This window comes from Barbus barbus (genome assembly GCF_936440315.1).
Source record: "Barbus barbus genome assembly, chromosome: 31".
Taxonomy (NCBI): Eukaryota; Metazoa; Chordata; class Actinopteri; order Cypriniformes; family Cyprinidae; genus Barbus; species Barbus barbus.
The window spans coordinates 27,914,677-27,968,913 of NC_136759.1; the positions used below are offsets into that span (position 1 = coordinate 27,914,677).

General features: G+C 41.4%; 2 protein-coding genes across 2 annotated transcripts; both read right to left on the bottom strand.

The window, feature by feature from the left end:
- Positions 1 to 483: 483 nt before the first annotated feature.
- Positions 484 to 6,835, bottom strand: LOC306851773 (complement C1q-like protein 2; the record flags this gene model as incomplete). Its single annotated transcript, XM_079388208.1, has 3 exons — positions 484 to 911; positions 4,594 to 4,734; positions 6,739 to 6,835. The coding sequence occupies 3 exons, from the start codon at positions 6,833 to 6,835 to the stop codon at positions 484 to 486; spliced, it is 666 nt and encodes a 221-aa protein (XP_079244334.1).
- A 17,109-nt stretch (positions 6,836 to 23,944) lies between these two features.
- On the bottom strand, positions 23,945 to 47,145 carry LOC306851866 (arylacetamide deacetylase-like). Its single transcript, XM_079388349.1, has 5 exons — positions 46,655 to 47,145; positions 43,636 to 43,864; positions 42,547 to 42,616; positions 33,426 to 33,597; positions 23,945 to 26,689 (listed from the first exon to the last, which is right to left on the bottom strand). The coding sequence occupies exons 1-5, from the start codon at positions 46,793 to 46,795 to the stop codon at positions 26,069 to 26,071; spliced, it is 1,233 nt and encodes a 410-aa protein (XP_079244475.1). The 5' UTR covers positions 46,796 to 47,145; the 3' UTR covers positions 23,945 to 26,068.
- Positions 47,146 to 54,237: the final 7,092 nt, after the last annotated feature.

Here is a 54,237-nt window from a genome sequence, read left to right on the forward strand (position 1 = left end):
TTATATTCAAATGGAAGAAAATGTGTACTTCTGGAACATTAAATCAATGTGATGCAAAATCAGCTCTATTTCAGTGTTTGCTTAATCAATGACTGTTGCTTTTGGGGTAAGAGAATATGATTTAGATATGAAGGCCAAGTGAATGTGTCAGAAGAAAAGAACTACAATTTTTATTTCAGAACAAAAGCAGTATTTCAATATTCAGTATTCCTGAATATGTTCTTTGCATTAAAAACATTTTTAATTTATTACTCCGCCCTCATGTTTCGTATTTAAACACTTAGTGTAGCTTGAAAGAAGTCGTTTTAAATTGTGTAAATGTGCAGGGTTTTGTGGAGAGAGAAATATATTATGGGCAGATACAGCAGAGGAAATATGTTTTAAATCACAATATACCATTCTTGCACTACTGAAAACGAGAAGTACCATACAATGACATCAACTTTAAGTAACAGTTGCATACTTAGTATTGCATTTTCTATATTAATCAGTTGCATAGAGCAGGAACCCAGTGAAAGTATTGTAGTGGTTGTTATTGTCACACAGAAAGCAGCCGGCTGGAAGAACAACATCCACCCTGTCTCCTGCATGCAGCTGCACTACTAGCAGAGCGCTAGTGCTGTCCTCCTGGTCCTGAAGGTTGTTCTCACTTGGTGATGCAATAGTGCGCCCGTTCAGTTGGAGTCGAGCACAAGCAGCCAATGCAGCTCCAGGAGCACCAGCATCACTATAAACCGTTAGTGCCAGGCTGTAGACACCAGAACGGGGTGCTACAAAAGCACCAGTGTTGGTGCTGTAGCCATCTCCCAAGTTAACAAATACGCTGCTATACTTCACCACAGCGTCTTCACGATTTGGGCCGACACAGAGGCGAGTGTCAGTAAGAGCCACAGAGAAGGCACTGCGACTGGCTGCACAATAAGAAAAGGAAAAGAGACTTGTTAAATTATAAATTAAATGTTTTGCACTTTCTGAAGGACATAGCAGTGCTAAGAAGATAGCAGAACAAAGTTAACGTTTTAGGTTGGTTTCATGTTTTAGACTGTTTTTTAGATATTAAAATCTACATTACAGCCATTTTTTCATTGTCATGACACTCACTATGTGTCCTGTATTCTGTTGGCTGTGTGAGACAGTCAACACACCAACTTTGCTCTATTAATGATGATTACAGATGGTTAAATAGATATAAAAAAATACAACACTAATCACCAGAGGTGTGTCCAAGTCATTGTTTTGCAAGTCACAAGTAAGTCTCGAGTCTTTGCATTCAAGTCCTGAGTCAAAACGAGCAAGTTCAAGTTGAGTTGCAAGTCCTCAACTTTAAGCTTCAAGTCCCAAACAAGTCATTAGTGTTAGTTGCCCAAACAACTGTGTCTGTATTAATTACTATAGTAAATCTAAAATAATTAATACTGTAGTCTATATAGTAAGTATAATTATAAAGATATAATAATTAGTGGTGTTTCATTGAGTAATGAATCATTGTTTGTAAACAAATATAGGCTTAAGTGAATTAATAATTTCTTTTAAGTCCACTTTCATTTGTTAATGATTCATTTATGGCACTAAACTGATACATTGATGCAGAACGTTAATTACTGGGCAAAGAGATAGGCCTACATGAAATGAAGCTGAAAAGTAATAACAATAGTTATAATATACAATTGGGCAATAAAGTATTTAGTCAGCCACCAATTGTGCAAGTTCTCCCACTTAAAAAGATGAGAGAGGCCTGTAATTTTCATCATAGGTACACTTCAACTATGAGAGACAGAATGGGGGGGAATAATTGTATTTTGTATTTTGTCATGCCCAGGACTAGTGTCAAGGGGGGGCACTCGCGGGCTGTGCCCCCCCAAAGAGGTTGTTGTGCCCCCCGACACAGTTTTTAATTAATTTAATATATATCAACAATAATTAAAAATAAATCAAACCTTGAACGTTCCATGATTTTTAATGTAATAAAAATGAGAAACAATAGTTGATATGTTTATTTTATTATGAAAATAGACCTGTTTCTCTGATTGGTTGCGTTGCGGCGACGTCTCATGCGTCATTACATCTTTAGCATATGCTATTGATGTGTACGCGGAGTAAAGCCCTGAAGCTAGCAATGTTTTTTTCACAGCATTTTTTGGATTGCATAAAATATGGATATTAGAAAATAGCTTGTCGGTTCTTCTTCTGCAAGGCCTTCTTCAGGTTTAGAACATACTAGCACCCTGCCTTCTCAGCCAGCACCGCCTACTCCACCTGATATCACGCAAACACCTGTTGGCTCAAACTCTGAGATTAGGGCTAATGGGGCCGAGGCGGAATTTTCAAATTTCGATCGGGATCGATCAGCCTAATCAAGTAATATTAAAACAGTACCCTGCACGCATGTTCGGTGGCAAAAAACGTGCTTTTGCATCGTTATTGGCTTTCTTGTGGAAAATCAGCTACCTTTACAGGGGAAATCTACCAAGGTAGATGGTACCCGCAACCCTACAGACTGCAAACATATATCAACTGTCATTCGGTTTGTGAATGAGAACAAGTCCTACGAAGTAGCGGAGTGCCTGTTAACCGTAGCCACTGCTGAAATGGGTGATGCCCGGACACTGACAGATACCATTTTAGCAGAGCTAAACAAAGCTGGTCTTAACCCATCAAAGATCGTTAGCCAAGTATATGATGGTGCATCAGTGATGTCAGGAAAGTTTGGTGGAGTCCAGAAGCTGTTACAGGAAAAACTCAATAAGAATATCCCTTATGTTCACTGCCTTAATCATCAGTTACATTTAGTTGTAGTCCTCGCGATGTCAGCTGAGGCAGCTGTGATGGATTTTTTTAACGTTTGTAACGCTTTGTACAATATTGTAAGAAGCCCACAATAGCTGTGCACTACAAGGGTGAGCGCCTCAAACGGCTTCTTGAACAAAGGTGCACAGGCCATTTAGCTACCATGTCCGTCCTTCTGAAAAATTCTCTCCTGACTGAAATTGACTCTGTAAGAGCCCATGGTCCGGAGCTGCGAATGGAAGCTGTTGGCCTGCTGAGAGAGATAACTGCACCTAGCTTCTTGTTCATTGCGAGCCTTGTGCACGAAGTGCTCGCATTGTTGGATCCACCAAATAAGCTTCTGCAGAGGGAGGATACTGACCTTTGGACAGGTCTGGGCATTGTGGCCAGTGCGAAAGTGTGCGTTCAGAAACTTCGTTGTGATGAGGGATTTACAAAAGTGTGGGAGAAAGCCATGGCTGTTGCCGATGCACTGCCGAAATCCACAAACCCAAAGCAAAGACGCACGGGAAACAAGATTATGGACGATTACTTGGTTTAAGAAACAACGGTTCAAAGAGATGACATAGAAACAGAACTCAAGAGACTGTACTACAGCACTGTAGATTCAGTGGTTGGAGAAATGGATCAGAGATTTGGTGAACGGAACTCACATTTGTACCGCGCACTGGCTGCACTTGATCCGGAGAGTGATTAATTTCTGGATCCAGAGACGGTGAAACACATAATGGACCTGACACAATCACCAATTGTTGATGCAGAATTTGAAGTTGCAAAACACTTTTTGAGGTCGCAAAAGGAATTGAAAACAGAGGGGGACAACTGGACCACAACATTTTCAAGTACCACAAAGTTCTGCAAACAATGCCTAGTGTACTGACTGCGTTTAAACATGCTCTGACTTTCGGCGCTTCTACGGCGACGTGTGAGAATTCTTTCTCCTCTCTGCGCAATGTTTTTATGGACCACAGACGCTCAATACTTCACAAACGGAAGGCCCATTTAGTTCAGCTGGCCTTCGAGAGGGATCTTACTCGAAAATGCACCACCGAATGGAAGGACACCGCTTTAAGGAGGTTTGATGTTCGCACGTGCTGCCATCAGCTTTTTTAAATGGTAAGTTATGCGTTTATTTAATTTATGAAAGCTTAAATATGACTCTTGGCTATTAGAACATTATAACTGCATTTAATTGTCAAACGGTTTTGTTTTTTGTTATGACGTGATTGTGGTAATATTGATTAGTTTGTGATTTTCTTGTTCACTTTAAGGGAAATGAGCTGACAGTTTGTACCAGTTGTATGAGCGTGCGCTTGCACTGTATTGGTTGTTTTTATGCCTTGTTTTTGCAAGTTATTGTTGCAAATTGTGTGCCCCCTCCTTGGAAACCACGTGCCCCCTTGTTAGTTATGGTCTGGCACTGGCTCTGGTCGTGCCGCTCGCGTCTGATGTAGACACAGTGTAAAGACTTGCCGAGTCACAGGGCTCAAGTCCAAGTCAAGTCTTGAGTCATTGTTGTCAAAGTCTAAGTTGAGTCGCAAGTCTTCTTTGATTGACTCTGAGTCAAGTCTCGAGTCATACAGCTCTGCTTATCACAACTCAATATGCAAATAGACGAAACCAATTGTAATTCAGCAGGTAAAATCATGATTCCATCACTGTCAGCTACATTATGAATGCTGTTATTATGAATCAACAAATGTTAACAGGTACATTTCAAACCTAAATTTTTTAAAAGGTATTTTAAGATATTTAAATGAAGTGCAAGAAACAGATAAACAAGATATCTATAAATGGCTGTCTCACCGCGAATATTGTTTAACACTGAATTAGCTCTCTGCAGGTTCCTCTGTAGTTCATCTAATGTCATGTTGAAAACCATCTCGAACATCCAGATCTGCTTCTGCATCAGGCAGCAACCGCAAGACGCCACATCAGTCAGACACGCTTCAGAGGCAAAGAGACAAGCATCATAACTGTTCATTACCCTGATGCCTGAATTATTGTTTAAGGGGTATTTATGACCTTTATTATTATTGTTATTTTCTTTTAAATTCACCGTTCTCATTGGCGTCAACTTGGCTGTCGCTTCCACTCCAAGAAAATATCCTGTCTTCTCCAAGTGCACATCCCAAGAGGCTTAAGATTACAAGTGCTAAAACAAGTAAAAGAAAGTTATGTACATTCAGGCAATCCTGTACATAAAACACATTTATGTACATGTATATACAGGTTGAACACTGTAATTTAATTTAATTTAATTTCAAACATTTATAGTCTCACCCCTCATTTCTGCTGATGTCTTTCAACTGTAGTCTGAGGAAGATGTGTTAACGTCAACTCGAGTAATCCTGGCTATAAAGGCTAGGCAGACCCCACCTCTTGCCTTTCACAAGAAATGGCATGGGCAGGGCCTTTTGTGTGCGTTTTTATCATGCAACACTGTGCTGAATATAGGGCGAGTATTGTTTTTCAGCTAAAGCCCATCATGTTGTTCCCATGGTTGTTTTCTCTAGGGTACCGCTGACACTTATCTTTCTTCATCTTGGAGCTGAGCATTGAACTGTAACAACAACAAAATGCAAAATACCTAAATGATCACTTGCAGTCTGAGTATGAAATAATGGATTTTGACTTCTCATCTAAGGTAAATGATAAATAATGTTTGGCCAGTCACCTAAATGACAGATGTAACAGGCAATTCACAGAAAATTCAAGTTTGACACCTCCTCAATAAAACTGCAGTAAATCAAACAGATCATTTTTGATCTTAATTTAAGACATACACTTCTACTGTTTCGCTTAGTGTTCTACTTCTACTGACATGGAAGTCTACAGCAGCCCATAGAACCGCATGGTAAAAAGTTGTCAAAGGCACACCCAAATGAAGTGGCCCCATATTTTAATCATATTGTAATACTAGTATGGATATATGGACAGACTGTGAATGATTCTCTACTACAGGAACATATGCTTCCAGTAGAAAGTCGTTCACAATCTGTTCGCTTAATAAAGGGCTGCTTCATCACTGATAGGAGACAGGAGACTTTGTAGGTTTTGTTCCCTGCAATGAATTGTAGCTAAATATCCACCTCATCTAATGTTTTTTTTGTTTTTGTTTTCTGTCTTCTAGAATATCTAACAATGTAAAAAACATATAACCATGTAAAAAACCTCAATAAACGATTCAGTGCATGAATGAACTATCCTAATGAATCAAATTCAACTGCAAACAAATTACATTTTACAAAACTGTTTGACCAATTAGATCAAAGAAGTTATTAATTCACCAAACAGGCATCACTAGTTCTTCACTTAAACAGCTAATAGAAAATACACATTACCTGAAATATTGTCAAGGAAAACGATTATGTCTGTATATGGTGATCTCTGTCTTCAGACAAGGATTTATCTATAATATTTTACTGGAGTTAAACATGCATTTCACTAGGGCTAAAACATTTGTGTATTCAAGTTTTATAAAAATTTTGTTAAAAGTTTGTTAACTTTTCTCTGCTCACACCTTACCATTAATACTTTGGGTCTGTCTGACATGAATCTTGACATCTGTCCAAGGCAACAAGATGCTGCGTCAGAAATGTTTTGGGATCACCTCTGTGTGACTGCGTCCTGAAGCATGTGTGAAATCAGTCCAATAGGCGGGGTGATGTAGCGACGCGATGCGCATATCTCAAGACAGAAGCACTCTAGAGCCCGGAATGGTCTTAACTTCTAGGTTATAAAACCTGACAAAGGTGTGCAGGGTACACCAAACCGCAGCCTCACAAACACTGAGTATAGACACACCAGATAAGAACACCTTGGAGGCCGCCATACTTTGGGTTGAGTGGGCCCTGACCCCCAAAGGTGACCAGAGGTCAGAGGAATCATAAGCCAGAGATATAGCCTCAACTATCCATCTACCTAAGCAGATATAGCCGCCACATTAACCTTCAAGGTGGAGGGAGTCAACCCTGCAGAGAATCACTCTTGCAGGAACTCCATCACTGAACCAACTGACTGGGTCAGCTGGTGATCTCCACACCATGACGTGAAAAGCTTCCACTTCAGGGAGTAGATTTTCGTTGTGGAGGGAGCTCTGGAGTGAAGAATGGTCCCAACAACCTCAGTTGAGAGACCAGCAGCTAAGAGTTGTGCCTTCTCAGAGGCCACACCCACAGTTTCCATAACTCCAGGTGAGGATGAACAACCGTGCCAACTGTCTGCTCTCTCCAAAACACTCTCCAGCCTCGGCCATGTCTGTACCATGGCATCCAGTCCTAAAAGAAGTCTCCAGAGATGCAATCAGGTCGAATTGAGTCTGGCCAAAAATGCTCCAAATCTGCCCCACTGCCTCGAGGTGGAGCCTCCATTCCCTGGGCCTCAGCACCTGCCTTTACAGGTTGTCTGCTCCCTGATTGACATGCCCTGGGATATAGACTGCCCTCAGGGACAGCAGTCTTCCCTGGGCCCAGAGGAGGATCTGGTGTGCCAGTTTGCAAAGTGGACGCAACCACAGGCCCCCTTGTGGGTTTATATAAAAGACCTCTGGACTGTTGACTGTTCGTACAAGTTCACAATGACCTCTGAGGTCTGGGAGGAAGTGTTTCAGAGCCAGAAATATTGCCAACATCTCCAGGCAATTTATGTGCCAAGAGAGATTATGGCCTTCTCATAGACCCTGGGCTGAGTGACCATTCAGGGTTGCTCCCCAAGCCATGAGGGAAGCATCTGTTGTAAGTATTACACAATGACACTAAGCACCCAACACAGGTCCCTGAGACAGGAACCAAGGTTCCCTTCCAGGAACTTCGAGCTACGTCCGAAGACGCTATGGGAACGCCATCAGCGTAACCGGCGCTCTGAATATTTTATACAACAGTCTAATGGATGGGCGAGGCGTCACGGGCGGGGTGACGTCACGACCAGGAAGTTATATAAGCACGTGCGGCGGAGCCGGCATCAGCTTTCTGTCATTCAGCAAGCGCTCTGTGTGTTGTCAGTCTGATTTCTGTCTTGTGAGTCTTATTTAGTGTTGTCTGTCCAAAAAAAATAAGGAGATGCCTAAATCTAAGGCTGAGACAGTGGGCGATTTCAGATCGCGTCTCAGGTTGTGTGTTAGTCCCTGCCCTCGCTACATTACGAGTGGGGACACACACACAATCGTTGCGTGGTCTGCCTGGGTGCTGGTCCCGTTTTTGCCGAGGCAGAGCGGCGGCTGCAGTCTTGGGGCTCGCAGGCTGATCTGGCTGGCGAGAGCGAGACGGGCATGTCCCTATCTCCTCCCGCATCCGCCAGATCTGGCGCCCCGTCTCTCGGTGCGGAAGCGGTCTCTTCCCCCGGAGACGGGGGCTCGACGCTTCGTCTCTCTTCCTCCGAGGAGGTTGATGTGACGAGCGTTTAGGAGGTTTCGCCGCCTCCGTCGCCCCAGTAAAGAAAGCGAGCTCTCCACGCGGTGTCGGTCCCATTTTTGCCGAGGCAGAGCGGTGGCTGCGCTCGTGGGGCTCGCATATGGATCATCAGATCCAGCGCCCGCTCTCTGTGCTCGGAAGCGGTTCTCTTCCCCAGAGAGAGGGCTCGACGCCCCGCTTGTCTTCCTCCGAGGAGGTGGATGTGAAAGATGTCCATGAGCTTTGTAAGCTCCAGTGTTTGCACAAGCACAAATAAAGCCGGTCCCGCTCTGCTGAGGCAGAGCGGCGGCTGCGCTCGCGGGGCTCGCAAAAAAAAAAAAAAAAAAAGGCTGATCTGGCTGGCCAGAGTCAGACGGGCACGTCCCTATCTCCTCCCGTGTCCGCCAGATCTGACGCCCCGTCTCTCGGTTTGGAAGCGGTACTCTTCCCCCCTGAGACGAGGGCTCAACGCTTCGTCTCTCTTCCTCCGAGGAGGTTGACGTGACGAGCGTTGGCGAGGTTTCGTCCCAGTGGGAGGTGGCTGCTGGGCGGGCAGCCTCCTCCGCATACCAGCTCCTCACGTAGGGCTGTGCAGAAAGAGAGCGTCGCCTCTCGTGCTCCCCCGAGGCGGAGCCGAGGACAGCGGCGCTCCGCGCCGGGGACTTCGAGGCCGAAGGCAGACCTGAGGGATGTCTTGTCGGCCAAGAGGTCCTCGACGAAGAAGTCCTGATGGGCGAGCCCCAGGACTTCGGAGGGCGGCCCCTACTGGGGTGGAGCGGCTTACACCGCGGCACACGGTGACCGTCTCCCCTCGGTGCCCTCCGGGGATTTGTCTGTCAACCCTGCAGTTCCAGGGCACAGCAGGTCCCAGCGAGTGGTACTCTCAGGTTCTTCCGCCTGTGATTTCAGCGGGCCTGAGGAACTCGCCTCAGCCGCCAGATCATGCGTCTCCTGCCGGTGCGCCGCAGCGAGGCAGCGGTCTGGCCGCTTCTCTGACACCAGAGGTCAGTCTCGAGAGACTGATTCCCTTAGTAGATCGTTTTGGCAGCTTGGCAGCGGCTGCCGAATGTGTCTCTTTGGGTCCTGCGGACGGTAGAGGCTGGCTATTCCATCCAGTTCGATGGGCCACCTCCGCTGTTCAACGGGGTTTGCGTGACTATGGTCCGCCCCGAGCAGGCTCTGGTCTTGGAACAGGGAGTCGGTACTTTGCTGAGGAAGGAAGCCATCGAGTTGGTTCCACCTCACGAAGTCCACACCGGCTTCTACAGCCGGTACTTCATTGTTCCAAAGAAGGATGGTGGGCTGAGGCCCATACTGGATTCGCGTCTCCTGAACCGCTCAGTCAGTTCGCTGAAGTTCAAGGTGTTGACGGTCAATCAGATCGCGTCTCAAATCAGGTCCGAGGACTGGTTTGTCACGATAGACCTCAAGGACGCCTATTTCCATGTGTCCATCCTTTCTGCTCACAGGAAGTTCCTGAGGTTCGCTTTCGGGGGCAAAGCGTACCAGTATCGGGTTCTTCCCTTCGGCCTAGCACCCTCACCCCGCTCGCTCGATCGGAGCGCTTGGCGATTCGGCATTGAGATGTCGCTCTCGCCCACATGAAAGACTTGGGGTTAAGACTAAACGCCAGGAAAAGTGTGCTTTCTCCGGCTCAGAGAACCACTTATCTAGGCGTGGTGTGGGTTTCGACGAGTCGATCCCCACGACAGTCAGAGAGTGCGAGAGGGCCAGCCATTCACTGTCAAGCAGTTTCAGAGACTGCTCGGGCTCATGGCAGCTGCGTCCAGCGTGATACCTTCTGGCCTGCTGTACATGAGGCCCCTACAGTGGTGGCTCAAGACCAAGGGGGTTTTCTTGAGGGAAAACTCGCTCCACGCTGTCAAAGTGTCACGCCGTTGTCCGTGCCTTAGACATGTGGAGGAAACCTTGGTTCTTGTCTCAGGGCCCGGTGCTGGGAGCTCCTTGTCGCCGTGTCTCGCTAGCGACAGACGCTTCCCTCACCGGTTGGGGTGCGGTCATGAGTGGCCACCCTGCCCGCGGTCTGTGGAGTGGTCGCCACCTGATGTGGCATATCAACCAGCTAGCGATCCTAGCTGTGTTCCATGCGCTCAAGCACTTCCTCCCGGACCTGGGAGATCACCACGTGCTGGTCCGCACCGACAGCACGGCAGTGGTCTCTTACATCAACCACCAAGGAGGTCTGCGGTCGCGCCCCTTGTAGAAGCTGGCACACCAGATCCTTGTGTGGTCCCAGGGCAAGCTCCTGTCACTGAGAGCTGTGCACATTCCTGGGCATCTTTATATGGGAGCAGGCGTCCTGTCGAGACAGGGGCCGAGGCCCGGGGAATGGATGCTTCACCCCGAGGGGCTGAAGCAGATGTGGAAGGTTTTTGGCTCATCCAGCTCCTCCGGGACTGGACGTTATGGTACAGACGTGGCCGAGGCTCCGTCTGTACGCCTTCCCCCCGATCGCTCTGCTCCCGGGAGTTTTGGCGAGAGTGCGCCGGGACGCGGTAAGCCTACTGTTAGTAGCACCGTTCTGGCCGGGCCGAGTATGGGTCTCGGACCTGATTTCGTTCCTCGACGGCGCCCCGTGGCCGGTGCCGATCAGGAGCGATCTCCTCTCACAGGAGATGTGGAAGCTGTGGGTATGGCCCCTGAGGGGGCGCAACTCATAGCGTCCGGTCTGTCAACCGAGGTTGTCGAGACCCTCCTCCAATCCAGAGCTCCCTCAACGAGGAAACTGTACGCCTTGAAGTGGAAACTCTTCACTTCTTGGTGCGGGGACCGCCAGCTCGACCCAGTCAACTGCCCGATTCGCGCAGTTCTGGAGTTCCTGCAGGCCCATTTCTCCGCAGGGTTAACCCACTCCACTATTAAGGTCTACGTGGCAGCTATCTCTTCGTACCACGCCCTTATTGGTGGCCAGTCAGTGAGCAGACACCCCCTGGTTACACGTTTCCTCCGCGGTGCGCTGAGGCTGAAGCCGTCTGTACGACCCCGTGTCCCCACGTGGGACCTGGCTGTGGTACTGGAAGCTCGGTGCAGAGCACCTTTGAGCCTCCCGAGGAGATAACAGATAGACTCCTCACCATCGAGACCGTCTTCTTGTTGGCCATCACTCCTCTGAGGAGGGTGAGTGACCTTCAGGCCCTTTCTGTGGCCCCTTCGTGCATTGACTTAGCGCCCGGTTCGGCGAAAGTCTTTTTCTACCCCCGTGTGGGGTACGTACTGAAGGTTCCGACGGTCGTATCACAGCCGGTCGTACTCCAGGCCTTCTGTCCTCCTCCCTTCTGGGAGCACGACCAGGAAAGGCACAACTATATGTGTCCAGTGCGAGCACTGGACGCATACATCCACAGAGCTGCCCTGTGGAGAAAGACGGACCAACTGCTCGAGTGCTTTGGTCCGCCTAAGAGGGGTCTTCCGGCTTCGAAGCCCACTCTTAGTAGGTGGATTGTGGATGCCATCAATCTGGCGTACGAGGCCTCTGAGCGTCCCCCGCCGCTGGGAGTCAGAGCGCACTCTACCCGAGGTGTGGCGGCCTCCAAGGCCTTCTGGGCAGGTGTCTCAGTCCAAGACATCTGCAACGCTGCGGGATGGTCCACGCCCCTGACGTTTGCCAGGTTCTATAACCTCGACATCAGAGCCACTCCAGGCTCTTCCGCCCTTTCAGCCTGACACCAGGCAGGGACTTGTCAGTCTGGCGGCGTTGGTATTGCGTTCCCATAGCGTCTTCGGACGTAGCTCGAAGTTCCTGGAAGGGAACGTACCAGGTTACGTATGTAACCCAGGTTCCCTGAAGGGAACGAGAGCTACGTCCCGAGCCACACTTCCGGCGTCCCTGCCAGCGCTTGCTTCATGACTTGAAGCTGATGCCGGCTCCGCCGCACGTGCTTATATAACTTCCTGGTCGTGACGTCACCCCGCCCGTGACGCCTCGCCCATCCATTAGACTGTTGTATAAAATATTCAGAGCGCCGGTTACGCTGATGGCGTTCCCATAGCGTCTTCGGACGTAGCTCTCGTTCCCTTCAGGGAACCTGGGTTACATACGTAACCTGGTACGTTTCTTCCACATGACTAAGGCACAAAGGCAGTGCTGCGTGATCTTGATCATGCAATATGGGTTGCTCCTCAGGGAAAACCCCTTGGCCCTGAGCCACCACTGCGGGGGTCTCATGTACAGCAGGTCAAAAGGTATTATGTTGGATGCTGCTGCCATCAGGCCCAACAGTAACTGAAACTGCCTTACGTAAAGTGACTAGCATAGCTTCTTGGAGTTTAGCCTCAACCCCAGCTCTTTCATATGGGCGAGGACGACATCTCTATACAAAACCACCATCTGCTCCGACTGGGATAAGATCAGCCAGTTGTCAATATAATTTACTATGTGGCTGCCCTGAAGTCTGAGAGGAGCCAAAGCAGCATCCACTCACTTCTACATGTTGCCTCTTGGTAATATTATTAGAAAATACGGGATTAGTTTTCATTGTTATGCTGATGATACTCAAATATATATCTCAACAAGACCAGATGAAACTTCTAAACTAAGATAATAGATTGTGTAAAAAAATTTAAAAGATTGGATGACCAATAATTTCCTTCTATTATATTCAGATAAGACAGAGATATTACTTATTGGACCAAAAACAGTACACAGAATCTGTTGGATTACAATTTGCAACTAGATGGATGTACTGTTACGTCCTCTAAAGTCAAAAATCTGGGTGTTATATTAGACAGCAACTTGTCCTTAGAAAATCTTATTTCCCATGTTACAAAAACAGCATTCTTCCATCTTAGAAACATTGCCAAGCTTCGAAACATGCTACCTGTTTCTGATGCAGAAAAGCTAGTTCATGCATTCATGAGCTCTAGACTGGACTATTGTAATGCACTGCTAGCTGGTTGTCCTGCATCTTCAATAAACAAGCTACAGATAGTCCAAAATGCAGCGGCTAGAGTTCTTACCAGGTCAAGAAAATATGATCATATTACCCCAATTTTACAGTCTCTGCACTGGCTACCTATTCAGTTCCGTATCATTTACAAAATATTATTACTTGCCTATAAGGCCCTAAATGGTTTAGCTCCTGCGTACCTAACTTGTCTTCTACCACGCTACAATCCAACCCGCTCCCTAAGGTCGCAAAACTCTGGACTTTTGGTAGTACCTAGGATAGCAAAGTCCACTAAAGGAGGTAGAGCTTTTTCACATTTGGCTCCCAAACTCTGGAATAGCCTTCCTGATAACGTTCGGGGTTCAGACACACTCTGTCTGTTTAAATCTAGATTAAAGACACATCTCTTTAACCAAGCATTCACATAATGCATCTTATAATGTTGTACTACAGTTATATCTGATCAAATGTACATTATTATTATTCTTTAGCTTGGGTTGAACAAATCATTTTTGCTTAGATGGAACAGCAGCTACGCTAATTATAGCCCTATTCACACGGGATTAGTATTATCTGGGGACCATGTGTGATTTTGAAATTACCCCTCCACGTCTGAATTTCGTGTGGTGCATTCGCACGGGATAAACGAAGCCTGTGATTTTACTCGAAATTACTGACTGATCTCCCGGATACCCGGATGTCAAGGCTTTGAGAGTCCCGTTCTATGGTCCAATTAGATGGATAAAAAAAAAAAAAGAAACTAATATGGTTTTGTGCCCCATGTCATTTACATTTCACCAGGTTAAAATAATATCTCAAGCTTTATGCTTGATTTATTTGTAACACATTAAACCTTTTCAGCTTTCTCTTTCTGTAAATTGTAAGGTGTAGCGATATGACAGCACCCAAAATACTATCAAACACTCCAACGCAGCTCCATTCTTTGCGAAAGATGGATAAAAAGAGGCGCACAGGAAACAAAAACCTTGAAAAATGATATACGACCCGCCAAATGCTGGCCAAATCACAGAGATGCCGATTCGCACGGGACTAATATTATCACAGGACCTCGGTGTTTGGCGAAATATGGTAGGTCATTTGCGGGGGAATTTTTACTTTACAAATTACAGACATGGCTGATTCGCACGGGATTAAGATCACAGACAATTTCCGCAATTATTACAAATGACTGGAGGTCACCAGGTAATACTAATCCCGTGCGAATAGGGCTTATGTCTCTATTTGTTTCTCTGTTTCTGTCACGGGATTAACATCCCGTGGTAACTAGGAATTACAGAAGCTTCAGTCTGGATCCAACCCTTAAATGATCTGAGATGACCGAACACCTGAGAAAAGATAATGCCAACCCCTCAGAGGACCTCAGAGGATGCCAATGCTCAGACAATATACAGAATTACCTAATTTTGCCATAAGTTAAATATATTAAGGTTCTGCAATATATAAATATATTGTGGAAACTTAATTACCTGTAGAGCTGCTTTGCAACGATTTGTATCGTAAAAAGCGCTATACAAATAAACTTGAACTTGAAAGTGCGGGGTGACAGTGCTAGACCGAACGGAAGAACCTGGTATTGGTATGCTTCGCCCCCAAAAGCAAACCTCAGGAACTTCCTGTGTTTGGAAAGGATGGAGACATGGAAGTCTTCAAATCTATGGCCAGTCCTCAGACCTGATTTGCATCACAATCTGTTTCAAAGTCAGCATCTTGAATCTGAAAATCTTGACTGAACAGTTGAGTTGGCGCAGATCTATGATGGGACGCAACCCCCATCCTTCTTGGGAACAATGAAGTATTGGCTGTAAAAGCCGGACTTCCTCTCGAGTGGAGGGACGCTCTCTATAGCGTCTTTTCTCAACTTTTCTATCCACTTCTTGTTCCATCACGAGAGCCTTCTCGGGGCTTACCACAGTAAATGTGACCCCGTTGAATCGAGGTGGCTGAGAACTGAACTAGATTCAGTAGCCTCTTTCCACTGTCTGCAGGACCTACTTAGGACACACTTGGCAGGCATTTCCAAGCTGCCAAAAAGTCTCCTAAGGGAACCAGCCTCTCGAGACTGGCCTTTGGTGTCATCAGAACTGACTCGGTGCCCTGATTCAGATGCAAGCTTCCCAGGATCACTAAGTTTCCGGGTGGAAACTGAGAGGAGCGCTTGCTGGAGACCGCTGTGCCCTGAAGAACCAGAGGTGGAAAGGTTGACAGACCGGCCCCCTAAGGGCCACTCTGTGTCAGAACTTCTTCGCCGAAGCCTTCCTAGAGAGAATGACAGATTCACATTCTCCCTAGTTGGCTTTGGCTAAGAGTGCCACCCAACCCTTGATCTCTCTGCAGGGGAGCCCGGGAAGCAACGCTCTTTTTCTGCTGCAGCCTGTATGAGGAGCTGGTAAATCATCCCCTGAGATCTGGACTCAGTGGGGGAGGTACCGCTGGAATGCCGCCGTTTGCTTCTTAGCCTCCTGAAACCATTCGACAACAGAGATCAATGCACCGCCGAAGAGGCCCGAAGGACAAAGCAGGGCATCCAAAAGGAAGAACCTGTCCTTGTCCTTCATATCAGACAGGTTCAATCAGAGATGCCCTCTGCTGCCTCCCTGATGTCATCGGAGCCGACATGTTCACATTCATCAAGGTTTCTGAGCAGGTCAGCCTGCTATGCATGCAACACCACCATGGTGTGCAGGCATGCACCAGCCTGACCTGCTAAAGTAAAAGCTTTACCCACCAAAACCAAAGTTGTTCTCAGCGGTTTGGTGGGTAGTGCTGGAGCCTTCAGGGGCGATGCTGACTCAAGGGACAGATAGCTGGTGTCTGTGTGTGTCTGTTCAACTCTAGGTATTGCCCCATAGCCATGCTGCTTCAGCCCCAGAATGCTGGAAAAATTTGTGAACATTGGGGCTGAATAAGCGAGCCAAATATGGCCTTTTCCATGATCTCGCAACCTTGGCATGGAGATCAGGGAACAAAGGAAGGCTCCGGCATGGAGGAGGTGCAGGAAGTGCTTGTCCAGTTTACTTCTTGGATGGTCTTCTTGCTTCTTTTCAGGCCAATCAGTCTTTCATTTTGCTACAGCCCTTGTCATCACCTCCAACAACTCCTCATACTGGATAGACTGGGTAAAGAGTCTGCAGTCTCATCGACGGTCGTCTCCACAAACATTGAACTTCAAAATTTCTCTTCAGAAACCTACCGGTGATGTCACGGGCACTGCATCCATTTATTTTACAGTCTGTAGTGACGTCTCGCTACACTATTGGACTGATTTCACAGGTACTTCTGGACGCAGTCACGCAGTTTTATTTACATTACAAAAAATTAACCATTTGATTCATTTTATTCATCACACAAATTTACCATCAATACAGATGCTGCATATCTATAGTCTTTGGCTGCGTCCATTGCATCTGACACGTTTTCTCACTGACATGCCTCCAATTCAGAAACTCTGGGCTTAAAGATTTTGAGTTTCCTACACATAGCAAAGACTTTGTGGTGGTGTTCAAGTGAGTTCACGACTTGAACGCACCATAAGCCTGAAGTTGCCCACATGTAAAATGTCAAAAATAACCCAAATGTATCAAATCAAATGTAAGCTTCTGTAGGCAAAGATGCGGTGTTCACAGCAATGTGTAATCTGAATGTGACCCTAAAGTGGTAAATAGTGAATATGGCCCAAATAGTGCCAATCAAATGTGGTGTACCTGGATAATGTGGATGTGAGCCTAAAGTGGACCTCATATAAAATTACGATTATACCCATATAATTAATAACAATTTGGGCCACTTTTGGCAAGCATACGGCACAGTCAGCATTGGCTAATCAGTGTGTAAGCGTAACTTGTCCCACATTTGACATAGCAAATATGCCCCATATATTATAAAACAGATTAGGGCCACTTCTGGTTTGGATGTGGCACTTGACACTGGCTAATTGAAATGGAAGTTTGAAATTTTAAATATGGCCTAATAGAATTTGGAAATTGGTCTTAAGAAGGCAACATTCCCAGCAATTTATTTTTTGAAACATGCTTTTAATGGCAGTTTTTTACTTTCAGCATAAAACAGAAGTGCACTATAATGATAGCTCTTACTGTTATATTTTCTGTTAATTTGGACTTTGTTTTCCTTTTGCACCATTTCCCTTGTTGTGTTGATTGTATTATTCTGTTCAGTTGTGCCTAGTTAATTATCTTTGTTTGGTCTGAGTACTTAAGTTCCTGAATATTCACTTTGATTTTGTTTTGTCTTACTTCTACGTGTCTTGAATGTTGCTGTGCTACATTGTGTTTGGATTTACCCTTGCCTTAGCAGCCTGTGTGAGGTTGGAGCTGTTCAGTTGTCCTCAGTTTTGTTGACCTTGTAGTTTGATTATTTGTTGAATTAACTTTAATTTATTTAGTTTTCTGTGTGCACATGCCTTTCTACCTGGCCTTATTACACCCATAAATAAAAATTACCATTACATAAAAAGTACCATTACATTCTATAAAACAACTTGGATTGTTTCAGTGAGAGAGAGAGAGCGAGAGAGAGAGAGAGAGAAAAAAAATTATAATAGATAATTATTATTATTTTTTTTCTCTCTCTCGCTCTCTCTCTGAAACAATCCAAGTTAATAATAAAAATAATAATTATAATAGGTAACTTGAGGTCTTTCAAATGCGATGCCTCAGGCAAATCTTGGGGGTAATTCGGCTCGACCAACTTTGAAACTAAACTGTACAACGACAATGTAATGACCAGTCCACGATCAAGGAGACGATACAGAAAAGACACTTGCAGTGGTCTGGGCATGTGTGCCGAAAGGACAGCACCCAGCTGCTGTATAAACTACTCTGGCGCCGACAACCACCAATGTGGAAGGCACACCGCTGTGCACCGAAGAAGACCTGGGCGAATCAAGACAACCTTAAAATCGTCATCTCACACTTGTGGATGCCAAGACCCTATCCACCGATCGCTCAGCATGGAAACAAGTTGTGAAAGATGCTGGAAGTCCGTTGGCACCTACAGCAGCGTATGAGCTACGAAGACGTTGTCGGCACAATGCCAGCTAAGGATCAAGAGAGAAGAGATAATAGATAATATTAACATTATAAGGAGAACACCAGATTTCCTTCAAAAACAGTACACAATGCTCCATGATTGCACCAAATCATTTTAAAAGTTGACAGATCTTCCATGGTTTTATAAAGCTTGAAATCAATAAACACTCTTGATATTACTAAAAGTCAACAACAAGAGCAATGTTCTCATATCAACCATTAGGTGGCAGTAGCAGGTCTTCTGTTCTGTCCATCTGTTCCACATGAGAGAGCTCTCTGGCCACAGCGCCCACACCATTTTCTGCTGTAGGTGGACAAAAATATGATATGGGTAGAATCCCCACAACCATAGCAGCAACATTTACAAATCTTTACACTACAAACAGCAACTGAATGGGCATGTAGCCTTCTCTATGTCTATTCTATAAGGCCTTTTCCTTTGGCCTTTAGTAAGTCTTATGGCAACCTTATATACATAAGTTGCTGCCTGTTAAAAATCAACATGAGACTGCTGTGAATCATTAAAAAATAATAATAATTTTTAGTCAATGACCACAAATAAGTCCTTATTGAGAATTAACAGTGGTTTAGCGCTGCTTACTGCAGTCGTATTGAAATATATTGAAGCTAATATGGTGATTAATATTTACTTAAGTTGGAAACTTGGCCCTTAAATTTTAAGTTAATTCTCTTGGAGAATCATCCAACTTCATCTATAAGGCACTGTGGGCTGTAAGGCAACTGTAGTTGTTGTGTCTCTTCTATGTTTTCTTCCCTTCATTGTTAACATGTTTGGTTGGTAAAATAAATGTTGTAAATTCAATTCAGAGCATCTTCCTTGTCTGGAATGGATGTATTCTTAAGTATATAAGGTAACAATAATATAATAAGATAACCTTGTTTGAAATGGGTTTGGCTAAAATAAAATTTTGGTTTCGTCTATACTACTACCTCGGTACTTTATACTATATTGAGTTAAATAGAATTGCATTACTAAAAAGAGACTAAAATGCCATTTTCATTGACTAAAACTAGACGAAAATAGTCATGGATAATTCTGACTAAAATAAGACTAAAATGCTCAGACTTTAAGTTGACTGAAACTTGACTAGACTAAAAAGAGTATGAACGAGACTAAAACTAATAAAAACTAAAATGACAGCTTCACACAAAGACTAGACTAAAACTAAAATTAAAACAGGCCACCAAAAACAACACTACCTTCTAGCTTTTTTGTTTTTATGTTTTACGTCAAAATGGAGGAGACAGTGATTAGCCAAGACCGAGGCCACTGGTTTGCTGCGTCCTTAATTGCCGGATTACAACTTTAAATGCAGGTATTGGCATGGCGCTTACTTGAATAATGTAATGATACATATGAAAAACGCACAAACACACACACACAGCAGTTCAAATGCTGACTGATATCTTACAAAGGTGCGATTTCATATAGTTTATTGTCGTGACCATGGTGATCATATGTAGACAGGTTTGCAACTCAGATTTTTTAGGCAGTTAAGCATAAAAATAAAACTGTGAATAAAAGAAAAATAGAGCATTGTACAGCTCAATGTTCATTGGCAGCTGTCACAGCTGAACAGTGGCCTGTATGGTCAGTCCGAGTACTTCAGATGCAGCCTTTGATACAGTTAGCAACAATTTGTTAATATTCTGAAAATAAATGTTGTTACTTTCATTTTCAAAATAATCAGTGGTGGACTGTAAGGAAATACATTCGTTAAGTATTCTCGTACAAATGTGAAGTACTAAGTTTTATTTTTTTCCTCACAGGACAGCAACACAACAAAAAATATGGTATTTTATAACATGATGCATTGCTGTAGATTAAACTACCCAACAGTATATGAAGTAGGCAACTTTAAATTGAATAACCTTGAACATATTCAGAAGTAAAAATGAAAATTCTGTAATCATTTACTTATCCTCAAGTTTTCCAGGTTTGGAATTTTCATTTTTGGGTGAACTATCCATTTAACTAAGGTTTTAAATATGACTAATAGTTTTTCCCCACTGTGGTAATAGTAGTTCCTAAAAGTAGTTTACTAAAGTATCTTAATATTTCTTCTACTAATTACTTAACCCTAACGCATCCAGTAACGCCATGCTATAAGCAGATGCAGAACTAAGCCTGCTCCGCGAGCTCAGCCTAAGCACACTCAGCGAGGGCCACATAAGCCTAAGCTTCAAAGAGACCCAAGAATGACCTGAGGTCTGCTTGACATAACCCTTCCCGCCCAAAGGGGGGAAAAAGTAAAAATTAAGTGGATAACACCCGTGCCTGCAAGTCAGGAAGGTCCAAACTGTATAATCTAATAAAGGAAGATGATGACGACCAGCCAGCAGCTGCACAAATCTCCCCAATAGAGATTCCACTGGACCAGGCCCAGGAGGAGGCCATTCCTCACCATCGGGGAGGGCTAGAAGGGAAATAACCTGGGCTCTAAACGGAGTTGAAAGCACCTTTAGTACCGCTGCACAGATGAAGAACAACAGTCATTGAGTCCAAGCTCAAGACAGGATGAGGCCGATGCAGATGTCTGAGATCGAGAACTGGTCTGAGCCCACCATCTTTCTTGGGAATGAGGAAGTATCGGCTGTAAAAGCCTGACTTTCTGTTCGCTAAGGGGACCCTTTGCAAGCAGTGTGTGCACTTCGGCTCGGAGAACATGTGATTCGTTGTCCTACACCAAAGTTTGCACAACATCTCTGAATACAGGCGGCCTGCGAGAAAACTGGAGTGAGTAGCCTTGTTCTATGGTTCTTAGAACCCAATCTGACATGCCGGAAATGGCTTTCCAAGCCAGCAGCCATGCGGCAAGAGGTTCTGTTTTTATTAATGACAGCTCGCTACCTGAAGGGGGAGAACTGACATTTGTGAACATTTTTATTGAAGACAGCTCGCCGCCCGAAGAGGGAGAGCTGACCTTCACAAATGTTTTTAATTTTAGTTATGACTGATCGCTGCCCGAAGGGGGAGAACTGACATGTGTGAGTGTAGGGAGAGGAGAAATGCTCTTTATTGTATTTGGGTCCGGAAGCGGTAGTTGGTGCCATGCTGAACTGGCAGGACGTGCCCTGTTAGAAAACCTCCACCACTCAGAGGCGTTCGAAGGTGTGAGGAATGAATGCAAGCTCTCTTTGAGGGGGTTCCGGCATCTGCGAGAACTAGCCCTCTCCTCTTCCTCTCTACACACAGATCAAGACGGCTTCTGAAGCCCAGGTTCCTTAGGCATGACCGGGGAATTGAGGAAGCATTTTTTTCGGCGTCCCTGATGTCCATAAAGTTTAGCCAAAGGTGGCGCTCCAGCACCACCAGTCTGTCCATGGCCTTGCCCACTGCCTGTGTCGTTGCCTTGGTAGTGCACAGGGCCATGTCTGTCGCCGTACACAACTCCAAGAAGGCACCGTGATCCCAGCCAGACTCGTCCATGTCACGGAGAAGTTTGGCCTGACACACTTGCAACACAGACATCATATGTAGGGCTGAGCCGGCCTGGCCAGCCGCTGCATAAGCCCTGTTGGCAAGGGCTGACGTCATCCTGCAGGGCTTGGAAGGATGCACTGCAGATTTTAGTCCATGGCTCATCTGCGGAAGAAGGTGTGCAGCCTCCGTCTCCTCGAGAGGGGGGAGCTTGCAATACCCGTTTTCATCAGCGCCGTCAATGGTGGTAAGAGCCGCTGCAGTAGAGGGGAGGGATATTCCGCTGCTTCTTTCTCCTGGGAGAGAGAGGAGTCGGGGGAATGGAGCAGGGAGGACCGCCTTCATTGAAAAAGGCAATCCGCGAGCGAAGGCGTGTAAGGTTCATGTCCTCGCAGTGAGGACACAAAGCCCCGGTGAGTGCAGCCTCTGCGTGGGCGACGCCCAGACATGCGACACACTCCTCGTGCCCGTCAGCTGCGTGCAAGGGCTTCCTGCACGAGCTACACTCAGAAATTCCCACACGATTTGCTCAGAAATTTGCTCTTTTTTTCTTCTCCGGATGGCCGCAGGGGAAATAGTCCAGTACCAGTGGCTGGCTTCAAAGGCGGGAGTGTAGAGCAGGTTGAGCTTCTAGCTTCGGCTTCGTCACAGAGTCAGCAAAGAGATGGTCTCGTCACTGAAGGAAAAGATTCTGATGAAATGGTGCTCTGGGCCGACTTTTATAGCAGTCGGCTCCGCCTTCTCTGGCGGGCTCAAGCGCCATTGGTTTGTGCGGCTACGTTTACAAATCAGGCTTCAGTAACAGAGTAAACAGGAGTTTCCCCATACAGTCGTCAATGACGACGCAACGGAAGTTTCGATAGGGAACAAGAGAAAATGGAAACACTTATGAAAAATATAAAGACACAGCAGGACATGCATACAAAATACTGAAGAGCTAAAGTTTGGCCAAAACATTTGTAGACATATCTTGCATGACAGCACTACAAAAACACAACAAAGGGAAAGACTATTGCCTTATATAGTGGTTGTCTTATTGTTTGTGGGCTTTGTGTAAAAAAACAAACCATGGCTTTTAACACTTGTTAGTATTACAACACTAGGTATTTGAGTAAATGAAAACACAATACTTACATTTAAATGTGAATTCCCCCAAAGAGAACTCTCATCCTCATGTTCTTTGAATATTGTCATCTGCACGCAAGTGATTCTGGGATATGGTAGGGTGTGAAGTGTCCATCAGATGTACACTACATTTTCCTGTGAAATGGAGGGTGCATTTGAAGTCGCTTTCGAATTACGGCAGCCTTCGTCGCGCCGCAGTGTCGGCCTTGGAATGTGGGGTGCATCCTGAATTGGGACAGCTTACGTCGTGATGCTTTGACGCAATCACACTTTAAATACGCACTTCGGAGTGTGTGCACTTCACATTGGGATAGCCTTCATCACGCCCCTGTGACACAATCGCACTAAGGATTTTCCTGTAACTTCAGTGAGGCCTGCGGACAGAGAGTGTGTTGAGGAGAGTAACGACAAAAAGAGCTCTTTGAAATAGATTTTGAAAAGCCAGGTTTGAAAGGATCACAGACGAGAGAACTAATTCTTAATTATTACAATTCTTACAATTGTTGGAAAAAGAACTCATAGCTTAGTAATGGATTTATGCACACACAAAGACCTGGCTGGCTGAGCTAATTCCTATGAATGTCTTGGTCATCAAATTTATTGATTTCATTTGCGTCTGATAATTAGAATTCAACTGAAATCAGCAAGCATTCAGGCACTTGGCATATCTGTGTAGTTATTAGTAATTAGCTGTTACAACCTCAAGATGATGTAGGGGTGTTGCGATATAACATTTCATCTCAAAATTGTTAATGAATGCCGGTTCAATCTTTCGATTTTCAGACTTATTGTAGAGGTTGTCTCTCCACAGAGGAAGATGCCTGTGGCATTTCTTTCATATCAGAAAAAAATCTAGTAATAAAAACCACCTGCCGCTGCTCTGTGTTCATTCTCATTCCAGCTTTCAGTGTCACAAGACATTTTATCCCAGTCATGTATCTCTTTTTCAAATATTTTTTAAATTTTTTTAACCCATACTGATGTGTTATTCATTCCTCTGTGGCTGAAGTTATGGATCATCTCACTTAATGATATCTTGAAAAATAATTTTTAATTTGTGTTTCTTTAATTTCCCGCTCTTTTATGGTTGATTTTTATAAAAAAATAACTTTTTGTTATATGAAGATCACAAATGCATAAAACATTTTCAATCACAGGCCGCAGGTATAATCACTATTGTCTGGTTTGCTTCAGTCCTGAGATAACACATACAAAACAGAAACACTTGAGTGAAATATTTTAATCTCAGTCACACCATACTCATTATCCCACAAAGGAGTCAGAGGAATTTGGAATGTCACATTGTCTTATGGAACTTTTCTTTGCAGGTCACAAATGTTGGTCAAATCACTGGCTGCTTAATATAACAATTTTACGCACATTAGTGCCATTAGTGCCTCTCATTTCCATGCCAGTTTAAAGAGTTTCAATATCTAACACTGGCCCCATCTGAATGAAGTTCAGCCTGAGATAATTTGTTGTTGTTTTGAGAGTGCCATGAACAAATATTGTGTTTCTATTGCTTTTAAGCTGTTACCTATTCCTACAGTACATTTGATTTGAAAACACTTAAAGTTACAGTAAATTGTGTTTTCTGCCACAAACAGAAGCAATTTTGTGTGTGAGAGTTTTGTGTTTTGTTTTCTTTGTTTATTTGTTTTTCAATGCTTTTATTGTACTCTTCACAATACACACAATTCTGTTTTCAAAGCAGCATAAATTTGAATATATTTATAGCATTTGCACATTTTTTAATTATGTGGATATATGACAATCTGTAAGCTTTGAAATTGTAATAATTTGGTGTAGTGATGCATTTTTTAGTTTTTTTGGTGGTGTGCCATGGTCGCATAGTACAGGGTTAATGTTAATAAAGTTGGTTATATCGAATACTCGTAAGCAGTTTAACAAAAAAATTGTTGCTAAAGTCATGCCATAATATCTCATATAACAAATGACAATACATAAAACAAAATATATTTAGTCCTCTAGTGTGCAAGCCAAAGGCAACTGACAAGGAAAAAAAAAACTCCAGTTAATGTTAGATAACAGAGAAAAAAACCTAGGAAAAAACAGACTAAGACAGGGTGGCAGTTCTCCTCTGGCTATACAGTCAAAGTATAATGTCAGCAATTAAGTGCATGCGTTACTGTTAAGTTAGGGTGGAATGGGATTGAACGCTAAAGTGAATGTATGTAGTGTCCACCAAGAAGCTGAAGAGATTCAGACGTTGAGTCATGGAAGGTCCCTTGCCAGCTGCTTGGCACGTCATGATCTGTAGACATTAGACAGCAACATCGATCTGGGCTTGAACTGGATTGAGAAGACTCCAGCAATTTCAGGATAAGTATCCCAAGGGTATAAGGATGATAAAAGGCTAATATTGAACATTTATATTTTCATCCATCCAAACAATTAGTGAATGAGAGATTTAATTATTTTTCATTGCTGTTAATGTTTATTGCACACCTAGCTTACTTAAATAAAAGGCAATAAAAGCACATTTTTAAATATAAAAAAAATACATTATTATTATAGATTATTTTGTCTATGTGACTTGTAATTTTTAGCAGGCTTTCAGACTGTGACCTGCAATGCTTGATGTTTAATTTCTTTTGGAATTATTTTAATTGGTGGAGAAGAAATTAACAAACTAAATGCCCATTTTTTTCCACTGAAACAAAAGTGACTAAATTTTAACTTCTTGTTCATTGATCTGTGTCTAAAAAAAGCAATTGATTCAGGGATATTGTGTTTGTTTGCCATCATGATTCTGAAAAATGATTGCTCCATACCATTTTTCCATCTTTCAGTGAGGCACTCTTTAGGAAGAGCAAAAGAACTGCAGCTTCAATCCGTGGTGTCATGACATTTCTCAGAAGCAAATTACTTGTACCTACTGGAGACATCTTCTTACATTTAAGATAAGAATTCAGTGAACCCAGTACTTCATCAGACAGTTTACTGCATTTCAAACCAAACCTTTCAAAACATCAAGCAGTCAGTGATAATTGCAATAGGCTGAAATAATAATAATCGTAAAATAAAATAAAACAAAACACTATTAATGTCATGTTAACATGTTGAACGCCTTCATTAGTAACATATACATCATTAATGGATTGGAAATAATACAGACCAGTGTTTCTTAAGACCAGGTTTGGTCATAATAGGAATGTTTGTACCATATTGGATTAATACAATCAAAAGTGTGCCCTTTTTAAGATAAAAAGTGGTGCACTGTAAACAACAGGAAAAAAAAAAAAAACAAATGAAATAAATAAGACAAAAATTTTAAGAACCAGTCAGCCAAAACTGATGCATAAAGCACTGTTGCATTCTACATTAATTTTATAAATTTTGCTTAAGCCATGATACAAAGTTGTCCATCATTCTGTGTCCAATATCAAAGTCTGTGGGCCACGTAATGAACATTAGTGCACCATGAAATCCACCGGGGTAATGTTCATGTGTGACATCAACTCCAGCATTACGCAAACGAGTGACATACATCAAGCCATCATCCCGCAGTACATCATATTCGCAGGTCAACACATAAGCCTTAGGCAGTAAACGTAAGGCTGTGTCAGGCACCAGCAATGGCGAGGCTCGTGGATCTGCAAGCAAGGGATGAGGACCAATAGAGTGCACTGAACTTTTTCCGGTGACCACGGGTGGAGCACTGTAGTTGTATGTCTGGCGATATGAATCAGGTAAATATGAACTCCAATTGACAAACTTAAGCAAATCAGCTGATTCATGGTTATTGTGTCTGTTTGCCATCATGGCTCTCAAAAATGACTTGTCGCTGGTGAAGTACTCACTCCAAAACCTCACCATCAGTGTGCGGGGCAGTATAGGCATGTGCTGGTTCTGCTGGTAGGAGGGAGTGTTCAGATCCAAGGCTTGCAGGACAGGGTAGATTAGAGCTTGGGCCTTTAGCTGGATATGCTGTTCTGGGTCCTTCTGCAACTGAGTATACATAACAAATTCTATTAAACATATGATAATATAAACATATTTATTCAAATAAAAGCAAACTTCATAAAGCTACTTCAGATTCATTGTTGCCATTTTTGATCACTTAGAATTTAAGCACTGCTGAAGAAAATTTTAAATGTGAAATTGGTATGTAATTATTGTTGCCAGTTACTTGGTTTTATTATATATTTATAACAATAATTATTATTGTTATATATGTGACCCTGAACCACAAAACCAGTCATCAGTAGCATGGGTATATTTGTAGCAATAGCCAAAAATACATTGTATGGGTCAAAATGATCCATTTTTCTTTTATGCCAAAAATCATGAAGATATTTAGTAAATTTCCTACCGTAAATATATCAAAACATAATTTTTTATTAGTATTATGCATTGCTAAGAACTTCATTTGGACAACTTTAAAGGCAATTTTCTCAATATTAATTTTTTTTTCACCCTCAGATTCCAGTTGTATCAGATAGTTGTATCTCAGCCAAAATATTGTCCTATCCTAACAAACTATATATCAATGGAAAGATTATTTATTCAAATTTCAGATGATGTACACATTTCAATTTCACAAAAATTGACCCGTATGACTGGTTTTGTGGTCAGGGGTCACATATATTACTGTAACCATAACCCTAACCCTAAAAAAAATATATAAGGGAACACTTAAATCACAAATTGGAACTTTTTCAGCTGGTTCTCAACTGGACTGAGGTCTGGGGAATATGAGGGCCAGTCAACAGCATCAATGCCTACGTCATCCAGAAAGTGCCTACATACTCTGGCCACATGAGGCCGAGCATTGTCCTGCACCAGGAGGAACCCAGGGACCACTGCACCAGTGTAAGATCCCTCCAAGATATTCCTCCCCATACCATCAATGACCCACCGCCAAAACAGTAATGCTGGATGATGCTACAGGCAGCATAACGCTCTCCATGGCATCTCCAAATTCTTTCACGTCTGTTACACGCTCAGTGTGAACCTACTCTCATCCATGAAGAGAATGGGGTGCCAATGGTGGACCTGCCAATTGTGGTGTTCTCTGGCAAATGACAATCGAGTTGCACGGTGCTCTCATGCCTGACCTGCTGGGGGCATTTTGGAGGGCTCTGGAGGTTTTCATCCTGTTCCTCCTTGTAGGAGCAGATGCTGCTGGGTTGTTGCCCTTCTATGACCCTGTTCATCTCTCCTCATGTAACCTATATATCATGTAACCTGATATATAGGAGACACAACAAACCTGAAGTGCCATTGTGGATGAGCTGGACTACCTGTGCAACCTGATAGGGCTGTATGTACTGCCTCATGCTACAAGTAGTGAGAAGGACCCTAACAAAACACAACTCTAGAGACAAATCAGTAAGGAAAGATAGATAAAGTTGTCTGTGGCCACTACCTGCAAAACCATTCCCTTTTTAGGAGGTTGTCTTGCTGTTGTCTCTACAGTGCACCTGTTGTCACTTTCATTAGCGCCAAAGCAGGAGAAACTGATTCACAATCGCTTATGCTTCCTAACTGAACAGATTGATATCCCTGAAGTATAAATGACTTGGTGTTATACTGTGATGATCGAGTGTGTAGATGGAAACAAAAATGTGATGAAAATATATTATGTACAGTAGGTAACTAAATGTATAAAGTAGAGATGTACCGATGTATCGGCCAACAATCGGTATCGGCCGATAAAAGCAATTTATTTCATTATCGGCCATCGGCCGATTGTTCAAAATCAGCTGATAATCAGGGCCGATTATATCCTGTCAAACAAAAGGCAGCAGAAAAACCTGTCAGACTGCAACTCATACTGTGAGTGAAGAAAAGCTCTGTTGAATTTAGGGCTGTCAAAATTAACGTGACAATAAGGCATTAACAGTTAAAAAAAGCTACATTAAAGCAGGCTCTATTTGACCAGATGAATCACCCGTAGTTCAAGCCAGCATTGCCAGATCCAGAGTTTTCTCTACACTAAACATTTGTAGCACGACTCGCATCCAATAATCACAAAGAGTTCTGTGCTTTCTTACTTCTGATAAGAAACAAGCTCTCAGCTTTCAAATCCTGTACATTCTATCACGAAATACAAACAATGAATGCAGTTTTGACACTTTTAAATGTGATGTGACAGATCGCTATTGCACCTCGGTTCAAGTCTCTTCCAGTTTAATAAGTTATAGCGCAAAATACACTTGAATGTACATCATAAGATGTTGAAAGATACAGTATGGCTTACCAAAATGTATCATGTCTGTCTAATGTAATCGCTCAATCAGTGTTTCAACTACGGAAAGAAGCCAATAAAACAGATTGTGAACAGTATGCCACTTAACGTGACATTCACCGCAGCAAAATTATTCCGCTGTTCACAGTTCATTAGTTAGCTATAAAACAACACTGAAGAGGAACTTTTTTACTTATAATTATATATGTAGGCTGTTTAAATAAATCTGGCATTAAGGTATATGAAAAAAGGAAAGTTTATGTTTAAGTTTATGGTAACAAAATTAGTTCAACCTGTTCTTTTTCATCAGTATTATTTGTGATTTGAATTTTGTGAATGGGAGTTCCTCTTTTGCTGTGCTATAAGCCGGGCTTCGAACACTTTCACTTTCGAATTCGAATTCACGACCGTCACTTTTTACAAGAAAAGAAAATTGTTTTGCTTACATCTATTCACTGTTTAAAACTAAAACAAATGATTGAAATATGGATTCATTGTTATTCTTGATTGAAAATCACTAGGGTTGTAACGGTGAGGACGTGTGGCAACATCGGTAATACCGGTATCACCGTGGTGGGGAGGGGGTCGTTTGAGTTTTCCCTCTTTTCCTCGCTTTTCCTTTTAAATAGCTTGTAAGAGCTGTGCGCGTTTTACTTTTACTTTCAGGCACGGACGGCAAGCACCTTGATGCAAAATAATGAAAAAAAAAAAATACACAGTTTAAATAAAATAAAAATCAGCAAATATGTGGAACCAAATAAATGAGAAACGAATGTTTTAAAAAACTTCCATTATCACAGATTAATGGCAGAAGTCAACAGGCTTTTCAAAATCCAAAATATTTTTAAAACAGACGCTTTTACATTTCGTTTTGAAACTCTTCCGCCATTGTCTTTTTCACCTCACTTTTCTTGTCAGTCAGCTCAACTCACTCTCCTCAGGTGATAAATCTGATCTGTGATGCGCGACTGTTGTTCGTTCGGTGCGCTGCATTGAGCACCCTCTTCAGTTTTAATTGTAGTGTCCACTAACTGAACTAAATGAATTTTATTACTATAAAAAAATCAAAACGATGTTGGGGGACGGTGCCGCGGTGGGCAAGTGATGTAATCAGTGTTGCAGCTTAACCCCGGTATCACCGCCAACACCGTCTATCGCAGCAAGCCTAAAAAGTACAACAATAATAACAGAAATAAAATAAAATAAAAACAGTACGCTACAAACTAACTTATATAATGTAATTAACATAACGGAATAAGAGGAGGCATGGCATAGGCTACACCAGAACGTTTAGCAAACACCGAGGAATCAAATAAATAAAGAACATTTAAAGTGCATATTGCAGGTTAAACATTTTTTTCAAATGAATATATAACCTTGTATGAAAATATCATATGAACCGTTAATGCAGGATTTGAAAATGTTTTACAAGACGTGAGGGCACAAATTTAGATGAAAAAGTGAGGCTTTCCTTGACAGAGTTCTCAAAAAACGTTTTTTTTCAACATCGCGTCATATTACGTCACATAAGGGAGTCGTGTGCCGCACTCTGCATTCAGCGCACGCGAGTCAGTGTGTTTTCGGTAGTTATTTTTATTTCAATTTATCATTGTCATGGTAAATTATTGTGTTTGTGGAGGTTGCACAAGCTCCAGCCTGTCAGGACATCAAGTCCACAGGTTTCCTAAGAAGAAATAGGACGGTATCTTCTGGGCCTCGGTGCGTTAGTGCAGCTGAAGAGACTGGACTTCACTAATACATCTGCTTCAAACACCGCGGTGGTGTGTAACTTAACAATCACTTTACACCGGAGGATTATCATCCAGGCGATATGAGTTTCACATGAGATCCTGAAGCAAGAACTTAGTGAGACTCGGTGCACACAGCACCTTCACCGGGTCCCGGTCCGCCTGTGTTCGGCCGCCAGCGGGAGACATGATGCTCACGGATCCGTCAGAGATGCAGCTCCCTGAAAATGTCAACTGTGCACCGTAAGTCTTGTTTTTTTTAAACATTTGTTAACTACCAAATCAGTGAACATAATTATTTAAATAATGAGCCACAACGAGATGTGTATAAGTTTTTGTAAAGCACCACAGCTAGCTTGCAAGCATTTGCAATATCGTTATATATTTAAAACCGTGTAAAAACGTTACCGTCTGAGAAGGCATAACTGGTAAGTTAACCTCATTTTGCTAATATTATTACCATTAAGTCTAGTGACAGCTTAGTGACATTGTTTGCACAGCTAACTGGTATTTTTTTTGTCATGTTGTGTGTTTTTAAGGCTTTAGGAGATGAGAGTGTGAAGATCTGAAGCAGTGGAGGCCAGCTGTTATGAACCACCTCTACTGGACCACAGCTTCCACTCCTAATGGAGACGCAGATGTGATGGAGGACAAATGGAAAAGCATGGTCAGCAGTGAATGTGATCTAAACTTGTGTTTGCTTCTCCCAGCATATGCCGTCTGAGAGAGGAATACAGCAGGTCACCACAGGTTCCAGGAGAACACAGCACTGTCATGTCCACTACACCTGCTCCTCTCTCCAGATCCCTCCAGAGGATCAACATGACGAGGCTGGTGTATATCTAGCACAGCCTTCACCATTTAACACACTTTAACAACACATTAGTGTGATACCCAGACTGAAAGATTGTTAAATGTTTTTAAATGGGTCAGATGGTATTTCTTTTGGTAGTATATGTTTGGTATATCTACATATATATATTAACAGTTGAAATGTTGTGTTTTGAGTTGGGTATTAACAGTGCTATGAAATAATATTTATGATTTAGTGCTGTATAAATAAAACTGAATTGAATTAACCATAAATGCAGATCTGCTTGATTGTGATTTATTTTTTACTGATTGTCTACAAAATGGGGCCATTCAAAACCTTTATAAAGTCCTCCTTCCTCTGTAAACTATCTTCTAATGGCTGACACAACACATGCACCATAGGCCCAGCGGACAACTTGTCTGTATTCTGTCATTATTGATTGTGTTATACCAATGGCATCAACAAGTGTTACTTATAGGTAGTCATGACCTAAATAGAGTTAACTTCTAGAGTTAACTGTTTTAATATTAAAAATCTTTAACTATGTATTTATACATGTATACAAGTATTTAGCTTAGAGTAATAAATTATTTCTGCCCTAAAACATGTGTCTGTTGGCCTGGAGAGGTCTATGCTCCTGCCTGAAGTGCATAGAGGCTATCTGTAGCACACATGGGTTCAGACAGCAAGCCCCAAAGCCTGGGTGTAGAGCCAGACACTGCACATCATGTGTGGGGGTCACATTCTCCACTAAGACCCAGTACGTAACGTATCTAACTCCCTGCAGCACTGACTTTCCTCAGCTGTGATCATGGCTTCGCATTTCCCACACAAGCACCTATGAATCAAAAACGTGTTTATCTCTGTCTCTCTCCTGCGGTGATCACGTAACGTTAGTGTCGGATATTAACGAGTGTGACACGCCTGATAAACACGTATTAGTTTCTATTACTGGTAAGTATCAATACTCAGATGACCAATACTAGCATTGCTATTAGCTAACGTGTGTATATCTGTAAGCTAACACTGATCTCTCACCAAACACCTGCCCTGTTCTCCTCACATCAACTCAATTTGTCTTCTCTGACCGTTGTTCTGTCTAATCCTGGCCTGTCCTGCTCTCTTGGCTGCATAGCAGGTTCATCATTTTATCTGTGGTCCGTCATAGGAGTATAAATACACATTTAAAATTTCCTCAGCGTCCGAACTGTCATTGCGATCCATTGTGGACCGCTCTCCCTTTTAATGCGTCACTTCCGGTTTTGTCGCGTTTCAGATGCAGAAGTAAAATTCTCTCACAAAAACGACTCCATAAGCCTTAATAGCGTATTTTAAAGTATATTTTAAAGAAAATCTAGTTCCTACAGTATTTTTCTATACATCAACTCACTGGAGTCTCTAACCTGCAATATGCCCTTTAAAGAAAGCCTCCATAGGGTACCTTGAGATAAACAGCAAAGACAAAACCAATATGTTCAACTTCTCTGGTTTAAGAAGCAGTCTTTTATTTTACTTTCACTTGAAAAACAAATCCTCCACCCCGTCTGCCATCCTTTCCTCAGTATTTGCATAATTTTTGCTGCTGGTGCTGACGCGGCGAGTATAAACCAGGCTCTGCTCCCAAAGAGCTGTATTGAAAGTGCCTCTCTCACTCTCTTCACATGATCAGAAATCTTACTCCTGCTGCACTGCAGAACAGACATTTTGGAGCAGAGCAGACCTTGCACTAGCTCAAATGCGACCACGTCAATTTTTTAACTTGCACATAACTATCAGTATCGGCCGATATCATTCTGAATAATCGGCTATAGTATCGGCATAGAAATTCAGTATGCGTGCATCTCTAGTATAAAGCACAACATTTATAGATAAAATATTGTACAAATTGTAAATCGTACTGTAGTCATTCATGCATGATTTTCCACATCTTACCTGCTGAGCCACTGCAGCTGCAAGGTTGCCTCCTGCACTGTCTCCAGACACAGCAATCCGTTCTGGATTGATATGGTAGCCCTTCAGAACATCAACATGAAAGATGAACTTCACCACACGGTACACATCCTCAAACTGGGCAGGAAAATGATAAGCTGGGGCAAGACGATACCTGCACAAAGCAAATTATGTTGGTATTGTTCTTCTTAATTCTGTTTTTCTGTCAGAATAAAACCTACTGTTTTGAATAGCACGGTTGTCTACAGATAGCAAATACTTTTTTATTAAAAGAATGGACAAAAAATAGCATCATGTCTGCAATAGAATCTGAACTTGTTCTGCATTTGTTGTTGGCTCCAACCTGATCTCATGAAAGTGCGTATAAATAGTACGCCTAATAAAAATGAAAACTTGTGGTATTGATACACAAAAATTGACTTTGGCGTGTATATGCTACACGACGGGTATGATTAGGGTTGTGGGGTAGATGCTTATCATATGTACACAAAAACTGCATATCATATGCACGCCAACAAATTTCATATCATATTTAGCAAAAACTAAATTTTATATGCATGCCAAACACATTCGTATCATATATAGGCCAAAGTCCATTTTTGCATATCAATACCACGAGTTATCCTTTTTATTTGGCGTACTATTTATATTCATTTTCATGAGACGGGGCTCGTTAGTTTGCCAGCTCCAATACACTGTTTCACTTTCCATCACAAGCCCCAAAGCCTCTTTATTGTATTACTCATCACTGTCTTTACTTTTACGTTCCTGAGTCAAACATCACTGAATACAAGACCCCTCATGAGCCCAGAAAAAGTAAAAAGTTAGCATTAACCAACATTATTATTACTTAAATGAATGAAGAACAGCTTAAAACCTCAATAAGCTGAACAAGTTCTTTGAATGGTTTTATTTTATTTTTTAATTGGACTGGGTCTGTGAGGGGGATCGTCCCACTGGATTGCGATGAGCTGTGTCAGGAGAATTTTATTTCACAGATCCTGCCGACAGATCACTTGCTGGTGATATGGCATACAGAACCAGGCCCTGGTCCAGTAGCTCTGGAGGTACCAGCATCTGCTGTATCTACCCCAGAGGTACCAGTGTCCTCAGCCTTGCTTTATTGTAGCAGGAGAGGGAGAAGGGAGAGAATTCAAGCTTGTTGCATCCGAAAATGAGGAAAACGTCTCGGTTACATATGTAACCTTGGTTTCCTGACTCGGGAATGAGAACACCCCCAGGTGTGACGACTGCCTAAAGCCTGTGTTGAAACTAGGGCTGCACGATTCTTGCTAAAATGTGAATCACAATTTTTCTCCATGGGAATTGAGATCACGATTCTCTTACACGATTCTCATTTTTTCAACCAAAATGTATTGCACTCAAGTACAAAAAAACACACACACACAAAAAAACACAGGACATTCAGTATAATAAAGTGCTGGAGTAACAAAAAATGGTCTCTTTTCTTTATTTTAGACCCCTTAAAGTGAATAATTTTAAAGCTTTAAGTTGTTGAACATAAGAGAACATTAACAATAATAAATAAAAATATTCACATTCACACGGGGCGTCGGCGTCAACGCCTCTCGTTTACTTTGAATGGACTGACGTCAAGCGTTGCCGAACTGAATTGTGGGTCCCTCGCGCCGCTTCACTGGCATTGCACATGGCAGAAGTTGAAAACTTTTCAACTTTTCAAGCGCCAACGCAGGCGTCAGCCAATCAGATCGCCTTATGCAAATACCCTAGTGCAGACGCTAGCCAATCCCGTTCATGCAGCACCAGAAAAGTATGTGATTGGCTGTTATCACTATGACGGCGCGTCAGCACCAAGCTTCAGACACGCCCTCCGTCTCCAATGTACCAAAGAGCTGATGGGAAAAAAAAAATCTGTAACAGGGCTGCAAACACAAACTATTTTCCAAGTCATTAAATGCATACAAGCCATTTAAAGCTGAATGCCTCTAAAACGAAGGACATGTGAAATACAAAGTGCTGGCATGAAACTCTAGATGGTGCAGTCCGACAGATCTAACTCAATATGACAATGACATCATCACGGCACAGCTGATTGGTTCTCTCCTGTATCGGTAGCCAATTAGCTCGCTGCTCAACATTGAAATACCTGGCAAGTGCTTGCTGTCACAGTAGCTATGGGGGTTATTCATGTTATTTGTGCAGCAGCAGTATTTATTACATGCTCACAGCAGCATGTTGTGGATGTATTGTCAGTAGCAAGTCTCGGTACTTGCTCTGCTGCAGCAACAGCAGCAGCTTATCAGATCTGTTCTGCCAAGACCAAATACATTAACATCGTCATGTACATTACCATGCCAATCCCTCCGAGAGTTGTCATGACAGAACTGACATTAAGTGACAATGCTCTAACTAATGGTCAACCTGTACAGCCATCACCAACCTTTTTTTCCCTCTGTAAACTGGCTTCAGCGTTTCACATTTTTAGATTCCTACTTTTTTTTTTTTTTACAGTCCCTGTACTGAGACCTTTCATACATTTTTGTCGCTTTGTCCATCCCTAATCAAACACGTTTCCTTGCTCAACTCTATATGCTCAGGACTGAATCAAGGCTCAGAGTGTTTGTCTGGGACAAATTGAATCGAAGTTGATTTGGGTCCAAGTTAGTTAATTATTTGCATTCCCAGAAATTTGCTGGTATTAGCATTCACTAGTTCTTCTAACATTATCTGGCCAAATAATGTTCATGAACAAGTGCATGTTTTGTGTGTCCTGTACTTCACTATAATCTCTTTAGTGTTTCTGGCATTTGGACACCTGGCAGGCAGTCAAAGTGTTTATAGTTTCACAGCAGCGGGCAGTCTGGCAGCAGAAAGTCAGACAGCCACTTCTACTCATGATCTGTAAAGAAGATAAATAACGACGCATCAGACTTTTGGTCTGAATGTTACTCATCAAACCCCTTGTGACTTTTTGTTATTGGTTCAGTATGTTTCTTTTGGCTTTTTCTTTCAATTTGATCTCATTTTCATGCTCTGTTGACACACCGCATGTCCTTGTTTTTGCTGTTGTCCATGATACTACAGGATTCTGCTATGGAATGCTGAAGCGCTGGCCCATGCAGAAAGGGCTTAGCCTCACTGCAGTTCATTGTTGATGGTTATCAGATCACAGTGGTGTCATCAGCACATTTATTTATCCTATTCCTGCTGTGTTTGCATAAAAGGTATACGTGAGAACAGCGAGAGCAGCATGGAGCCTCTGTTTGTTAAGAACAGAGCATCCATATTCAGCTCTTTAAACAAACTTTGACAGGTATAGGAAAATATATCAGATATATCACAGGTGCTGCCAAACATGTTAGGGCATGCCAGTTTGCTGAACATCCCATTTTAACACTGATTGTTCACACCTCAGATTCAAAAAAGCACAACAATGGGTGTGTAAAGCAGTTGGAAAAGGGGAGGGGAAATTTTAGGGAAAGGGAGGCTGTCAAACATAACCAATAAAACACAGAGCTACAAAACACTCAGGATAGCAGTGTTTCCAAACCCTTTTTCTTGAGGCACACAGTATACATTATCAAACTGTTCCTAATCTAACACACCTGACTCATCACAACTGCTTTGTTGTAAACCTGTACTCCATGTATACTCCAAGACCTTATATGAACATGTGTAAGTGACATTTCACCAACTTTACAGGAGAGCCCAAACAAAAATTTTACCATAGTTTGATCTGACTTTGTGTACTGATTTCAATTGTTTATAATACAAATTTGTAAACCCATGGATGACAGTACTTTTGCCAGTAGAAAGAGCTCATTAAGAGCTTTCATTAGATGTATATATCTCCATTTCACCAAAAATGTCACTTACGCCCTTCTGGTTCTCACCCCTCTGTATGTGCCATGACAACAAACTAGGGACACAATACTAAAAACTGTCTTCTGTTTATCTGTAAATCTACCACATAGTCGCTGTTGTATTTCACTATACCAGTGCTGTTATTTGCATAACTATATTATATTAGAGAAGGTACAAATATTGAAGCAATACAGTAGATAACATATGTCAATATAAACTTAAAACATGCTCATTCCTGTCCGAACATGGACTGTAAACAGCTGAGGGAGTGTTGTTGAATGTGGAATGCTGTATGACTGTATAGAAAGAAAAGATTGATTCTAGATTTCATTGTAATCTTGTTCTTTTCCATAATGCAACACTACAAAGTGTTGACCCAGACTAGAGTAAAAGAGGTATGCTTAATATCATAGATGTCTGTGAAGCAAAGTTATTTCATTTTAGGGTGTAAGAGACCAATTTAAGCTTTTGGGTCTTTCTTTTTAATCTATCTGCTGTTATATAATATTTTAAAAGCTTAAGTAGGCCTACCACTTTCACATGAAACAGATTCCTACACCAATCTGTCAAGCTTTGTTCTCCAAAGTCCACTGGTATCTTCCTATACATATGGTGTGGTCTTGTGAAGTAGTTAATAACTAAAGTAGTTAATAAAAAAAATAAAATAATAATAAAATAAGAATCCTGACAATCACATGTCTAGTGTGCTGTAAGTCCCCCATAGAAGCACACAACGCATCGGTAACACTTTATGGTAAGGTTACACAAATTACCATGAATTCATGCATAAATGAATGTGTGAATTATGCATTACTTCATGCATTAATATCTCATGAATTATCAGGAACTAACATGAGTTCAAAGTCTTTCATTCATGACTTAATGGATGAACAACCCCCTAAATAAGACATTAACTAAGGTGAGTACATCATCATGATTTATTACACATGATGTTTTCTTTGTTCATAAAAAAAATTAAAAATCAAGGTCTTTACTATCCATCGTGGATAATGATTTAAAAAAGCATTATTTTGTGCATGTAAGACTACTTGAATTATTAAAGGAATATACAAAAATCCACATTACCTCATGCATGCATACAGGCTAGAACAGTATATCAATTAATGTGAGAATTAATGTTTTTCATTAAAAAATTTTCAGCAGCCACTATAACTCTGTATAACTGATATAGGCTTATGTTTTATTTATTTTTTTATTTTTATTAGAAATATTTCCAAATGTGTTAGCTATATCAGGAAATATCTCGATTCTCAAATATGTGTAAGTAAATGCGTTTTGCACCTTTATTGTTATTTGTTCAGGGGAAGTTGTGGCCTAATGGTTAGAGAGTCGGACTCGTAATCCAAAGGTTGTGGGTTCGAGTCTCGGGCCGGCAGGGATTGTAGGTGGGGGAAGTGAATGTCCAGCGCTCTCTCCACCCTCAATACCACGACTGAGGTGCCCTTGAGCAAGACACCGAACCCCCAACTGCTCCCCGGAGAATAACATTGAAATATTTTGAGAATTATAAATATTCTCAATAATATTATTGAGAATAAAGTCTAAATGCTTCGAGAATAAAGTCTAAATGTTTCGAGAATAAAGATTATAGTTATAATATTTTGACATAGGCTATTCTAGCCTTTTGCGCATGCAAAAGTGTGTTTTTTTTTCAAGCCTTATGATGTTCCTTCACTTTTATAACTTGCTATAAACTTGAAATAAAGAGCAAAAACACATTTATAATTTGTATTTCATTATAAAACTGACATAATTTGAAAGGTTGAGCTGTGTGTAAAAGCAACAAAGCACAAAATTGTTGCGATTACTGTTTGACTGGCGCGCTACAAATAATGAATGGAAGATGGGAAATTATGTCCAATCATTTACAGTATTATACCATGAATAAAACTGTTTGTGAATAGTTACTTAACGTTTACAGCAGAAAAGACAACAATATAACTTATGTTAACAAATTTGAGCCCACTTCAACCTTAGAAGCTTTTATTGCTGTTAAATTAAACAGGCTGTGTGAGGAATGAAAGTTTGGACGCCACAGATGTTTTTGCGGAGGAGGTGGTTGGAATTTTCACAATAATTTAATGAATTGATTCACATAAATACAGAGATCTATCACGCCACATTAAAGAACTTGAAAATCACATTATTGTAAGACACATAATTTGTGTTTCGCTATAAAACTGATTTTGAAAGCTGAGACTTAGTTTTATATTAAAAGCACTAAAAGCATTGCTATTGGGTGGCTGGCGCACTACAAATAACGAATGCAATGGAAGACATGAAATATTATTTCCAAAAATACTGTCCCCACGAGTATGACACATGGGATGATTTCTGCTACTACATATATTTGTTATGTATTATTCTCGTAATATTTCGTCTTTATTCTCGTAATTTTGACTTTATTCTCAAAATATTACAACTTTAATCTCATAATCTTTTTTTATTTTTTGAAGTGGCACTAAAATGGCATTGCACTTTCATTTTACAGAGAGCAAAGAACATTTAAATTCAGTCTAGCCAGAGTTCAGGCACTCTCAAAAAGTCACATTAAACTCACAAAACACTGCGTTTCAGCGATGACACATCTGAACATCTCTGATTGGCCATTGCATTCATAAGCTCAACAGAATCTTGTGTGATTGGTTATAATGCAGCGCTGTACAAACGCGTCTGTCTCTGGCTCAGTGCCAGCCAACGAACGCAGATTTGAATTGAATGATCTAATCACACCGGTGTGGTTGTACCAAATATATATATAAAAATATTATTCAGCTATTATTTTGTCTTTTGGAAGCTGCATTCAAAATCCACTTGGCTCAGAAATCTGAGGGGGCACGTGCCTGGGCATGATGCCTCTGATGAAGGGGGTGTGATAAAACCTGACCTTCTCCTCATAAGGAAAGTGCTCAAATGCAAACCTGATGAAGACCTGGGATTCGAGAAGAGGCTTCGTCCTCCTCTGTATCTGCATATGTGAATAACAGAAAAAGCATATGCCTCTACCACTGTATTCACAACACTGAAGAAATGCCAGATGAGAAGTGTGGCGAGAAACCCGTCTACCTCATCTATGCTCCGTATATCAGGTGAATACAGAAAAAGCATATCGCCTCTACCTCTGTATTCACAATATTGGGGAGACAACAGATCATGAGGTGGGACACAAACAGTGGTTTTGTCCATCTTCTGCAACTATGTCTGCCAACCCCACATATGTGAATACAGAAAGAGCATAACACTTAAATTTCCATATTCATCCTTTAGAAAAGCGACAGGTGAGGAAGTGGGACGCAAGAAGTCAAGCCAACATTATTTATATAGCGCTTTTTACAATGCAGATTGTGTCAAAGCAGCTTTACAGTATCAAACAGGGAAATAGTGTGTCAAAATAGTGTGCCGTTCTCCTCTGGCCAGATGAAACTAGCAGGTTAATTCTAGGCTGCAACAAAGTTAGATTGTGCAGAGGACTCATCTGGTTCCTGTGGTCTTGTCCCAGTGGCCGTCTAGATGATGAGGAAGTGGTATTGCCCATCTTCCTGATCTATGCCCATGCATTGTACACATGCAAATACAGAAATACTGCATATTGCTTATACCTCTGTAAACACAATACTGGGGAGGCAACAGACGGTGAAGTGGGATGCAGACAATGGTATTCCCCATCTTTTTCAACTATTTCTGACAACCCTACATATACAAATAAAGAAGGAGCATATCATTTTCATCCCCATATTCACACTACTGGAAACAATAGATGAAAAAGTGTGATGCGAGAAGCAGCATTGCCCATCTTCTTCATCTGCTGTTCCATTCCACTAATACAGTGGTCCTCAAATCTGGCTCGTGAGATCCACTTTCCTGCAGAGTTTAGCTCCAACCCTGATCAAACTCACCTACCTGTGATTTTCTAATGATCCTGAAGACACTGAGATTAGCATGCTTAGGTGTGTTTGATTAGGGTTAGAGCTAAACTCTGCAGGAAAGTGGATCTCACGAGCCAGATTTGAGAATGTAACACTTCCCTTGGGAGTAAGTGTAGGTTAAAACTTTGCCTCCTTTCGAGACTTTGTGTAAGCGCATGAAAGAAAAGAGTCCAGACCTCTCACTCCAGCGCTACACAGCTATGCACATGACCATCATAAATCAAAGCACCTACACTCTTCAAACCCTCAGATCGAGGAGGCTTTGTGGGAAAGTGTAATTGCAGGAGACGTGTACAGCCTCATCAATCAAATGTTTATTGCACATTTAGTCATGATGACTTCTGAAATCATTTTTTGGCATCAAGCGAGGTAGCTGCCTGGAGCCCTGACTCATCAGAGGTCTTCTGAGGAGAACACCCGCTAGAGTTACATGATTAATCATTAAAAGATCCCCACCAAAGATCGAATCGTGGGAGAATCGTGATCTCTATTTGAGAGAAAAAACCGTGATCCTCAATTTATCCAGAATCGTGCAGCTCTAACACCTGCCTTCTGCTACCAGCTGGGCCCAGCTGCAGGAACAGATGTTGGGCTAAAGGACGCTGTCCACCTCAAAAGCAATGCTGAAAAATCCAGAAGACAAAACAAGGGCATCTAGGAGAAAAGATATTTTCTTCTCTTTCAGCTCTGACAGAATATGCCAATGATGCTGCTCTCTGGCTGCCATGGTTGGCACAGAGCAGCTATCTGTCAGATTGTCAGTCAACATCCTTCAATAAATCACCTTGGTATGTCTGCAACACCGCCACATGTTCTAAATTGGCTTATTTCTTTGACTTTCTTTTTTGAGCTTTCTCACACAGACTATAGCACATGCACACAGACAAATGGCTTTCTGAAGACAATGAGGCTGATAACATGTTATCTAGGCACTCCATACAGCTGGCCACCTCACCTGTGACATCACCTGATGCAGTAGCCAATCAAGATGGGCATTTAGCAAACATGCTTCAGACACCGGTTCACAAGTAATATTCCCATAGTGTCAAAATCATGAAACAGTCTTGTGTTCCACTTCAACAGGCAACTGAGGGAATTTCAAACGATTTAATTACAAATTGGGTTATATATGATATTTATTAATTAGCTGATAATTAATTAATTTAATGGCTGTAATAGAAATGATAAACACATAAAATTACATCAATCAATCAATCAATCAATCAATCAATCAATCAGTCAGCAGATCCTGTGTGACCTTGTTGAAGCAAGCAAGAATTTTTATTAAATGAACAGCATTTGATACTTACTCTACAGATACAATAACTGCGTTGAGCTCTGTAACCATGTGTCTGGCCAGTAGATCATATGGGCCCATACCTACGGTGAGAAGGGAAAAAATATATGCTTTTGACTTTTATTTCATTAAGCCTCTAGTGATGAAAACAGTTCTCATGGATTAAAGCATAACATGCTCTTACTATAGCAATAACAGTACATTTTAGAACAGATCTTTTCTACAGCTTATGTATGTTCAAAGCAGTTTTCAATAAATTAAATAAAACTGACATTTTTGCAATATTTGACACATTTTTAAGTCGTTCGAAAAATAATCAGCCATCTACTGTTTATGACGTTTCATGCATTATAAAGTCATGACTTCACATTGTTTATCTTAGCAGAAGAATGTTTACTATTATTGAAGCAGTCAGTGACTTCTGTTTAGCGAGTTCTGCACGAGCACAAAAACTCTCACTATAATTTCTGAAGCTGTCTACGCTGCAATATGTATTACATACATAATTTTTGCACTTTTTTTTCAGATGAAATAATTTGAAAGAGTGCAGAATTCAATCAGTGAGTGCAAACTGAAATAAACCAGGGTTTTCAGCAGATTTCGTCACCAGTGACTAAACACCTCTGATTAGCTGTTGCATTCATACACTCAACAGAAACATGTGCGATAGGCTGTAATGCTCAATGCTGCAAAAACCAACACATAAAAAGAACTCTTTCATACAGCAGCACCACATCTAAATGTAATGCTGCATTCAACACTTTTCAATTATTTCTCACTTTTCAGATATCTCAACAGTCGTAATCGATTTTGTTTAATGGTGCAGGGACTTTTTTTGCACATGTATCTTGTATATGGTGTGCATTTTTGTTCATTTTGGTGCCATTTTTGCCTCAAGCTGCAGTTAATTTTTAACTCTGATCTGCACTGACCTCATGCATGGCTTCTCTGCAGTCTGAACGGAAATCTGTCATAATGATGGAGAATTATAATCTTTGAAGTTCCAGTGCCAAGCATTCATATAAATACATTTACATTACAATAAATAAATAAAAAGCTAGAACACTCCATTAAACGGCGTTGTGTGATTTATGGTACTCACGGGAGCTGCCAAGGCACCATCCTCCTCCATGCAGGTAAATGATGGCCCTTCTTAGCTCTCCTGATTCTTCTTGCTGGCTTGGCTGGTACACAATCACCTCAACCCCATCAAAATTATCATCTGACACTTGCACCCTCTCATCTGACACAGGCACTACTCGCTCTGCAATGGTGACGAACATCATAACTTTCATGTAGTGCAACAGTCCCATCCACTCGCTCAGTTCTGCCTGTGAAGAGGGGGACAAAAAAGGGATGTTTTTTGCTTATTTTGTGCAAGAGCTCCCAGTGAAAGTCACACGGTGCCTGGCTGTGTTTTCTCAAAAAGGTTATGAACAGGGCAGACACATGGTTGATCAGCTGAGATCATCTCACTAATAGCCAGAATCCCCTAATGTTTTGCTTCGGTGGACAACAGCCCATTGTTAAGCCACTTGATGTTAAATGATGTTACTCCAGTGATGTTCACAGTCTTAAGTCTCTCGTCACCAGTTCTAGTTTAGTCTTCAGTCTCCTTTGGTAATAGGTTAATTTTCTAAACCATGTAAGGACTCTCTTGACTGCAGAGCCCCCTAAATGATGGCCCTACAAACATGGCAGATGTGTGAGGCCGAGGTTAAGTAGAGAGATTTAAATAAAGTGTTTTAAGTGATTAATAATTAATATCTTAATCTTCACATTTTAAACTGAACTGAAATATGCAGTGTGTGTGTATATATATATATATATATAACATCCTCATACATATATATATATATATACAGTGGGTACGGAAAGTATTCAGACCCCCTTAAATTTTTCACTCTTTGTTATGTTGCAGCCATTTGCTAAAATCATTTAAGTTCATTTTTTCTTCTTCATTAATGTACACACAGCACCCCATATTGACAGAAAAACACAGAATTGTTGACATTTTTGGAGATTTATTAAAAAAGAAAAAGTGAAATATCACATGGTCCTAAGTATTCAGACCCTTTGCTCAGTATTTAGTAGAAGCACCCTTTTGATCTAATACAGCCATGAGTCTTTTTGGGAAAGATGCAACAAGTTTTTCACACCTGGATTTGGGGATCCTCTGCCATTCCTCCTTGCAGATCCTCTCCAGTTCTGTCAGGTTGGATGGTAAACGTTGGTAGAGAGCCATTTTTAGGTCTCTCCGGAGATGCTCAATTGGGTTTAAGTCCGGGCTCTGGCTGGGCCATTCAAGAACAGTCACGGAGTTGTTGTGAAGCCACTCCTTCGTTATTTTAGCTGTGTGCTTAGGGTCATTGTCTTGTTGGAAGGTAAACCTTCGGCCCAGTCTGAGGTCCTGAGCACTCTGGAGAAGGTTTTCGTCCAGGATATCCCTGTACTTGGCCGCATTCATCTTTCCTTCGATTGCATCCAGTCGTCCTGTCCCTGCAGCTGAAAAACACCCCCACAGCATGATGCTGCCACCACCATGCTTCACTGTTGGGACTGTATTGGACAGGTGATGAGCAGTGCCTGGTTTTCTCCACACATACCGCTTAGAATTAAAGCCAAAAAGTTCTATCTTGGTCTCATCAGACCAGAGAATCTTATTTCTCACCATCTTGTGGTCCTTCAGGTGTTTTTTTGTGTCTTGCACTGAGGAAAGGCTTGCGTCGGGCCACTCTGCCATAAAGCCCCGAATGGTGGAGGGCTGCGGTGATGGTTGACTTTCTACAACTTTCTCCCATCTCCCGACTGCATCTCTGGAGCTCAGCCACAGTGATCTTTGGGTTCTTCTTTACCTCTCTCACCAAGGCTCTTCTCCCCCGATAGCTCAGTTTGGCCGGACGGCCAGCTCTAAGAAGGGTTCTGGTCATCCCAAACACCATCCATTTAAGGATTATGGAGGCCACTGTGCTGTTAGGAAACTTAAGTGCAGCAGAAATTTTTTTGTAACCTTGGCCAGATCTGTGCCTTGCCACAATTCTGTCTCTGAACTCTTCAGGCAGTTCCTTTGACCTCATGATTCTCATTTGCTCTGACATGCACTGTGAGCTGTAAGGTCTTATATAGACAGGTGTGTGGCTTTCCTAATCAACAGTCAGTATAATCAAACACAGCTGGACTCAAATGAAGGTGTAGAACCATCTCAAGGATGATCCGAAGAAATGGACAGCACCTGAGTTAAATATATGAGTGTCACAGCAAAGGGTCTGAATACTTAGGACCATGTGATATTTCAGTTTTTCTTTTAATCTGCAAAAATGTCAACAATTCTGTGTTTTTCTGTCAATATGGGGTGCTGTGTGTACATTAATGAGGAAAAAATGAATTTAAATGATTTTAGCAAATGGCTGCAATATAACAAAGAGTGAAAAATTTAAGGGGGTCTGAATACTTTCCATACCCACTGTATGTATGAGGATGTTAACTGTGACAAGATGATTGACAGGCCAGTTTACAATGATAGAATGCATGCAACTGCAAAAGCATGGTCCGCTACAAATGCATACATGATGTAGTATGTATAATTTTAAATGTCACTTCAAAATGTAAGCTGATGTCCAGTATTTGTAACAATAGTGACACTACACAGTTATTAAGATGGACAAGATGTAGACTTCAAAACAGCTGTAATTTGGAGAGAGAGAGAGAAAGGTCGTTTAGACATAATATTCCAACACTCCCCTATTTGAGGTGCATTTTACACATGCATGCATTTAATTCTATTTCCTGCTATAATTCCCAGCTATTATTAGCCACAAAGCTCACTATATAAACTACAATGCTCGGATTAAGAATTGACATAATCTGAAACTAAATCTGCTGGTGTTGTGTCATGCCAAACAATCCAAACAAATAATCAAACGCTTTACTGACCCGACAAATAGGCTACTCCTGCGATTAGTTGCGTAATCACACTCTTGAATCAAACATGTCCAAAATAATAACCCGATACCATACGGCCGTAACATTGCAAATGCATGGCGATACGTGCGTTAGACTGATGGCTGTCAATCTTACCAGCAATTCAATACGCGTTAAAATACAAATGTATGCAAACTTACCAACTGGATTAAACTCCTGAAGAAAGAGTCAGTGAGCATTAGTTTCCATCTCTCCTCTATGTTATTCGGGATTGGTGAATAAACGTAATACGCTGTTAACGCGCCCAGTAACACAAACACAAACGCTCCTTTAGACCTCATTATTTAGATTTTGTCTGCGTCTTCTGTCTGTTGATGGTCTCTTCTCAAAAGTCTTCGGCAACTGAAGCCTCCGTCAACCGCGTTTATTAGTCATTGAGTTCTTTCTGTGTTAAAGTGTAATCCTGGATTAATTTTGGACTGGAGCCAGCGAGATATGACAACACGTGTTAGTGTCATCTGATCGTGATACTGTACGCGTGCATGTGGAAAGCTTTGCGCTGCTCTTCTCCGTTCTGCGTCTTGTGCAAAGAATATATCGAGTCGTAATGAAACGCAACTGGAGCTTCAGCGCATTACGCAGAGCTCCTCGCAAATTCCTCAGATAACCTTGTGGGTCACCTCCTTATGTCTCCTTATCTAATACTTACTCTGAAAGTGTTGAAACTGTGTCATTGCATGCTTCATATGTTGAAATTTAAACAAGTATTGTGTGTAAACCAGCTGTATATAAAAGCACTGTGCATGCCAAAGTGATAAATGGCAAGTATCACTGCTAGACAACCTGCAGTCATAAGATTATACCACTTACAATGTGTGTTTAATTGAATGTTTTTGATTTAAGTATTAATAATTAGCCTTCGGTGGTATGTTGGGAGATCGGGAACTGTTTAACTTTACCACATTTGAGAGTGTGACTTACACAGCTGGTTAAGTTATTTAGCCTATAGTTATTATTAGGTAGTATTTTATGCATGCATTTTCTTCTTCTTCTTTTTTTTTCTTTCAGCTTGTTTTCTATTTCAAATCAAATGTGACTGAATCTGCAGGGCTTCATAGCTCATAGCACTTCTCAAATTCCTCAGATAACCTCACGGATCATCTCATGATTTGGTTGCCCTCCCTCCCCGGCCGAGTTATTGGGAGAGGAGATATTATCAGCTCGCATGACTCTCTGGGGCAGTATGCACAGATACAAACTGGGAGATTGTGGAAGGCAGCACAAAAGCTTTAGTTAGAAAATATCAAATACTGGCATAGGGATGATATTTCATCTTTTCAGATTTCTACATCAGCAGCAGAATGACACTTTGATGATCAGACATTATCAACTGTAAAACTTTCACATATTAACCTGAGTGTAGATTTACAAGATCTCATATTAATTTGCTTATTATTTTAGCATTTTTCTATGACTTCCTAGTTGAGCGTTTTATTTTAAAAGTTTTACTACTTAATTGCTAATATAAGATGGGGTTTACCTTGTTGATGATCACTTCAGAGGTTGGTAGAGAAGCACAGCAGGCAGACAGCGAGAAGGAGAAATATAGCTATGACTATATGAAAGGCAAACTGGCTGTTGCTATTACTATAATGATATTGGAAAGACGGCACATAACTAAAGGGAAATATGGTATGGTTTAAAAAAAAAAATAGGAAGCATTGAAACAAATATGTTTCCAAATCAGTGCAGTGTTTCCTTTAAATTCACAGACTTTAAATGACAAGCATCTGCCACAGTATTTTTTTATTTTTACTCAGTTGTAGTTATCTATTTCTACAACATGACATTAATCATGGCCATCATGATGTTACTTCATTATGAATACACTACGAAATTAACATATATTGGCCAAAATATTAATTTACCACAGACAGAGACTCTGCACTCAAGGCCCCGTGTCATAATGTATCTGGAAATGTATTTTAGTAATTGTAGCTTTTCTAGAAGACCTCCTAAAGGAACCTTCAGAAGAGTTACCATATACTATAAACTGTATATAGTTTATATATATTATATATTGTATAACGGCAAACGTAGCGCATTCTCTTCAGCTGCACGCACAAATACGGCAGCACTCTGTATCATTTAATATTAAAGCACAATTATAAATCAAAGGTTATGAGAAAATACGATGCGTGTCAGATCCGTGTCATGTTTAGCAGCGGCAGCTCTTAAAGTAACAGGAGCCACAGCTGCTGCTATTAAGAAAAAAAGAGGAAATCAATAACTTTTGTAGCTTCATCTATACTTAATTTAGAATTTAGGGTTCGATAAAATTCTATCTTTGTAGCTTTGTTCAATTTCTGTATATTTCCTACTTGCTGAAGGGCACAGGTGGCTAAATATGACATTTATTATAATGGGTTTATGTGAGGATTTTTTAAAAGTTAAATTACGATGTTTTTTTGTTTTTAATACATGTTAAAAATGATGTTGAATGGCTATAATCAATGGTCAATTTCATAGAGACATCAGTAAGGCCTATTGGTATCAGTGACGTTTGCCTTCAGTCATAAAAAAGATGCCACTGAACAAATATATATAAATATCCTGTCTTTATGTTGTTTGTACATTAATTTGAAGATTGCATGTGAAGTTATTGCAATATAAAAGTATATTTAAAAACTTTAATTTTAGGTGAGATTAATCATGATTAATTTCAGGAAAAATGTGCGATTAATTAGTTAAAAAAATGTAATCAGTTGACTATATATATAGTATAATGGCAAACAGGAGAGGAAGAATAGTTTTTACTGACATATGGCCTGACAACATCTTATCTGACCCCAGTTCACCGCTGTTCTGCTGAAGCTCGTCGTCACCTGTACCGATCTCCACACTCGTTTGACTCGCGCCTGGTGCTGAGTCGAGGTGAAGTGTGCGTCTGAAAAGTCTCCTGTTTGATGTGCTCATAAAGATATTCTACACGTCTAAATAAACTAATTTTTTGTCAAGAAAAAAAGAGACAGAATTAGCATTTATGAGTGGGGTGGCCAACCCCAAACCCGCCTCTGCGTTACCTGCATTAAATATGTTTTGCTGCAAACTGGAAAATGTAATAGCATGTGTTAACTTGCATGGCACAAAAGTTGTGAATGATACCAAAATAGTGAACCATACCGTGACACTTTTTTGGTACCCTTCCGTTGGTGTACCTAGCACAGCAAAGGATACCAAAAGGGTAGAGCTAAACTCACTGCAGAAGTTTATTGGTTTACCAGAATCGTCACTTTTGCGTGATACAAGGGGATTAAGCTTCTCCTTCACTCGTTCCGCTGTGTTCTGCTTATTACATCAGAGAGCGCAAACACACACAAGAAATATAACAGTGTATTTTATACTTTTATATTTTCACACAGATAATAAACGTTTCTCAATATGTGTTCGTTTGTTCTTGTGGACCAAAACCGAAACAGTGTGGAGCAGAAAAACCTGGAGGCCCACACAAGTTGATTCCTCTATCTGGCGAGCCTCACAGATGATGTGTGGTTTTTATTTGGCTAGCTTGAGCGAGCGCACAAAGGCTCACCTGCCCAGTTCATTTCACCGAGTTCTTTGAGTGGGTGCTGGTGTGTAATCCCCTACTCTTCCAGATCCAGCCAGTTCCTCAGCCCTGCCTCTGCGCACCCTCAAGCCCAGCTCTCATTGTGTGATTTTGGCCAGGTTTGGTCGTCTGAGACCAATTTTGAAAACCCTAAAAGATTCCTATAATCCTAGGCTAAAATCTGTAGTCTTTGATCGCTGGTTTGGCATGTTCACCGACAGCCAATTAATGGCCGTTGCGATCAAATTTGGGCAGTGCCAGAAGATTTGGCGCACAGTCCTGCAGTGTGACTTCTCCTACGATGAACGTCAAACTGTCTTCGTTTTTCAAGACAAGCCATGATCAGAACTAAAGCTAGCGATTTCTTCTAACCGCCATAAACTCCGGCGCTCCCGGCAGCCGCTCACAGGATTCATATGATATGTTGCGTTTGCTATACGCCGGCTGCGCTGCTGTTTTCATGTGAGTGTGTAGTGCTGCTACACTATTCTTTTTAAATATGCCGGTATTGCTGCCATTCATATACTTTTCACGATATCCAACATTTCAGCCTTGTGTGTAATGCAGCTCGCAGTCACTGAACATGTATGGTTTGATAATGTAAAACTCCGGACAAGTTTTCAAGCTTACAACTGTGACGATGAGCACCTATCAGGATCAACTAAATGCTGGACTTTCAAAAGTGTGTGAAAAATTGAAAGTTTGTGGCATAGAATCTTTAAAATATGTCCACGAGTTTTACACACCCCTGTCTGTTATTGTGGCCAAATTTCCACGCCCCTAAACATGACGTGGCACAAAACAAAATGTGATTGGTTGCTTTACCTGTCAGTCATATGGCCTCTTGAGCAGGCCTTGGCCATTCAAAACGGCCAAGGTTCCCAGACCTTCTGCCGTCAGTTTGAAGCTCTGGCTACACGAGACTAGCTCCACTGTGGCTCTCCAGGTCAGCAGTGTCACCCTGGCTACATGTCTGCTCGGCTCCACCTGGGTCTCCACCTCCAGCGGCTCCATCTTCGTTGCTTGTCCCCAGAATGCCTTCCATCAAGTCATCACACCATGGCTCCTCCCACCTTTGGCTCCACCCTAGGGCCTTGTTCTGTTTAACATCTGGCTCCTCCCACCATCCACTCCCCCATGGACTGCATTTTCTGCCCTGGACTTTTTCTTTTTCCTTTGCTCAGAGCTCCACCCCCCTCCTCATTTAGACTGTTTATGGCATGAGGAACTGTAACATGCATGTCTTGTTTTTGCCCTTGTTTTCCTGTGACCTAGTTTCTGTGTCTGTCTAATTAGTCATCCAGTTCACCTGTCGTTCAGTTATCGTATTAGTTCCCTTTGTTTGCCCTGTGTATTAAAACACTGAGTTTTCCCCTTTTCTCTGTTCATTCTCATTTGAAATAGTGTTTCTGTATGTTTCCTAGAGAAGTTATTTTAAAGCCTGATCCTGTACAGTCTCCTTTATCGTGCACTACAACCATTCCTTAACAGATACAATACTAATTCTTTTAATTATTCATTTTTATTAAACCCTCAAGTTTTTAATTTGGCAGAAAACGAGACATTTAGGTCTGTGTTTAGTTGACCACCAGTTAATAAACACTTATTACAACTGTCCACACAGAAATGTTGGAAATTGCATCTTTTTGTGAGTTTCTAATCCATATTGTGACTTTAATATTATTTAAGTTATTTGTGTCATGTTATTTGTTTAAATTTTACATTTACATTTTTATGATTCACTTACCTCTTCCATAAATGATATCCCGACTCAGTTCATTACAAGAAATTGTTCATGCAGTCATGCTGATTTTATTTCGACAAAGCTTCACGTGGAAGTCCTTTAGATTGCTACCTATCTTCTGGCCTTAAGTGTGTTGCTGACTGTGAAGAGCAAAATCAACAGCAACAGTTGCTAAGTGTGACAACTCTCATTGAATGTGGTTCCGGGGCGGCTAGTGTGGTGCTGGCTTTAGCAGATTATCTGATATTGCTGAGCATTTGTTTATGATCATTCATCAAGATCCAATTACAGTTTGGGGCATTTTCCTCCACACTGGCAGTTAGAGAGGGGCCCAGCTGCTTGAGTTTTCAGACACTGCCAGAGACTGAAGGCTCAGCCAAATGATTCAATGTAAAGCTGTTGTCAAGGCAAATTATGGCTACTTTAAAGAATCTAAAATTGAAACAAAGAAAGTTCTGATTTGTTTACCATTTTTTTGAAAAAGAAGAACTTGCCAAAACAACTGATGACCCCGGTTCTTTCTTCTTCTTTTCACTTCCTCTCATTCTCTGTCAGTTTGGAAACGTTTTATATTTATATTAATTAATTTACTAGATGCTCTTATCCAATGTAACTCACAAATGAGAAATGCAACAAACAAATGTGACCCTGGAGCACAAAAGCAGTCATGAGTAGCACAGGTATATTTGTAGCAATAGCCAACAATACATTGTATGGGTTAAAATTATAAATTTTTCTTTTATGCCAAAAATCATTAGGATATTAAGTAAAGATCATGTTCCATGAAGATATTTTGTAAATTTCCTACTGTAAATATATCAAAACTTAATTTTTGATTAGTAATGTGCATGGCTAAGAACTTCATTTGGACAACTTTAAAGGCGATTTTCAAAGAAATTCATGTAAGTGTTCTTGTGAACCCAGGAACAAAGGCAGTTCTGGACTTTTACTGAATAGAAGGTATTGAGGTGTTCTCTGGATTTGAGAAGTGAGCGAGATCAATGGCCAGACAACAGAGTCAAAACCAAGAGACAGAGCGTAAGAGAAGCAACCAGAATGAAAGGACACAGCAAGCATGGAATCCGGGAAGCAGTAACAAACAAGCTCTTCAGGGCCAAAGAAATACAAACACGCAGCAGCATAGGGCAGCTGGGCTGAGAGCAGCTGAATAGGACTAGACAAGACACAAAACACAACACAACATGATTGGACTTGACTTTAACTATATTTGAGAGAGTAAGGAAATAATCAGAGACAGCATGATACACTTCAAAACCAATATGCATTCTCCATAAAATTCCTACAAGTTTCAGGTCAGGACCCCTTTTGGCGTTACTTTTTAAAACACTGGGTACCCCTTTATTATAATTTTTCAGTGTGCAGGTTTTTTCATTGCTTTCAGTTGTTTACCTTATACATCAGATCAAGACGCATTTAATTACTAGCATGCATGTGTAAAAATAGAAAATATTTTTTATAAAATAAGTAAATTAATTTCAACTCAATTTATCAAAATAAAACACATAACAGGCAGATAAAAGTAGTCACAGGCATTTACTGACCAAAAAGAAATACTACAAACAAAACAAAATTATGTGAGTCAAACTGTTAATATGATATATCAGAAAATGATCCCATTCCATTGTCGCAGTCATATGTCATTAAACAAATAAATCCAAACTGATGTAATCAGTTAGATGTGGTTAGATGATGTCGTAACCGGCTGCCACTGCTTGGTTCAGATTGGACACTGCATCTTTTACACCCAGGATACTGACTCACAACATACAACAGAACATAACAAACATTCACAGAACATAAGATCTGTAAATGCATGTGGTGTCTGGAGGGTAAACTGTATGAGAGAACTCGTTTGTCTAAAAAACAGCAGAGGGGAAAATGGTAATTCATGCTTTCATTTCTTCACATCTTGATTATTCTAAGTCAGTCTTAACTGCAGAGGGTACACGCTGTAGCTATCCTGTTCAGTTTAGAATGAAGTAAGGTACTGTTGTATCTTTTGAAAGCTTTATGTGAACTTGGTCCAGTCTTATTATTTTTCATGCCTCCCAGAGATCTCTTTGATCTCAAAACCAGATGCTTCGTGAAATTCCCCGGTCACGCTGCCATTAGTTGTGAAAAGTACTACAACTTTATTAGATCCTCTACCTCTGTAAACATGTTTGAAACCCATCTCAATAGGTTTTTATTTGATGAGGCCTTCACTATTTTTATTCTTTCTTTTTTTATCTCCTTATTTATTTGTTTTTGTATTGTATCTTACTGTATTCAATTCTTTATTTCATTTCATTTTTTAAATAAAATATGGCAAATGTTATAACTGCGTGTTTTGATTAAGAAACGTTTAGATGATTTTGGACAGGGGAGATCTTCAAGTAAAAGAGACAGGTCTGTTCAGACAAAGGTAGTGT

Excerpts from the sequence above, each read along its gene's own strand:
- LOC306851866 (XM_079388349.1), bottom strand. The coding sequence starts at position 46,795 with ATGAGGTCTAAAGGAGCGTTTGTGTTTGTGTTACTGGGCGCGTTAACA. Across the intron at positions 43,865-46,654 it reads TCAGGAGTTTAATCCAGTTG|GCAGAACTGAGCGAGTGGAT; the intron begins GTAAGTTTGCAT and ends CCCTCTTCACAG. Across the intron at positions 42,617-43,635 it reads ATGGTGCCTTGGCAGCTCCC|GTATGGGCCCATATGATCTA; the intron begins GTGAGTACCATA and ends TTCTCACCGTAG.